The sequence below is a fragment of the Mytilus californianus genome, unplaced genomic scaffold, assembly GCF_021869535.1.
Source record: "Mytilus californianus isolate M0D057914Y unplaced genomic scaffold, xbMytCali1.0.p SCAF_11, whole genome shotgun sequence".
Classification (NCBI taxonomy): domain Eukaryota; kingdom Metazoa; phylum Mollusca; class Bivalvia; order Mytilida; family Mytilidae; genus Mytilus; species Mytilus californianus.
In genome coordinates this window covers 37,311,976-37,384,064 of record NW_026262593.1, presented here as the reverse complement: position 1 = coordinate 37,384,064, position 72,089 = coordinate 37,311,976, and the positions used below count along the sequence as shown (strand labels likewise).

Genomic DNA, 72,089 nt, shown 5'->3' with positions numbered 1-72,089 from the left:
TTCCAAAGGAACTTACTTTATTAAAATCTCCAATAAACAGATATAACTGACCTTTCTTGAATTTAGCTAATTCAGTTTCATACGGGAAACTCTATACAAAAATTTACGACTCAAAGAACGATTTTTCATTCTCTTTTTTCACTTTTCCTTTTTTGGACGATGTTATCGTTTAGCCACATCTTATGGTGTTTATAGCTCCCAATTTGTTCGCTATTCCCGTGTCTGTAATGACGTATAAATGTTAATGAACGTAATTCACAAGTCCTGGTTAATCATTTAGTCAGGGATGTTTACTTTACTTTAAATCTGTTCTTAATTCTTTCATAGATACGGAGATCTAGTTTGAAAGTGTGGGTGTATTAAAAACATGATATAAAATCCTAATTTGTACGTTGATGCTGTTTACAGAGCACGTGAATTTAGAAACCGTCCATGTTAATTTACAGAGCTTATGAAAAAAAAAATAATCTAACAGATGTTCTATTCAACGCTACAATAAGATGTTTAGTTATTGTTTTTATTGTTACTAACATTGATTTCGTTATTAATAAATCAAAACATACCGAAAAGGGTGAAGGTTTGGTACCATTAAAACGTTTAAACCCGCTGCATTTGTTTGCACCTGTTCTTAGTCAGGAATCTGATGTTCAGTAGTTGTTGTTTGTTGATGTGGTTCATAAGTGTTTCTCGTTTCTCGTTTTTTATATAGATTAGACCGTTGGTTTTCCCGTTTGAATGGTTTTACACTAGTAATTTTTAGGGCCCTTTGTAGCTAACTGTTCGGTGTGAGCCAAGGCTCCGTGTTGAAGACCGTACTGTGACCTATAATGGTTTACTTTTATAAATTTTGACTTGTATGGAGAGTTGTCTCATTGGCAGTCATACCACATCTTCTTATATCTACTAAATATATTTTCTACTACAGTTATGAACACCTACGTTTTGTTCATACTTACATTTGGCCTTGTGCTATGTCATGTTTATCTTAGACAGTCGAAGACTTCTTTAATAATTTATTGATTTTAGTATGGGAAACATGATTTATTTATAAGTTGCAATTGGCTTTAAACTAGTTTCCAGTAACTGCGTATACTCTGCGTATAATCGTTTCTTTAGTGTTTTTATTTTATTCTTTGTGATTTTAGATTTTGTTTAATTCTTTTATTCGCTCTTTTGAGTCAAGCCTTTTTAACCGATTTTTGTTCAGTTTGCTTTACCAAGTAAAGGGAAGTGTTGAGCACTCACAAACACTTTTAATTCTGCCACATTCTGTATGAGCCTGTCTGATATCCGAAGCCTGTAACTAAGTGGATGTCGATGGTCACCGTCTATTATATGAGCCACTAAATGCGAAAACGTAGAAAAGGTGGTTTTGATAAACTTTACTAGACTCGTTGTTAAAGTTCTTCAAAATATTTTTGATCAACGATTTTAGCCGTAAAAAGTTGTATAAATGTAAACATTTATAAAATGGTCTATTGTGTCCTGAATTTGTAAGTTAAAATGGAAAAAGACATAGAAATATCTGAATACTTGTATTTAAACAAGTGAAAAATCGTTTTTTATACGAAACAGTTCTATATTGAGCCGAAATGAAATCATTTACGACTCGATAGAGAGAAGAGGTCAACAATTTTCATCATCTCTACTTATGCGTAAAGTAATCAATATAACATTTAAATGTAAGGGAAAATTCACAAATGATGTCATCTTGTGTTTTTAAAATTGAGAAATTTTAGTTAAGATAAGTTTAAATATTATATAAGTCAACAGTTCTTGAAATTGATTCGAACCGTTGGCTCCATAAAAATGCATTGATTTCTGCCTTGTAAGCGATATCCTTATAATCACTGCTATCTAAGAGAACATAATTAGATCTCAAGTTAAGACAATTCACTATGCATTGACAATTGAATATAAAAATTAAAAATAATTGATCAAAATCTTAAGGAGGGGATGTAAGCACTAATATTTGTGTGTAACTATGCTTGGTTTTGTGTACTGCTGTTTGTCATTTGGTCCTAGTTAATTATTTAGTCAGGGATTTCGTTACCACAAATTATTATAAATCTGTTCCTAATTTTTTCATAGATACAGAGATCTAGTATGAAAGTGTGGGTGTATTACGAACATGATAATCCTAATATTGCGTCGATACTGTTTACATAGCACGTGAATTTAGAAACCATCCATGTTAACTTACTGAGCCTTTGAAAAACTTAGTCTAAATAAATTTCTATTCAAAGCAATAATGAGATGTTTAGTTATTGTTTTTATCGTTACTAACATTGATTTCGTTATAAATAAATTAAAACATACCTAAATATTTTTTTACTGCAGTTATGAACACTTAAGGTCCTACATTCTGTCCATGCTTACATTTTGGCATTAAGAAGAGTTTAAATATTATATGAATCATCAGTCCTTGGAAGTGATAATTGAGCAAAAAATTAAGGAGGGGGATGTAAGCACTGAAATTTGTATATAATTGAGCAAAAAATTAAGGAGGGGGATGTAAGCACTGAACTATGTTGTGTTTTTTGTACTGTTGTTTGTCTTTTTGGTTTTTTTTTTGTCATGGCGTTGTCAGATTATTTTTGACATATGAGTTTGAATGTCCCTTTGGTATCTTTCACTTCTTTTTTACAACTTAATCGTATGAGGACAATATCCGGTGTTTAACTAATAACAAGTCTGCTACCAATAATTATGCACACTTTTATCATTTTTGGGCCCTTTATAGCGTACCTCACGGTATTGGTTGTGCTAATTGTTGAAATCCATACGGTAAACTATAGTTACTTACATCTACCTCATTTTGGCCTCTGGTAGATAGTTGTCTCATCTTTTTATTTTTATATACATGTGCGAACAGTCGACATACGTTGTCACATTTGGTTCATTTTTGTAATTCCTATATTCAAAACAATATTTGTTTATCTTCATGTTTATTTAAAACTGAAAATAAGAAGCAACAATTGTTTCGGGGAAATATGCAAATATGCGACAGACAACACCATTAATAATAGAAAAAGAAGAAATGATAAATTATTAACTGCAAGAAATAACACATGCAGCATAAAGTTGACCCCATCCACATAAACAATTTATCCGATAGGGTATTTTGAAAAGATTTTGTTATGACTTAGGTATGATACAGCAAGGGTTTTTGTATTGTTTATGGTTTTTTTATCTGTTTCAGGGGGAGATGGGGTCCTTTTTAATGTTTTTTCGGGGGATGTCTGTTTGAAGGTCAGATTAAACCAGTTTGTATTGCCGTTTTCAATCGTGTGGCAATGAAACATTTGTGAAATTTTACCACAAACAACAAACATTATAAACTCGTTCAGTTTTACTTTCAAAACGCGTGAACAAAAATAAAAAAGAAGTAATATTGGTCATTTATCGAATAATAAACTTTGAACCTTTAAAGGTGATGTATGTACTTACTATCATGAAATCGGTTCTTTTTAATATTAGACTAGATGTTTTCCACAGACCAACAACGTGAGACCGATCTTGGTAGATTTAAAATATTTATTTTAGATATATAACTGAATTATACATTTTTGCATTATCAATTGTCTATATGTTAAACATCTTGTGATTCAATCATCTGAGCAAGCAATTGTTGCTTCGGTTAGTCATCATAATATTTAACAACATTACTTGACTACGGAAGATATCTGGAAACAAAAGGACAGTTTGAAATGTGAATAATCGTTCTTAGTTACAATTAAATCGGTATAAGGTTCGGGTCAAAATAAAACAATCCATATTCTTCTTTTATTTTTTTCGATCTGCGAAAATAAGAATCCGCTTTTTGAGTTTCTCCAACCATTACGAAAGCTGTTGCTATACAGTTAAAATTTTCAGAAAGGGAATAATGATCAGGGTTAAAATGTTTATCTTTACTCGCTTTTATCATATCTTGTACGGCAGCTATACACTTTGAATCTTGTTTTAAACGATACAGACACAAGAACCGTAGAAAATTTACATAAACAGTTGGAGTAATGTAGGCCTGATATGTAGCTTGTATCCCAATTTCTTGAGGAACCACTTTACAACTCAAATAAAACGATATCTCATCGATAGCATGTCGTTTATAAACATACCGGTCGTTGTGTAGGTTGAAGCGAATTGCAGTCTTCTCAATCTCATAAAGATTGTTGCTATCAAAGCTGTACTTAGCCTGAAAAAGATTATCAGTTGTACAATTTAGTGACGCATGGGATATAAGTTGAAGTGCTGTTTTATACTGATACGAACAGTAAAAGTATGTAGCTAAATACAGCCAACCACAAACAGAATCTGCATTTGTTCCAAGGATAAAATACGGTAAATATTGTTTCCGTAATCTATAGATATGTTTGTTTGTATTATTTGTTGTTATATCCATAGTTTTTCCATTATGCTGGCAAAATCTAGAAAAAACTGTAGATAGTACAAAGCTGTTAGACAAATTATTCAAATATCTCCGAATTAAAAGTCGTCCTCGGTCTGTTGTCTTAATGGAATATTGACATTTGAGATTTGTGTTAAGTAGACTGGCCATTCCCGCAAACCGAAGAAAAGCACTCGAATTCAGTGTATTCAAAGTATTCATTTTGCAACAAAGTATTTTAGCTTTAGACATTTTTGAAAAAACAAAGGTGTTGTCGAAAAACTTTGATAATGTCTCACAATTTCTGAAACTGACTATTCCCTTTAAACACACGTCACTGAGACATTGTATTAGCTCAATCTGTTGGTATTTGTTGAATCTGTGTTCAAAGAAGTTATTGTCTGTAATAAAATAATGAGGAAGAATTTCGTATGTGACACAATACATCAGGTGCTTAACACATTTTATAAAACAGGGCCATAAACGTTCTGGTCGCCATATGGATGGTTCAGATTGTTCAGAAACCCAAAACATTATGGTTTTTAAAAAATAAGAACATAACAGCTCTTTTAACTCCTCTCTTTTATTTATTATTTCCTTTAATAAAAGTTTCATAAGGGCATAGCATAGAAATTGAGTGTGTGAAAACGAATATATCAGATGTTTTTCTGCCACAGAAAAAGAAATTCTCCACTCTAAATGTTCGTTTGGGGATTTTTTACAGCCGACTGGAACCAATAGAATACCATAACTGCTAATACGTGATATCAAACTCGGCGGAGGCCAGTATCGTGCCCTGTATATCCACGGCTGTGCTTGTTGAACCCAATCTGGACATCTAAAAGCAGGAAGAACGTCTAAAGTACGATTGTCTGAAACACAAGGACCATGTATTTCGGCTGCTGTGAATAGTCTTGCCATTGATAAAAACCAAAGTCTTACATCACCACTTTCAATACGATACTTCTTTTCATTCGTAACGCACAAGTTGTAAATCAAGCGGCAATAATTATGACTGTGTCCTTTCAGTTGTGTAAAGCCTGGATTACAATCTTCTGTATCCGTAACAAACCTGTTTGGAATCGTCGGGTCGTCATTTGTCTTTTCATTTATAATTACGAAACTGAGTAGAAGCATTGCATCAAAATCGCTACCCATGTCTAAACCTTCCGCCTTACTTCCACTACTTATTGGTGTAATATCGGTTCTCTCCATAAAAATATCTACTGAAGCATAGTACTGCCGTCTAATTCTGACCACTTCTTCTGTTCCTATGCTCTCACACAAACAGTGGTACAATTGTTTGGATCCTTCCATCTGCACTGCCACAGCTGTAAAATCAGTTTTAAAAAGTCAATATCAAAAAAGCCTCCCCAATAGCTAAGATCAACTTAAATCATACTTATTCAAACAGTTTCAAGTAGCTACATTAGCTGTAGATTATCCTACTTCCATGCAATGCATTGATTAAATAGTCCTGGTCAAGTATGAAGTAGATTACGGAATATCCAATTAGACTAAATCTAATTGCAGAAACCTGTTAAATATTTGTTACTTTATTTCGTTGATTATAAAATTAAATATATACAATTAATTAGACTCGATTCGACATGTGGTCTCGAATTGACGTCAATTTCACAATTTGAGCTGACGTCACAGTCATAAATCGAGGTCCGATATTTGTATTCTTGAACAACATTCACTCTGACATCATGCATCAAAACCAAATCTGACTAGAGTGTCATATACGATCAAATAATTTATTCAAAGTTTGATATCCCAGTCGTCCAACTTTTATAATAAAGCGTATAATAATATTTCACAAATATGATGTCGTTCCTGAAATGCATGCAACATTTGCTGCTGGATATTAATTGATAAATCAAACAGTAATGTCAAACCTTGTTTTTAAAATGTTTAATTTGATGAAAGTTCTTTTTCTGACTTTTGGGATTGAACTGATGTGTCATTTGAAGGGAATCTTGATCCCGTATTTCAGAATTAAATCATGACAAACTTCATTTGTAACAAATACATGTTTAAAAGTCTTGTAAATATAAGACGAAATTCTAAATTTAAACATCCGGATACATCTTATAAAACTTACTCGGATAATTATGAAACCGTCCTACATAACAATACGTCAAGAAATAAGACGTCCGAATTGCAAGTGCAATAAAAAGGACTTCCATTTGAGAAAGTAAAAAGTGACTTTGATAAGAAGGTATCAAAGTTAGTCGTCAATTTCGTATTTTACTGTATTGTAACGTTATATTGGACTCTAATTTGAGAAACGTCGTTCTGATTCAAACAACTATATTTTGATTCTTATTGAAACATAGATTTCAAACAAACGCAATTCTTTGGTTCAAGTAGTCAATTTATACATCTTTTTAAGTTTAAATTAAGAATGAGTAGGTTGCGCCATTACATTTAAATAGAATGGAACCAAACGAAGTTAAGAAGACAGGAAACCAGTATTTGATATTTTTGTTGTATTGTTTTACTTACCTATTTGATGAAGATATTAAGCTAACAACTATTACATCAATTCAGTGCACAAGAAAACCTATTTGGCCAAGTGAACATTTCTTTTATACCGCTTCGTTTATTTAGTTCCTTGATGAATATTAAATCGGTTTTCTACTTGCATAACAATTGCCTAATTAATGCTGATGTATGTGTCTAAACAGTTTTGTTTCGTGCAGCTGAATATATAACATGTACGCAGTACTTAAGCATCACACAACACGAGTGTAAAATCATACAAATGTTTAATTCTACAAACAGAATAATAATAATATAATATTAGTTTCATCTTATGTGTGTCATACATTTATAAGGGACCTCAGTGACCGAGTATGTAAGTAATTTAACTACGGAATCACTAGCCTGTCACAACTGAGGTTGTGAGTTAAAACCCCGCACGTGGCAGGTCCGCTTCACTTTAATCTTCATTGATAAAGTTTTCCAGCCGAAGGTCGGAGGTTCTCCGGGGGTACTCCGGCTTCCTCCACCAATAAAAACTGACGCCACGAAAAAGCCAATAGTGTTGAAAAGGGCGTTAAAACACCAAGCAATCAATAAATCATTTTATTCCACTGTTTAAACATATTGATAGTTTAATCAATATTTGATTGGTTGAGACTATCCCACGTGTCATTGAACAAATCTTCATATTCCATTTTGAGGATCATATTCCTCTCTGAAATGTCGGGATTACTTCGTGCGACGTTACGCGCGGATATTGTACATAACGTTTTGAACTTCTTATTCTTCTTAAAATAGCGATCGCAAAAATCATTATCATGTTCAAATTTATTTCAGACGATAAAACAAACAGACTTATAATTAAATTTTGATCCTTACTGTTTATCAATGGGTATGTCGTGTTTAGTTGACTTACAAAAACAAGCGGATAAGAAAAAAAATGTATGCCAAATAATATTTAATGTATTGATAGTAAACAAAGCATAGGCAGTAGAATAAAACATTCATTTCCCTTTGCCTCGGGAGATATGAAGATTTGCTCACCCTCGAAAAATCATATTTCCCTCGGGCAGAGCCCTCGTGAAATATAAATATTCTTGGGTGAACAAATCTTCATATCTCCCTCCGGCACGGGAAATAAATGTAAAATATTCCATTTATCAAGAAATTAAATGTCGACTTAATAAAAATAGAAATAAATTCTTTGACCCACTAGCTTTACCCATAATTACACGCGAAATCTGGTGCTCAGAAAATTAAAAAGTTGAAGAGAAATTAATCTACAATTTTGCAGGAAAATTCTAGGGATACGTTCCAGTACTTCATATAATTGGGTACATGTACATGTATATGGCGAGTTAGATAAATTCCCTTTAGATATACGCGTAAAGGTTAACACTATCTGATTTTGGAATAGGCTATTGTCAAACCACTCCAAGATTTCTTCCTTGTTGTATAGGTGAATGAATAAACTATTTCAAGAACGCGCTAACGATCTTAAATGGTTACCTTTATTCAAAGTTTAACACGGATTAAGTTATATATGACACAAACAAGAAGGCGTCAATCCTAAGTTTCTTAAACATACTCTTAGACAAAGATTTCAAGATCAATTTATCTAGAATTGGTCCATCCCAATTCATAACTCATCAAGGGGTAAACTATTCAACATATTTAGAACAATAACTTCTCATATTAGTTGAACAAAATAGACATCTCATATGTAAATTGCATACATCCAACATTAAATTTTCAAATGAAATCGGCAGCTGGGCTATTATTCCCAAGCATGACCGTTTTTGTCGCCACTGTCAAAATATGACTGGAGATTAAATGCATCTTCTATTTCTATGCAACAATACTAATATAGTTCGAGTACGCAACATGTACGTTCTTTTCTTCTACACTACTAACCCATCAGTTTATAAGATTCATGGTCTATTTTCAATGTGCAACATTCCATAATGTTCAATCTATCAACATACATTAACCGTATTAAGGCCTTTATATATATATATATATATATATATATATATATATATATATATATATATATATATATATATACTCGTTTCAAACGAGATTTTAAAAACTGTTTCTAAGTTTGTTATTTATAGGCAATGGCGGAGTTTTTTGGCACGTACAATGAGTTTAACCCCACCACATTGTGTGCCAGGCTTCCTCCATGTGCTGTTCACTGTTTGTTAGCCTGCCTTTTATGGGAAGATTTATATAACTTGACATTTGAATAATCAACACTTTACGAAAGGTTAGAGCATATTTCAGAGAAGCAATGTTTTACATATATGAAAAATATATCGAAACTAGGTCTTCGTGACAGTTATTCATGTATCTGCCTGTATTTCTTATGCCATATTCATTTACAGTATTTAAGAATTTCATTTAAATTTATTTCTAAAATGAATATGTTTCTATTGTCCATTATTGCGTTCCAAATTGTCTCCCTACTGGAAAATATGGAAAGCATTGAGTCTTTCTCTGGACAATGAGTGACCAAGATAATATTTTATATTGCAACTCTGCTATAAGTGCAGGTAAACATTGGCTTCATATGGTCACTGACTTCTTTAAAGAGTGCATGTTCGTGGAATTTGTTTGTCAGCCGCTTCAGATTTCATAATTGTTGATTAATTCCTAAAATATTTCATTGATAATAGTTTTAAGAATTGCAGTATAAAAGAACATACGTTTCATTTGTACCCGACTCGAAACAGGAAAGAATTGCTAGACAGAGCCTCGCATTTCCATTCATTTTCATTAAATAACGAATTTTAGATTCGTAAATGTGACCTAAACAGACAAACATAAAACTCGACTTCCCCTCCCTCTAAAACAATAAAACAAAACGAGTACTAAAACACAAAAGAATAGCAAAAACAAACCCCAAAAACTAAATATAAAACGAATGAATATGTTGTAGGTTTATTGTTTATCCTTTTTACAGCATGTGCTTGATTTTAATTTTTTTTTTCTATTTTGCAATATTAAGATATACATATATTACCTTTTTATTTTTTGCAGCAAAATGCGACAGAGAGATGTAGCAGTCAACCGAACAGTGCAAGGTAAGATTCTTTACATGTATAATGAATGTAATAAAGACGGACTTAAAAAGATTTATATTCTACAAGAAGAATATTCTAATTAATTTAAAGGATGTTCGTTTCTCTAGTTTTGTGTTATACATGTAGTGCCAATAAAAATTTTGCTCGCTAACCTCTACTTTTCTTTTTATAATTTTATTACATATAGTTTAAAAAGTCATTTGTTTTAATCCTTATTAGAGCCTTGTTTTTTTCATAGTTTTTCATAGAAAAAGGTGCTAGTGTTAAATGTAAGATAAATCTATAGAGAATCATCCTGTCAAATTAATCTCAAAAACAAGGACCGGAGATGTCCAAATTTTTTCTTCTTATTAATTTCTGTTATCTAAATACTATCAATTTATAACATTCTTCTATAAAGCTTGTTATGTTTAAACAGAGAAGCAAACACCCTTAATGGTAATTTAACATACCATCGATGGATAATTGTCCAATTAGTGATCACAACGTGTAGAATCACTCTAATTGCAAACAAGTTGTATTTTTCAATCTAGGATTTCAGTTTCTGAATTGTTATTTTTTTTTTGGTTTGAAACCGGTTTCGGTTTACAATTAATAAAACTAATCAAAATTTTGACGTTAGTTTTTTAAACTGTTTAAAGAACAACATGAGTTTTCATAAGTATATGAAACTGGTTTTGATTTTATAGAAACAAATGTTAAATAAAGGCAACAGTAGTATACCGCTGTTCAATAGTCATAAACCGATTAAGCGAAAACAAATTCGGTTTACAAACTAAAACCTAGGAAACACATCAACTATAAGAGGAAAACAACAGAAAAACAGAAACACAGAACTATATCAAAAAGAAACGCAAACATACATAGAAACGGACTATTTGATAACAACTGCCACATTTCTGACTTGGTACAGGACATTTTTAGAAAAAAATGGTGGGTTGAATTTGTTTTATGGATAGCCAAACCTCCCGCTTATATGGCAATTTTAGACATACCAAAAAACCAGTTTCGGTATCGAACGAGTTCGGAACCGGTTTGAATGAACAAATAGAAGGTTTATCAAACCGAACAGAAACTGAAAGCAGTTTAGAGGTAATAAATACGCCCTTAGACAATCATATGCACATTTTAATGTAACGAATCTTTAATGTTCGTAATAGTTCAACAGACTAAGGTTTAAAAGCGCTTTGTTTAAACAAACATAAAATACTTATATGCTTATATTATCCAGATATTTCAAAAATATGTGTACATTATTGAGTACATGCAGTTTTGTACACTCAGTGATCAACTTAAAATGTATTATCATATACTGATCTCATACTGATGGATACATGACCGTTTTTAACATTTCATTTTTCATTTCAGCTACATTTGACGCGGTTAACATAATTTCAAATTCAACACAGACTGAAGATTTCATAGATATTATAACTGTTAGAAACAACCCTATGTTTATTGGTATCTGCTGTGGGTGTGTGCTCTTGGTTACTGTCTGTACATTCCTGTGGTCTTACTTACGAACAAATCCTTCAGAAAGATTTGATTTAACTTTAACCATGTCAGTAAGTATAACAGCCCTAATTTAGAGGACGGTCGTTGTTAATTCACCAATTGTCTCGTGTATTTGGGGGAGGGGCTTTTGGATGTTGGTGATGATTCAGGAGGAAAATGAAAATAGATTGATTGTTTCCACTGAAAATTAGGAAAATAATAATACAATAGAGATTTCCATGAAAGACATGTCTTGTCACTGTATGTTATTGATGAAAATAGTTTGTGTTTACAAAAGTAGAAAACATTTTGTCCATAAAAAACTGAACTGAAATAATTACCGCTTTTTTTTAATCATTTTGTTTTCAAAAATATTGACTCACTTAAGGATGAACTTAGATCAGGTTTAGGAATTTGTGTCAGATGCTCGGACTCCTTTGTTTATTTCCTACGATACAGGGTAAAATATTTTGCTCCATAAAACCCATTTTTCTTTTCATATAAGACTTCAATAGCTCGAAAAAGTCATTTACCAAAATTTAAGCAGATTTTAGATTTCTCTTCTTTCGATTTGAGAACCAAATAATACCAATGCAAATATAAGGTAAAAGTCCGAGTCAGCCTTTTCCCGCCATTTAAAAAAAAATTAAAGATCTCAAAAAGGAGCTCCATAACCTATCAATATGTATAGCTTAATTTGTTCCTTAACTTATGTCCTTCTGACTTATAGCATCAATTTTAAATTCTTTTTTTTTATTTCTCCTACGTACATCCTTAAACAGTCACAGAATTTAACAACGATTAACTAGGCGTTTATACCTTCCAAGCTTATTCACAAGCAATAGACAAACTAGTAAGAATTGTAAAACATAAATGAAAACATCAGTCAAAAAGAAACTTCGACAAGTACTTAAGAAGTTTAATTTGATATAGCAGGGGTAAGCAAATTGAAAAAAAAGAAGGAAACCGAATGAAAATTTAAAATTGTGTGATGACAACTTCAAAAAATGATTTATTGTTTGATTAATGATGGTTTAACATGTTTAACATGTAATCAACGCAATCAGTAAATGAACTGGAAGTGATGGGTTGATTTCTAAATGTATGACCCGTAACGTTGAAAAAATAAGTCATGAAAAATAAGAATAATATTTAAAAAATATCTAGAAAAGAAAAACATATATTTCCAATAAGTTATGTTTTCATATTTTTTTTCTTATTTTACAGGTTTCACACAATAATTCAACATCAAAACAAACCAGTTATAAATATGGACAACATTGTAGAGAAAGTGTTTTTAATCTATTGAATGAAACAATTGACGAAAGGTATGAACAAGAATGATACAATAAAGGTCTTACACATTTTCGATCGTCTTATGTGTATCATTAGGGTCTTGATGGGGTTCTTCATTTCTATTTTACTTAATTGTTTGGCTATTTTTTTCTTTCGTTATTTTCTTTGTCTATTTTTATTCTCTATTCTTTATATTTTACCAATAGTATCTGTTATTTATTTGTTCTGGCCTTTTTTTCTATTTTTTGTATTTTGTTTGTCCTTTGTTCTGTATTTTTTTGCCCATTATACGCTATTCTGTTAACCCCATCCAGAGCCTCATATTTCTATGATATTTGATAAGTTTCGGTTTTTCCAAATTAATTGTTAAAGAATCTCATACCAAAGTATGCTTGGATAAAAGAAAACAGAAGATAAATCGTGAAGCGTTTTAGTTTTGGTCCTTTATAACACTCATACTCATAAACATGTTTAACCCCGCCGCATTTTTGCGCCTGTCCCAAGTCAGGAGCCTCTAGCCTTTGTTATTCTTGTATTATTTTTAATTTTAGTTTCTTGTGTACAATTTGGAGTTTAGTATGGCGTTCATTATCACTGAACTAGTATATATATTTGTTTAGGGGCCAGCTGAAGGACGCCTCCGGGTGCGGGAATTTCTCGCTGCATTGAAGACCTGTTAGTGACCTTCTGCTGTTGTCTGTTCTATGGCCGGGTTGTTGTCTCTTTGACACATTCCCCATTTCCATTCTCAATTTTATTAAGGAGGTGTACAAAATCTTTAGAATTATATGACAGAAACATCTAGCAAAACATAAAAACAAACAAATCTAAATACAAATAGACGAAATATACTATGGCTTCATAGCATGAAACAGTTTCGTTTTTGTCCGTTTATCTCTTTTAATGATTGATTGGTACATAATCACCTCAAAATTAGCATGCTTTGCAAGTTCAAGCATGTATTGTTTGGCACACTTCAAGTGCCGTATGGTTTTTGTCAAACAGATAATTGATTATATTCGGAAAGTTTATATAAACAACTTCTGTGTTGACATGAATTATCATTTATATGGTCATAATTATAAATTAACTGTTTACAAAACTTTGAAGTTTTGAAATACTATGGCTTTTCTACCTCAGGAAAAGATTACCACAGCTGTATTTGGCAAACTTTTAGGAATGTTTGGTCCTCAATGCTCTTCAACTTCGAACTTTATTTGGCCTATTTAACTTTTTTTGATTCAAGCGTCACTAATGACTCTTTTGTAGACGAAACGCGCGTCTGTCGCAAATACAAAATTTCAATCCTGGTATCTATGATGAGTTTATTAAGTTGACATATGGAAATGATGGATATATGTATACGATCATATATGAAACACACATTTGAGTGTTAACTAGAAGGTGGTTGTTCTTTGCTTACATCGACTGACAATCTTCTCATGTATAATCATAGATTTAACACATTTTCAATTAATAAAAAATATTCCAATAATATGAAATTAACAAAGAAAATCTAGATGTATGTGAAATGTTTAAATGGCATATCTTTACTTGCTTTTTTTAAATATGTGTTAAAGGTACCAAATAAGAAGAACGTCACGGCAATGACCGTATGCGAAGGTACAAAAGTAAATACGTACTTTCAAATCGAACTATCTGTACTTACAGTTAAGATTATTTGATATAATGATTGAAACTGACCTCTAATGCTCGTTATAGATAAACAGGTTAATGTTTTAATCACTTTGTTTACTTTGTGGCAGACGAGATATTTCGTGTTTGGTAACAAATTTTGAGGTGGTCACTGCGCCGTCCAGTACACAAGCAATGTGTTTTTTCATTGTGTTTAATACAAAAAGTATAACGAAGAAGTGTACATAATTGCATGTTATAAATTGTGTACATATTCATCAAAAAGCTGTAGCATTTAAGCACATAAATAGTTGATGTTTTTTTTCAAATCCATCAAGCTTATATATAAAATGCATATAAACACAAAACACCGTAAAGCAGAATCTTGCATATGTTTTGTATCCAAATAATCTATTATATAAATACAACTCGTTAAACATACTTAAACTATATGAAAAACAAAAATACAATCCATTTCTTGTAAAAAAACACAAAACTTCTAACTATTAAACTTATGCTGGTATAGTTACAGCCAGTTTTTGCTAACATAAAACTCGTGTTGTTAGCCTGATACTGTCCCACAAACTGATAAACAACAATTGTTACACTACCTATTCAACCTCGACATAACCAACAATGATTGCGCAATTTTTAAAAGTCATTCAGCAAACCGAACATACATTCATGTTCTAAATATAATAACTGTCTAAAATTTGCGACAAAAGAACATCGTTAAATCTTTTCTTCCGATGAATACCAAGAAACACAATTATTTTGTTTTTAACACAGCGTACATTTTATATTTTTTTCATTTGTTAATCAAAATGTAGCTCAGTGTATGCTATAGAAACATGACAATTAAACACTATAGAGAAATTGCAATTTTACACTATAGTCATTTTCGTTGTCTGCATGTATGTTACTTTCTCAATTTGACCTGACCTTAATGTGGTTGCAAAACTACACAATTGTCGCCTGATCTGTTTCAAAAAACTTAAACCATTGTTATATTTTTTTAAGTTACTAATTAATTTCTACTGAAATTATGTATATCCGAATACGACGATAGAATTGTTTATCATATTAATCACTGTAGTGAATTATTTACATAGTTTCTAATGAGCTAGTCTCTGTTGACACCCCAATCACGAGAAAGCAATTATCATTACTAAGCATGTAATATGATTTATACATGGTTAATAAAACATGACCCTTTCCAACATTTTTTTCTTCATTTCAGCTAAAATGGAAACAAAATTGATTCAGGGAAGTAAAATAAAAATTAGTTTTCAGTAAAAATTAGGAAAATAATAAATACAACAAAGAGCTCCATAAAAACTGTTCTTGTCACTGTAAATGCTGTATGTTTTTAATTTAAAAAAAAAATGTGTGTCACAAAACTGAACTGATGTAATTACAACTTTTTCAAGCCATTTGTATTAAAAAGATTGATTTATTACAGTGAGTGACCAATCCGTCAATACTTCTGAAGCGTATTTACAAGCAAAAGCAATCACAGATATGAGGAATTGTCAGATTAATGTCCCATATGTGTCGAATAAGAATAGTGAATCAGACGTTTAGTACGAAAAAAAAAAAAGAAATGGTGAGTTACAAAAAATCCCTATAAGAGATATGAAGGAAAAATGATTCCTTCAAAAGCTGATTGATTGATATGATTGATGATGCCTTATTGTCGAGTCAGTTAGATAAGGAAAATGTTCTTGCGGTGATGTACTGATTTCTAAATATGACCCTGATTCAAACAACAATTACATTGAAGACGATATTATCAATATGTTGGTCTTTTTGAACGACATCATACATGTTTCTAGGGTTTGTTGGATTGATATTTCAACACAGTCGATTTTCCAATGGTACTGGTTGTTCAGTCGTTTGGTTTTTATACTTACATGTAGTACAGTTTATACTAAAAAAACTCTCAGAGAGTCGTTACGTTGAAAAAATAAAACCTCACAAACAAAATTATATTTCGAAATATCTGTAAAGAACAAAATATATTTGCAATGGAAATTATGTTTACATATTCATTTTTCTTATTTTAACAGGTTTCTCACAATAATTCAACGTCACAACAAACAAGTCATAGAGATGGACAACATGGTGGAGAAAGCGTTTTTAGTCCATTGAATGAGACGATTGAGGAAATGTATGACAAAGACTTCGTCGAATTTTATTTTTTATGAGGTCAGAATGGGGGGGGGGGGGGTCTTCATTTGTATATTACTTCTTCTATGCTTTTGTTCTCTATACGTGTTCTTATTTGGAGTAGTGATAGTTTCTTTTGTAAATGAAATGAATTGTTGGGAAATCATAGACGACTGTTGACAATTGTAGGAATAAAAGAAAATTCATTGGAAATCACTTGCGCATTCTTTTTCAAACATAGACATATTGAACAGGACAAACGTATATACAATTTTCCCTGTATTTTTATCAGTAAATATACATTTGCATTAAATAAAACCTCTTTGCACGATCTATAGTTTTGAGGTGTCCAAATGATTTGACAATGATATACCAAAGATAGTGGAATGGCGATTGAACGTATTTGATTGCATTCTGCGCAATAATCACTTGTAATAGGATACTAATGCTATATTTTTTTATATCAGTGCGACGTTTTTCTAATAGAATATTAGATTTATTAAACAATCTAGGTTTGGATCAGTTAGTAAATTTGCCTACCAGGAAAGATAATATTTTAGACATCTTTTGTACCAACCAACCAAATCTTATAACCAAAATTAAATCAATACCCGGTATATCGGATCACAACATAGTTTTGGTTGATGCCATTTGTAAGCCTAAAAGAGCTACGCAATACCCCCATAAAATTTTCTTATGGAAGAAGGTAGATTTAGAAAAAATTAAAAAATATAACCAAATCATTTATATATGATCTGCTAAGCCAGACCACATTAGAACTTATTATAGATCAGTGGTGGATTAAGTTTAGAGATGGAATAATAAAAATCATCAATGATAATATACCAAGTAAAATGACAAAATCTAAATATACAAATCCCTGGGCAAATAAAGAAATTGATAGTTTATGTAAAAAACAAAGACGAGCATTTAATAAAGCTAAAAAAACTGGGAAATAAATCCACAAAGATAAATACAAAACGCTTAAAGCAACAGCTCAAAGAGAAATTAGGAAAGCCCAAAGTAAATATATGGAAGAAATCATAAGTCCACAACTGGAGGAAAAACCAAAATCATTTTGGCAATACATAAAAGGGAAAAAGACTGAAACATTAGGAGTCTCACCTTTGAGAGGTAAAGATGGATTACTTTATAGTGATCCACAAACACAATCAAATATTTTAAATGAGCAATTTAAAAGTGCATTTACTAAAGAAGACAAAACTTCAATGCCAATTAAAGCTAAAAGTTCCTACCCCACCATGCCAGATATAACCATTAATATCAAAGGCATAATTAAACTCCTTAAAAATATAAACCCCCATAAAGCTAGTGGGCCTGATAATATTCCTGCTATTTTCCTTAATAAACTCTCAGAAGAGATATCCCCCTTCCTTTTATTCTTTTTTCAAAAATCCATAAATGATGGAAAAACCCAGAAGAGTGGAAACAGGCAAATGTTGTGCCAATTTTTAAAAAGGGAGATAAGCATAATGCAATTAACTATAGACCGGTTTCTTTAACGGCTATATGTTGTAAGGTTTTAGAACACGTCTTAACAAGTAACATTAGAAAACATTTAGATTTAAATAATGTTTTAAATGATTGCCAACATGGCTTTAGGAGTAAACGTTCCTGTGAAGCACAACTTGTTATCAGCATCCAGGACATAGCCAAATACTTGGCAGAAGGTAATCAAGTTGATGCAATACTTTTAGATTTTTCTAAAGCTTTTGATAAGGTCCCCCATGAAAGGTTAATAACAAAGCTTAATTATTATGGTATACGTGAAAATAACTTACTTTGGATAAAAGATTTTTTGTCAAACAGGCAACAGCAAGTCCTGCTTAACGGTGTTCAATCTTCCAAATTAGCTGTTGACTCTGGTGTTCCTCAGGGCACAGTATTAGGCCCAACTTTATTTTTGTTATTCATAAACGACCTACCTGAGCATGTCTCCTGTAAGGTTCGTCTTTTTGCTGACGACTGTTTACTTTATGAAACATCAAATAATATAAATGAGTCTCAAGCACTCCAAAAAAATCTATTAAGCCTTGAAAATTGGGAATCTGAATGGCAAATGAAATTTAATCCTGAAAAATGCTATGTCATAAACATTTCTAAAAAGTCGAAAACTAATTTATTTCAATATAAATTACATAACCATGTACTTGAATCTGTCAAAGACAGCAAGTATCTAGGAGTTACAATAAGCAATGATCTTGATTGGGGGCCCCATATCAATAATATAACTTCAAAGGCAAATAAAACACTAGGATTTTTACGTAGAAACATGAAAAATTGTACACGTAAGGTTAAAAACCTTACGTACACATCACTTGTGCGTCCGACCGTCGAGTACTCCTCACCAGTTTGGGATCCGTACAAACAAAGCCAAATAAACCAAATTGAGCAGATACAGCGTAAGGCAGAAAGATATGTTTTTAATGACTATAACGATAGATCACCAGGTGCTGTCACTGGTATGTTAAACAAACTAAAATGGGAAAACTTGCAATCCCGTAGAACAAAAGCTAAGCTGGTCTTGATTTATAAGATTAATGGGGGGTTGGTCGAAGTCACTAATGACGTCCTGACACAATCTGACAGGCGAACTAGAGGCCTACATAAATTTCGACATATATATATACAAATAAAGACTTTTTTAAATCATCTTTTTTCCCAAGTACTATTGCTGTCTGGAACGATCTCCCAGAAACAATTTGCATGTCACCCTCCCTAGAATCCTTCAAAGGTGGTATCTCCACCTTAACATTTGGAGGTTCTAGTCTGGCTAATTAATTAGTGTAATTAAGCCACTGTACATAATGTGAATATGTTTAACATTAAGCTACAACTAATGTTATTTTAAATTGTATTTGAACTGTGGCAAATATTTTTATCTTATAACAAAATTTTCGACATCCATTTGCATGTACATAGCGCCACAGTTACGGGATATTCCACACTCCGGCACCGGAGTCTTTCTCGTACCAGGAAGAAGATTATGCTTTTAATATGAAAAACTGTTCCAATGCGATATTTTTCAAATAGAAATGCGATACTTTTTTCGTATGAAAAAAATACGATAATATGCCACAATGACAACTAACATGTCGTTTATTTTAAATTACACAGTGACGTTTGTCGTTGTGCTTTTGTCTGATATTTGAATATTTCTGTTGTCAATATTAATTATAAAGGAATATCATACAAAAGCCTGTATAGATGAACCATTACTTTAGAACTGAATGCTGTTTTTTTTTTGAATTTATACTAAATGAATGCAATTGACGATCACATTAAGTATGATGCGCCTCCGCATATCTTGAAAATAAAAATAAAACATATGTAAGTAAGATTTGAATCTTAAAGTAAAACTGATCACAAAACGTTTGAAATAACCGTTGTCTAGTGAGATGAAATCCATAGCAATTCACTTGTAATCAATTATACGTCATGCAGCTGAAATTTTATGGTGAGGATGTCAATGTCAATCTAGATATAATAGCTCGTTTATATTTATCCTTGATTAATATATCGTCGGAGGATAATTCATTGTTACATATTTCTGTCAACTATTCATTCTATTTGTAAAATTTAGAATGGAAACGGGGAATGTGTCAAAGAGACCACAACCCGACCAATGAGCAGAAAACAGCTTAAGGCCACCAATGGGTCTTCAAACTACTCTTTCATTTGCGATTTATTTTACATGAACACGAACAATGTAAGAAAATGATGTTGATTTTTTATATGAATGAGTATAAATATTTTATAATCCAGGGTGCATTCATACCAATTGAATGCAAGTGACGTTATCAAATGATTTGTTTTCAACCCAAAACAGATAAAGTTCTGTATGAATTAAACACATACTGTGCTACTTTATTTTATTATAGAAAATTAATTGAATTTTTTTTTTCAGAGAATAACCAGGGTTAAAGGTCATAACTTCGAATCAGTGGTACGTTTGTATAAGCGATTTTCATTAATAAATATCATGCTTCTAAGTGACACAGATGCAGATAGCTTTGTTTCACGTTAACACTCAATAAGCATTGCTAAATCTGAGCATTACAAACGTTTTATTGATTCAAAGAATTCACCTCCTTAACATCACATGAAAAAAATATGTGCTTAAGCTACAAACTTGATTTCTGATCCTAATTAATATGTTTATAAGAATGTAACAACTGATATCAGCCCGGTTTTTGGTGGGATTCGTGTTGCTCAGTCTTTAGTTTTCTATGTTGTGTTTTGTATACTGTTGTTTGTATTTTCGTCTTTTTCTTCTTTTTTTTGCCATGGTGTTGTCAGTTTATTTTCGACTTATGAGTTTGAATTTCACTTTGGTACATTCCGCCTCTCTTTTAAATTGTTAACACTATCAATATTTTTTTAACATTATGATAAATTTTATCACATTGATTCCATGCAGAAATCTTTAATATAAAAATAAGGAGACGTGGTATGATTGCAATGAGACAACTATCCACCACAGACCAAATGCCGTATTTTGTAACCAACTATACGTCACCGAAATGCTTGGAAAAAAACCCAAGTAAAGCAGTATGGTTATCTATAATAGACACCGACAGGACATAATATTAACACAATTAAACGAGATCCAACAGCCTAGTTTTAGATCAACGGCAATTTCTTTAATTATTGATAAAAGACTATAGACAAAAAATCGTCAGAGTTCGTATCATAATAAGAAAATAAGGTTATACAAAAGCATTTTTCAAATATTAACTTAGAATTTCGAAAAATTATTTTTAAAGATTTATAAAACTCAAACGAAATTTCACGGAACAATTCCCTTAATGTCGTTTAAAAACCAAAACCTTAAAAAGTGCAGTTGCCAAAATCGTTAACAAATTTAGAATTTAATTGTATAAACAAGCTAACAAGTTTAAAATATAGGTAAATAAGGATGTCGGATCTTACATATAAGTATCTGACTTAATTACATCACAAGAGAGTACCGATTTATTATTGTTTTAAACAGTCACTAGTGCACCACTTTTCATGTTGTTTACGTTAAATAACAGGCGACTTTTTCGCCTACATGTATAAATGTTATATATGAAATCAGTTGAAATGGACAACGATATTCTTTTCAACAGCTCTAATGGTGCGTCAGTCCAGAGACAAAGAATATATCAATTTTTGGGACGAATTAGCTGGAGATCTTGTGTGTCTGGTATAATTTTTGGCAGCTCGTTATCTATACTGCTAACTTTATCTTTATTTTTGATAATTGCACCATACTTGTATGACAAACCAGAAGCGGACAGTCTATTCGGTAAGTGATTCGTGTCTTTGATAAACCATTAATTGCATATTTGGCAATTTTACACTATTTTTTAATGATAGAAAAATATGTTTTTGTAAATGGTGTACATTTCATTTACCTTATTTACAATACACATGCATATAAACATAATTAGTTAAGATATACACTTTACCATTATGATAAAACTGCACTTCAAACTTGAATGTAATAATTAATCTCGTATGGTTTTTTGAGGGTCTTCATTGGGTTTATGGAATAGAGTATACTGGGCAAGAAGTGCAGAATAAAGAACAAAAAATATAAAGAATAAAAAAATAGGCCCAAAAAATAAAGAAAAGAGAGTACTGCGGAACTATGATATAAAGAATAGAAAATAAGAGAAAAAATAAATATAGAATAGAGAAACATGCCATAAACAAATAAAGGATACAGTAATGGAGAACCATCCATTCGGACCCTCTTTTATATGACAGGTGTCAGGAAATTAAACGAAAATAAAGTTTTTTAAATTTTTCGTGGCATGGTCAGAGATGAAACTAAACTTAGTATAAACAAGAAGATATGGTATGAGTGCCAATGCAGCACATGTATATCAAAAGAAGTAACTTTCACCATAATTTAGTTGTTTAAATATATGTGACCATCTACCTTGTCACTGTTAACACAACGTTTTAAAGGTATTTAGTTGACATAGGTTTGTTGTAATAATGAGTCCTTTCTTTGAGCATCCCTAAACAGACATTTATCGTCGTAATGCGCATATGGTGCATTTAAATTGTTATCGTTGATATTATCTAATCGGAAATTTGCTAAATAATACTACGATAGTTACCGTCAACCGGCTGTTGGTTCACAATTGCCAATCCAAATGCCTACTAAACAACATTAAAATTGGTATATAGATAGGGTCAATTTCGTTTAAATTACTTTCTTACTAGTGCCATGTTCAAGAAGTCTTTCAATCTTTGTTTTTACAGTAAAATTAGCAGTTAGGCAGATTCATATTTGCACATTGATGTTATAGCAACATCATTGAGTATTTTTTGAAACATGTAAGCAAATATTTAAAAGAAAAAATGCATAGGAAGTGTCAGAGTTGTAATTTTGTAGATTTTACGAATTTTGTAATAAATATCGCTAAAAAGAAAGTGAATACGGACATTCTTAACCAAAACCAATATTATATTTTGTTTCTCAGATAAACTCAATTAATGTTGGTTAAGGACGTCTTTCCACTATTTTGTTGAAATTAAAAACGTTTTTAAAATTACGATGTAGTATCAGAATTATGTTCAACAATATACCATGAATAATATAATGAGTTTTAAAACATTTTGATATTATGAATAATGTGTGTAAATTATATTAAATATTTAATGTGAAGTATTTCGACTCTTCCGTTTTCACATTATCGGAGTTTGACCTTGCGAGTGAAAGAAATTCAATTTAAGGAAAAATAACTAAACTATATTGTTAAATTGGTGCGTTTGAAATGTTCATTGATCTATAAAAGTCCATAACCTGCATACGTGCGTAAAAACACTGCAAAAACTATTGACTCTTATCTTAACTTAGGTAATCAGAATACTGAACTGCTATAAGTTAAGTAGATTTCTCCTGTAACATATTGGTTCAAGGACTGTCAACAAATGTAAAATTATACTGCACAAGCTATCTCTAAGTACATGTAATACAAAGTTTAACGATAACATACATGCAATACCTTGTAAAGAATCAATTATTTTAATTCCTCATGGATAAACAATACAAATTAGAATAATACGATGCAAAATGATAACGATGAATTTGAAAAAACTCATACACGATATGAATATTGTATTATATTCATAAAAGAGTAGGGAAAGATACCAAAGGGATATCCAAACTCATTAGTCGAAAACAAACTAACAATGCCATGGCAAAATACGAAAAACGACGAAAAAACAAACAGTACACCAAACAAAACAAAGAAAACTAAAAACTGAGCAAAAGAACCCCACCAAAAACCGGGGGTGATCTCAATATTTACCATAACATTAATTTTTGTACAATGTACTATCAATTGACCTGCGATCACCCCTAGTTTTTGATGAGGTTTGTCTTGCTCAGTCTTCAGTATTCTATTGCATGCACTTGTATAAGTTTTGTGAACATGTATGTTTGAATAGTTTTACACTAGTCATTTTTTGGGCCCTTTATAGCTTGCTGTTCGGCGTGAGCCAAGGCTCCGTGTTGAAGGCCGTACTTTGACCTATAATGGTTTACTTTTACAAATTGTGAGTTGGATGGAGAGTTGTCTTTGGCACTCATACCACATCTTATTATATCTATGTATGTCTTTTTGTAATCTTTCGTTTTTTGTCGTGCTGTTGTCAGTTTCTCTCGATTGATGAGTTTTAAATGTCCCCTTGCTATTGCTTGCCTCTTATTTGTGATGCATAAAGAGTATAAAACTGTCTTTCAATTTTCGTAATTGTAAGTGTTAAATTATAGTTATATGAACATTAGAACAAGCAATATTGTGATGGATTATACCCATTCTTCCACATGTGTTACAATATTTATGAAATACACGTCAGCTCTAACACGTACTTGAATATTCTCGTACTGTTTCTTTGGTTCTTTTTTGCAATTTGAAATAAAATCGCAGATAAATAACATTAACGGTAATGATGGACTTTGCACACAATGTATATAATTATATGAATGTATGTATGTATATAAAACCTTCGGGTTTATATGATCCGTTCATCCTATTTCGACTCTTTAAATTCAAGAGTCTTTCCTAAATTGAGGTAAATTATATGGCCTTCCAAATACCGTTTCGATCCCTAACATCACTGAAGAGACATTAATTGTCGAAATCCGGATATGGTGTACAAATTTTTGCACCTCATGTTTGTGGTATACCATCTTTACCACAAGTTTATTGTTTTCTGTTTGGTATTAAATTAATATTTAGATCCATTTTGTTAGATCTGGTGATCAATTTATTTGGCAATCACCAATGGCAGTCAGCAAGGTTTAAGAACATCAGTTGTTCGACCTGTTAGTCAAATGCGTTTTGTTAAAATAGACTTTTTCACTTTTTTTTGGTCTTTTGGAAATTGTTGTTTGTGCTGTATTTAGACCCCTCTACCACGAAATTTGTTTTACATGCACACGTATAAAAATTGCGGTTTTTATCCAACGCAATCATAGGTTTTGACGTTGTTTTCAATTTAGACTTTTATATTTTTTTTCGTTTGGGCTTGTATTATATTTTCCTTCGGGTTTATATGATCCGTTCATCCTATTTCGACTCTTTAAATTCAAGAGTCTTTCCTAAATTGAGGTAAATTATATGGCTTTCCATATACCGTTTCGATCCCTAACATCACTGAAGAGACATTAATTGTCGAAATCCGGATATTGTGTACAAATTTTTGCACCTCATGTTTGTGGTATACCATCTTTACCACAAGTTTATTGTTTTCTGTTTGGTATTAAATTAATATTTAGATCCATTTTGTTAGATCTGGTGATCAATTTATTTGGCAATCGCCAATGGCAGTCAGCAGGGTTTAAGAACATCAGTTGTTCGACCTGTTAGTCAAATGCGTTTTGTTAAAATAGATTTTTTCACTTTTTTTTGGTCTTTTGGAAATTGTTGTTTGTGTTGTATTTAGACCCCTCTACCACGAAATTTGTTTTACATGCACACGTATAAAAATTGCGTTTTTATCCAACGCAATCATAGGTTTGGACGTTGTTTTCAATTTAGACTTTTATATATTTTTTCGTTTGGGCTTGTATTATATTTTCCTTCGGGTTTATATGATCCGTTCATCCTATTTCGACTCTTTAAATTCAAGAGTCTTTCCTAAATTGAGGTAAATTATATGGCCTTCCAAATACCGTTTCGATCCCTAACATCACTGAAGAGACATTAATTGTTGAAATCCGGATATGGTGTACAAATTTTTGCACCTCATGTTTGTGGTATACCATCTTTACCACAATTTTATTGTTTTCTGTTTGGTATTAAATTAATATTTAGATACATTTTGTTAGATCTGGTGATCAATTAATTTGGCAATCGCCAATGGCAGTCAGCAGGGTTTAAGAACATCAGTTGTTCGACCTGTTAGTCAAATGCGTTTTGTTAAAATAGACTTTTTCACTTTTTTTTGGTATTTTGGAAATTGTTGTTTGTGCTGTATTTAGACCCCTCTACCACGAAATTTGTTTTACATGCACACGTATAAAAATTGCGGTTTTTATCCAACGCAATCATAGGTTTGGACGTTGTTTTCAATTTAGACTTTTATATATTTTTTCGTTTGGGCTTGTATTATATTTTCCTTCGGGTTTATATGATCCGTTCATCCTATTTCGACTCTATAAATTCAAGAGTCTTTCCTAAATTGAGGTAAATTATATGGCCTTCCAAATACCGTTTCGATCCCTAACATTACTGAAGAGACATTAATTGTCGAAATCCGGATATGGTGTACAAATTTTTGCACCTCATGTTTGTGGTATACCATCTTTACCACAAGTTTATTGTTTTCTGTTTGGTATTAAATTAATATTTAGATCCATTTTGTTAGATCTGGTGATCAATTTATTTGGCAATCGCCAATGGCAGTCAGCAGGGTTTAAGAACATCAGTTGTTCGACCTGTTAGTCAAATGCGTTTTGTTAAAATAGACTTTTTCACTTTTTTTTGGTCTTTTGGAAATTGTTGTTTGTGCTGTATTTAGACCCCTCTACCACGAAATTTGTTTTACATGCACACGTATAAAAATTGCGGTTTTTATCCAACGCAATCATAGGTTTGGACGTTGTTTTCAATTTAGACTTTTATATATTTTTTCGTTTGGGCTTGTATTATATTTTCCTTCGGGTTTATATGATCCGTTCATCCTATTTCGACTCTTTAAATTCAAGAGTCTTTCCTAAATTGGGGTAAATTATATGGCCTTCCAAATACCGTTTCGATCCCTAACATCACTGAAGAGACATTAATTGCCGAAATCCGGATATGGTGTACAAATTTTTGCACCTCATGTTTGTGGTATACCATCTTTACCACAAGTTTATTGTTTTCTGTTTGGTATTTAACCTATGATTGCGTTGGATAAAAACCGCAATTTTTATACGTGTGCATGTAAAACAAATTTCGTGGTAGAGGGGTCTAAATACAGCACAAACAACAATTTCCAAAAGACCAAAAAAAAAGTGAAAAAGTCTATTTTGACAAAACGCATTTGACTATCAGGTCGAACAACTAATGTTCTTAAACCCTGCTGACTGCCATTGGCGATTGCCAAATAAATTGATCACCAGATCTAACAAAATGGATCTAAATATTAATTTAAAAATAAAGGCGTCAGCGCAATGCTAGGCGAAGTTGTCGTAGAAGTATGAAGTGAAATGTACAGGTTCCAGCCCCGGGAGGAAGTAAAGAATCAGATCTACTCTACCATTGTTAGGTTGATTTTCTAGGCACTTTATATATATATATATATATATATATATATATATATCAATACCCATGCTACGTCAATCTTTAAAGACCCAAATGTTGCAAAACACTTGTCCTACCTCGATGACAAATATGTTGTTGTCCCCGCAGATAAAGCCCCAAACAACATCGTTTTTGTGTGTAAATCTCATTACATAAACTGCTTGATAAATGAATTAGGTATTGACAATGCACTTGGAAACTCAACATATATCCTCACGACACTTACCAAAGAGTTAATCCTGGATAATCATAGGTCTGTTCTATGTTCCTTTGGAATTTCAACCAAAGATGAAGAACTGGATCTTCCATCACTGTATTAGATACCTACACTACATAAGTGTCCTTACAAACAACGGTATATTGCTGGGTCTTCCAAGTGCTCCACGAAACCTCTTTCTGAATTATTAACATCTATTTGATCAGCAATCAAAATCTTTTATATATCTAGAAGTGGGAATGATTACGTTTTCGAGATTTTAAGGAGAGTAATTTATTTATATATATTAAAAAAAACATGGTCGGATATTAAGCAAGATGGAAACTATTTTGAACAATTTTGAAATTTACCTTCAAGAAGTGATGCACAGTCAATATCTTAAAATGCGACTACGCTAATTTAACCTGCATGTTGAAATTAGCATCATCAATCAAAACATCTTTACATAAAAAAATGAATAAAAAGAAAAAAAAAACTGCAATGTTATGTTTGATGTTGTTAAAAACAATTTTTATATCTACCCCACAAAGCTGCAATGCTACCAGAAATATATAGTAACTGTGAAACGTTATAGTTAAAAATGGTCTATTTCAATTTGTCACCCACAAAAAAAGACAACTATTCAAAGTGTAAATGATCACTTTTTTTCATCATCGCAGTTTCAAGACTTTCTAATTGCAATGATCTTTTTAACTTTTTGTTTTAAAAAACAAATTATAATAAAAAGAAATAATATAAAAACATATATATTTTCAGTTGATGGACAATGAAACGTTTGGATAAAGGAACCCTGCAGTGTCACGTGTGATGTCCGTACCCGACTACGTAACGCCAATGTTCTAACCAACATCCTGCACAGGAAAAAGTGTTGAGCACATGAATTGCTTACCATCCAGCTGTTGTCCAGGTTTTTTATATATTGAAAGATCCTTTAGAGATATATGAAGTTCTGAATCGGGGGAAGGGATCTTTTTTATTGTATTTCTTTACTTTTTATGCAACTTTTTCCTGCTATATAATTTTATGCAATTGTAATCTGCTCTTTTACACATTTATTTTCGGCTTTAATTTTTTTTTATTTATATGCCTAGTTTTCTCAATTACTAATTTTGTTTCCTTTTATTCTCTATGTTTTGACCATAATTCTCTGTTCTGTAAACCCATTAACTGTCGTTTGTTGCTGTGTGCCATATTTGTTTTTCAGTTTTTGTTTTGTAAATAAATCAAGCGTATACTATTTTCTCATTTAAATTGTTTTGCATATTGCTATATCGGTGCCTTTAATAACATGATATGCTGTATGGGTTTTTCTCATTTTTGAAGGCCGTACAGCGACCTATAGTTGCTAACATCTACGCCATTTGGTCTATGGGGATAGTTGTCTCATCGGAAATCATAACACATCTCCTTATTTTGTATAGAACTGAATTCTTACTTTCAAATAAACTACTAACAAACGACAATTTTTTCTCTGTAGGAAACTAAAACATTTCTTGTGTCTACAGTACGCGGAACCATGGACAATATATAATTCTTCATTTACATGAATGTGATCCTATGAATAATGGGTTAAATAATGGGTCAAATTCTGGGACTTGAATTTTCAGGCAAGGGATAACTATTATTGATTTAAAATCGATGACACTTGCTATCAATTCAAAAACAAAAGTTCTTTCTACTGCATAAATGTTTAACATATGTATTTTTTATAAATTATGATGTGTACACATTGTTTCACAAACGATCAACATACGGGTATCTGAGTCACCCTAGTTGTTAGAGTCAAACAAATAAATGACAAGGAACCAGTCTAGAGATCAATATTTCAATATAAATATCTTCTTTCATCAGATACTATACAAGTTCAACAGTTAACAAGCATTGTGTAATTGTTTTATTTACAGATTTATATACTTCAATCTAACATTTAGCACTGTCCTCTATGGTTTCAATTTGGAAATGAGGACACAATATTGGTTTCGATTTTATTTAAATCTAACGCTTATACTAAGGTTCAAAATTATTTTCTACTGTCATTATAAAATCTTTTCATCGGTTTAATGTATAAGTGTGTGGCATGAAGGTATGCACATGTGCACAGGCTAAACAAGAAACAACTTTTCTTATTTATCCAGTAAAGTAAAAAGAATCGCAAAAAACAATAACCAGTACAACAATTATGGATGTAGAAATGATATTTTGTGCAAACTTACAAATTATATATATTCTCATATTGGTAATAGGATTGACAGAGGATACAGTTAACTGCGACGGAGGATGGATGCGACGTGACGACTTTGGCGCTTGCTATTGTTTTAGTGGACAAACTTTGTCATGAAATAGTGCACAGGTGATTCTAGAACCACATAATTTATGATTTTAACAGGTATTATCAGAGCTTTGCATCTCGTTGCAGTCAGTTGTTTTTCTGGTATCTAAATCCACAAACTCGTATAAGATTTATTCAAAATTTTCATTGGCGTCAAACTAACTTTTCGTTTTGCGCCAAAAATCGATATTAATTTGTGCCATTTTAAAACAATTCAGGAAAGATCGTAGTTCTTTAAGATATATAACCAATAAATTTGAGAATGGAAATAGGGAATGTGTCAAAGAGACAACAACCCCACCAAAGAGAGCAAAAAACAGTCCAAGGCCACCAAAGGGTCTTCAACACAGCGAGAAAATCCTGCACCTTGAGGCGTTCTTCAGCTGGCCCCTAAACAAAAATGTATACTAGTTCAGTGAAAATGGACGTCACACTAAACTCCGAAACATATAAATGAACTAAAATTAAAAAAAAAAACAACATACAAGACTAACAAATGCCAGAGGCTCCTGACTTGGAACAGGCGCAAAAATGCGATGCAATGGTTTATTGCAAGACAGCCGGTATGTTGTGACATGTTTACGGTATATGTATATATGTATAAACAATACTGGTAGAGTTAAATAATTTATGAACTTTTCTTTAAAATGATCTCCTTCACAACGAACATACCAAGGAAATTAAATAATTATTGATGGAATTTTCAAAACAGATTTTGTTCTCAAAGTCAGAGGTGAAATTACGCGTTGACAAAAAAAAAAACGAATGTTGCCTTCAATTACTCTACCATAATGGACATGTAAGTATGACATCAATGTGTTATCTATTGTCGTAAACTAGACCTTTAAGTGCTATTTAACATATTGATATTAAAAGGTTTAAGAAACTTATCTTACTTCCTTCTCCACTGGTTAGTAGGGACAGAAAGGAAACGGGAAGGTCTTAGATGTAATCTACAAATTATTTTCGCATTTGTTGACCTTAAATTATTATATCAAATGAAATATCTTTTTTTTGCCGCAAATGAAAAAAAAAATGACGCAAATGGGAAATATCTTTGGACAAATGAAAGGTTGACTGGCGTAAATACAAAACGCTGGATACAACTATCCATCAAAGAACAAAGATGTGTATGTTTGAGGAAACTTATATGTATTATTGTAAGGATATAAAAAAAATATCGCCTAAATTATTATGTTTGATTCAAAATATTCAAAAAAAGATCTTTCAAGTACTCACACTTTTTAAGCGGCTTCATTAAATGACATTGTTGGCATAGAAATAAGATTTAGTGACTGGCAATGGGGATCATGCTCAAAATCATGTGGGATTGGTGTACAGGAAGCGGTTAGAACCAGTATATGTCAAAAGAATGATCATTGTCTTGATAATGAAACTGAAATTTTACGAAGACATTGTATTAGTGAACACTGTTCCGGTAAGTACGAATAAAGGAGTTTTGGGGTTAACGTCAAAGATATCGTGACCAAACAACAACGATCGAACTAAAGACATATAAAGGTAACATACGAACTGCAACAAAAAAAAGCATAAAATCACAGACTATACAGATCTTCCGTAGACACCTAATTCATAAAAAGACACTACACATAAAGACATAACTATAAACAGCACCTGACGTGGTTCCTGATTTCTAACAGGCACGAGAACATGTGTAGGGTTCAACTAATTTAGATCAAATCCAATCCCTATTTTAAAATGCTTCGAAGATTTTTGTCTGACGCTACATATTTACAAGGACCTGTTGTTATTCTGATAAAGCATCATCATCACTGTGCTGATAATATTTTTGTGCAACACTGTTTCAATGAACACTAATCCGGAAGGTTTTTCGCCATCTTGAATTCGACAGCGAAAACATCACTATGCATAATATAGGAAAAAATCAACAGAACAATGTTTCTTGCTAATTTTTAAAAATGTTTATGTGTCAAAATCAATCGTACGGACGCATATATGTCATCGATTGATATTAACGTATTTTTGCGCAAATATATTTCAATATTTAATATCTAGGTGGATTCGTGGTAGCGTGTTCGCCTTGATTGCAGAAAATCATGGGTTCGATCCCCGGCTGGGTCAAACAAAAGACTTAAAAATTGGTATTTGTTGCTTCTAATTATGTGTTCGGGTCGAATAACATGTTTTTTTTTGGGGGGGGGGGCGTTTTGTTCATTACTGGTCTTAAAAGACTGTACAATAGTTACTGTACAGATCATCAACATATTGAATTGTATGAAAAGCCACTTTTAATAATGAATTTATTGTTCAGACTTTTCAGATGATTCTGAACATGTATATGTACCGTGAACATCATCATGTAACAACTTTTTTGTAACCTTGTCATTTTGAAAACTCAACAACAAACTTCATTAAATAGAAGAATAAATGTAAAATTCAATACCCGAAAATGAAAATATCCAAGGTAAAGAAAACAATGCAAGAAAGGGTAAAACATAATTTGTTGATCAGATAAGTCACTGCTGTCACATATTCGAGGAGCTAAGTTGTCCCCTTGTATCGAACATCAGTGAATGATATAAAAAACGACGATGCATTGTCGTTTCTGTTTCTATTTCTATTTACTTTATATATCTAGAAGTGGGAATGATTACGTTTTAGAGATTTTCTAAAATTCTTAAATTTAAGGAGAGTAATTTATTTATATATATTAAAAAAAACATGGTCGGATATTAAGCAAGACGGAAACTATTTTGAACAATTTTGAAATTTACCTTCGAGAAGTGATGCACAGTCAATATCTTAAAATGCGACTATGCTAATTTAACCTGAATGTTGAAATTAGCATCATCAATCAAAACATCTTTACATAAAAATATGAATAAAAAGAAAAAAAAACTGCAATATTATGTATGATGTTGTTAAAAACAATTTTTATATCTATCCCACACAGCTGCAATGCTACCAGAAATATACAGTAACTGTGAAACGTTATAGTTAAAAATGGTCTATTACAATTTGTCACCCACAAAAAAAGACAGCTCTTCAAAGTGTAAATGATCACTTTTTTTCATCATCGCAGTTTCAAGACTTGCTAATTGCAATGATCTTTTCAACTTTTTGTTTTAAAAAACAAATTATAATAAAAAGAAATAATATAAACACATATATATTTTCAGTTGATGGACAATGGAGCGTTTGGATAAAGGAACCCTGCAGTGTCACGTGTGATGTCGGTACCCGTCTACGTTATTGCAAATGTTCTAATTCACATCCTCAATTTGGAGAGAAAAACTGCACAGGAAAAAGTGTTGAGCACATGAATTGCTTACCATCCAGCTGTTGTCCCGGTCATTCTTATAGTGAAAGATCCTTTAGAGATATATGAAGTTCTGAATCGGGGGAAGGGGATCTTTATTTTTGTATTTCTTTACTCTTTATGCAACTTTTTCCTGCTATATAATTTTATGCAATTGTTATCTGCTCTTTTACACATTATTTTCGGCTTTTTTTTTTTTTATTTATATGCCTAGTTTTTTCAATTACTAATTTTGTTTCCTTTTATTCTCTATGTTTTGACCATAATTCTCTGTTCTGTAAACCCATTAACTGTCGTTTGTTGCTGTATGTCATATTTGTTTTTTAGTTTTTGTTTTGTAAATAAATCAAGCGTATACTATTTTCTCAGTTAAAGTGTTTTACATATTGCTATATCGGTGCCTTTAATAACATGATATGCTGTACGGCGACCTATAGTTGCTAACATCTACGCCATTTGGTCTATGGGGATAGTTGTCTCATTGGCAATCATAACACATCTCCTTATTTTGTAAAGAACTGAATTCTTACTTTCAAATAAACTACTAACAAACGACAATTTTTTCTCTGTATGAAACTAAAACATTTCTTGTGTCTACAGTACGCGGAACCATGGACAATATATAATTCTTCATTTACATGAATGTGATCCTATGAATAATGGGTTAAATAATGGGTCAAATTCTGGGACTTGAATTTTCAGGCAAGGGATAACTATTATTGATTTAAAATCGATGCCACTTGCTATCAATTCAAAAACAAAAGTTCTTTCTACTGCATAAATGTTAAACATATGTATTTTTTATAAACGATCAACATACTGGTATCTGAGTCACCCTAGTTGTTAGAGTCAAACAAATAAATGACAAGGAACCAGTCTAGAGATCAATATTTCAATATAAATATCTTGTTTCATTAGATACTATACAAGTTCAACAGTTAACAAGCATTGTGTAATTGTTTTATTTACAGATTTATATACTTCAATCTTACATTTAGCACTTTCCTCTATGGTTTCAATTTGGAAATGAGGACACAATATTGGTTTCGATTTTATTTAAATCTAACGCTTATACTAAGGTTCAAAATTATTTCCTACTGTCATTATAAAAGTTTTTCATCGGTTTAATGTATAAGTGTGTGGCATGAAAGTATGCACATGTGCACAGGCTAAACAAGACTCAACTTTTCTTATTTATCCAGTTAAGTAAAAAGAATCGCAAAAAAACAGTAACCAGTATAACAATTATGCATGTAGAAATGATATTTTGTGCAAACTTACAAATTATATATATTATTAAAACGTTTAAACCCGCTGCATTTGTTTGCACCTGTCCTAAGTCAGGAATCTGATGTTCAGTAGTTGTCGTTTGTTGATGTGGTTCATAAGTGTTTCTCGTTTCTCGTTTTTTATATAGATTAGACCGTTGGTTTTCCCGTTTGAATGGTTTTACACTAGTAATTTTTTGGGGCCCTTTATAGCTTACTGTTCGGTGCGAGCCAAGGCTCCCTGTTGAAGACCGTACTGTGAACTATAATGGTTTACTTTTATAAATTTTGACTTGGATGGAGAGTTGTCTCATTGGCACTCATACCACATCTTCTTATATCTATCATATTGGTAATAGGATTGGCAGAGGATACACTTAAATGCGACGGAGGATGGATGCGACGTGACGACTTTGGCGCATGCTATTGTTTTAGTGGACAAACTTTGTCATGGAATAATGCACATGTGATTCTAGAACCACATAATTTATGATTTTAACAGGTATTATCAGAGCTTTGCATCTCGTTGCAGTTAGTTGTTTTTCTGGTATCTAAACCCACAAACTCGTATAAGAGTCATTAAAAATTTTCATTGGCGTCAAACTAACTTTTCGTTTTGCGCCAAAAATCGATATTAATTGGTGCCATTTTAAATCAATTCTGGAAAGATCGTAGTTCTTTTAGATATATAACCAATAAAATTGAGAATTGAAATAGGGAATGTGTAAAAGAGACAACAACCCCACCAAAGAGAGCAAAAAACAGTCCAAGGCCACCAAAGGGTCTTCAACACAGCGAAAAAATCCTGCCCCTGGAGGCGGTCTTCAGCTGGCCCCTAAACAAAAATGTATACTAGTCCAGTGAAAATGGACGTCACACTAAACTTCGAAACATATAAATGAACTAAAAAAAAAAAAAAAAAAACCAACATACAAGACCAACAAATGCCAGAGGCTCCTGGCTTGGAACAGGCGCAAAAATGCGATACAATGGTTTATTGCAAGACAGCCGGTATTAATTATTTGTTCTCAAAGTAAGGGGTGAATTACGCGTTGACAAAACAAACCAATGTTGCCTTCAATTACTCTACCAAAATGGACATGTAAGTATGATATCAATGTGTTATCTATTGTCGTAAACTAGACCTTTAAGTGCTATTTAACATATTGATATTAAAAGGTTTAAGAAACTTATCTTACTTCCTTCTCCACTGGTTAGTAGGGACAGAAAGGAAACGGGAAGGTCTTAGATGTAATCTACAAATTATTTTCGCATTTGTTGACCTTAAATTATTATATCAAATGAAATATTTTTTTTTGGCGCAAATGAAAAAAACAAATGACGCAAATGGGAAATATCTTTGGACAAATGAAAGGTTGACTGGCGTATATACAAAACGCTGGATACAACTATCCATCAAAGAACATAGATGTGTATGTTTGATGAAACTTATATGTATTTTTGTAAGGAGATAAAAAAAATATCGCCTAAAAATATTATGTTTGATGCAAAATATTCAAAAAAAGATCTTTCAAGTACTCACACTTTTTTAGCGGCTTCATTAAATGACATTGATGGCATAGGAATAAAATTTAGTGACTGGCAATGGGGATCATGCTCAAAACCATGTGGGATTGGTGTACAGGAAAGGGTCAGAACCAGTATATGTCAAAAGAATGATCATTGTCTCGATAATGAAACTGAAATTTTACGAAGACATTGTGTTAATGAACACTGTTCCGGTAAGTACGAATAAAGGAGTTTTGGGGTTAACGTCAAAGATATCGTGACCAAACAACAACGATCGAACTAAAGACATATAAAGGTAACATACGAACTGCAACAAAAAAAATGCATAAAATCACAGACTATACAGATCTTCCGTAGACACCTAATTCATAAAAAGACACTACACATAGAGACATAACTAAAAACAGCACCTGACGTGGTTCCTGATTTCTAACAGGCACGAGAACATATGTAGGGTTCAACTAATTTTAGATCAAATCCAATCCCTATTTTAAAATGCTTCGAAGATTTTTGTCTGACGCTATTTATTTACAAGGACCTGTTGTTATTCTGATAAAGCATCATCACCTCTGTGCTGATAACATTTTTGTGCAACACTGGTTCAATGAACACTGATCCGGAAGGTTTTTCGCCATTTTGAATTCGACAGCGAAAACATCACTATGCATAATATAGGAAACAATCAAGAGAACAATGTTTTTTGCTAATTTTTAAAAATGTTTATGTGTCAAAATCAATCGTACGGACGCATATATGTCATCGATTGATATTAACGTATTTTTGCGCAAATATATTTCAATATTTAATATCTAGGTGGTTTCGTGGTAGCGTGTTCGCCTTGATTGCAGAAAATTATGGGTTCGATCCCCGGCTGGGTCAAACCAAAGACTTGAAAATTGGTATTTGTTGCCTCTAATTATGTGTTCGGGTCAAATAACATGTTTTTTTTGGGGGGGCACGTTAAAAAAAATACTTGAACAGTTCAATCACGTCCTAGTATGGATATGATATACGCATTAGTAAATATGTTTTAGTCTGGAACGGCCGTTTTGATCATTACTGGTCTTAAAAGACTGAACAATAGTAACAGTACAGATCAACAACATACTGAATTGTATGAAAAGCCCCTATTAATAATTAATTTATTGTTCAGACTTTTCAGATGATTCTGAACATGTATATGTACCGTGAACATCATCATATAACAACTTTTTTGTAACCTTGTCATTTTGAAAACTCAACAACAAACTTCATTAAATAGAAGAATAAATGTAAAATTCAATACCCGAAAATGAAAATATCCAAGGTAAAGAAAACAATGCAAGAAAGGGTAAAACATAATTTGTTGATCAAATAAGTCACTGCTGTCACATATTCGAGGAGCTAAGTTGTCCCCTTGTATCGAACATCAGTGAATGATATAAAAAACGACGATGCATTGTCGTTTCTGTTTCTATTTCTATTTACTTTATATATCTAGAAGAGGGAATGATTACGTTTTAGAGATTTTCTAAAATTCTTAAATTTAAGGAGAGTAATTTATTTATATATATTAAAAAAAACATGGTCGGATATTAAGCAAGACGGAAACTATTTTGAACAATTTTGAAATTTACCTTCGAGAAGTGATGCACAGTCAATATCTTAAAATGCGACTATGCTAATTTAACCTGAATGTTGAAATTAGCATCATCAATCAAAACATCTTTACATAAAAATATGAATAAAAAGAAAAAAAAAAACTGCAATGTTATGTTTGATGTTGTTAAAAACAATTTTTATATCTATCCCACACAGCTGCAATGCTACCAGAAATATACAGTAACTGTGAAACGTTATAGTTAAAAATGGTCTATTACAATTTGTCACCCACAAAAAAAGACAGCTCTTCAAAGTGTAAATGATCACTTTTTTTCATCATCGCAGTTTCAAGACTTGCTAATTGCAATGATCTTTTCAAATTTTTGTTTTAAAAAACAAATTATAATAAAAAGAAATAATATAAACACATATATATTTTCAGTTGATGGACAATGGAGCGTTTGGATAAAGGAACCCTGCAGTGTCACGTGTGATGTCGGTACCCGTCTACGTTATTGCAAATGTTCTAATCCACATCCTCATTTTGGAGAGAAAAACTGCACAGGAAAAAGTGTTGAGCACATGAATTGCTTACCATCCAGCTGTTGTCCAGGTCATTCTTATAGTGAAAGATCCTTTAGAGATATATGAAGTTCTGAATCGGGGGAAGGGGATCTTTATTTTTGTATTTCTTTACTTTTTATGCAATCTTTTTCCTGCTATATAATTTTATGCAATTGTTATCTGCTCTTTTACACATTATTTTCGGCTTTAATTTTTTTTATTTATATGCCTAGTTTTCTCAATTACTAATTTTGTTTCCTTTTATTCTCTATGTTTTGACCATAATTCTCTGTTCTGTAAACCCATTAATTGTCGTTTGTTGCTGTGTGTCATATTTGTTTTTCAGGTTTTTTTTGTAAATAAATCAAGCGTATACTATTTTCTCATTTAAATTGTTTTACATATTGCTATATCGGTGCCTTTAATAACATGATATGCAGTATGGGTTTTTCTCTATTTTGAAGGCCGTACGACGACCTATAGTTGCTAACATCTACGCCATTTGGTCTATGGGGATAGTTATTGGTAATAGGATTGGCAGGGGATACACTTAACTGCGACGGAGGATGGATGCGACGTGACGACTTTGGCGCATGCTATTGTTTTAGTGGACAAACTTTGTCATGGAATAGTGCACAGGTGATTCTAGAACCACATAATTTATGATTTTAACAGGTATTATCAGAGCTTTGCATCTCGTTGCAGTCAGTTGTTTTTCTGGTATCTAAATCCACAAACTCGTATAAGAGTCATTCAAAATTTTCATTGGCGTTAAACTAACTTTTCGTTTTGCGCCAAAAATCAATATTAATTTGTGCCATTTTAAAACAATTCAGGAAAGATCGTAGTTCTTTAAGATATATAACCAATAAAATTGAGAATGGAAATAGGGAATGTGTCAAAGAGACAACAACCCCACCAAAGAGAGCAAAAAACAGCCCAAGGCAACCAAAGGGTCTTCAACACAGCGAGAAAATCCTGCCCCTGGAGGCGGTCTTCAGCTGGCTCTTAAACAAAAATGTATACTAGTTCAGTGAAAATGGACGTCACATTAAACTCCGAAACATATAAATGAACTAAAATGAAAAAAAAAAAAAAAAAAACATACAAGACTAACAAATTCCAGAGGCTCCTGACTTGGAACAGGCGCAAAAATGCGATGCAATGGTTTATTGCAGGACAGCCGGTATGTTGTGACATGTTTACGGTATATGTATATATGTATAAACAATACTAGTAGAGGTAAAAAATTTATGAACTTTTCTTTAAAATGATCTCCTTCACAACGAACATACCAAGGAAATTAAATAATTATTGATGGAATTTTCAAAACGGATTTTGTTCTCAAAGTTAGAGGTGAAATTACGCGTTGACCAAACAAACGAATGTTGCCTTCAATTACTCTACCAAAATGGACATGTAAGTATGACATCAATGTGTTATCTATTGTCGTAAACTAGACCTTTAAGAGCTATTTAACATATTGATATTAAAGGTTGAAGAAACTTATCTTACTTCCTTCTCCACTGGTTAGTAGGGACAAAAAGCAAACGGAAAGGTCTTAGATGTAATCTACAAATTATTTTCGCATTTGTTGACCTTAAATTATTATATCAAATGGAATATATTTTTTTGGCGCAAATGAAAAAAACAAATGACGCAAATGGGAAATATCTTTGGACAAATGAAAGGCTCACTGGCGTAAATACAAAACGCTAGATACAACTATCCATCAAAGAACAAAGATGTGTATGTTTGAGGAAACTTATATGTATTTTTTTAAGGAAATAAAAAAAATATCGCCTAAAAATATTATGTTTGATGCAAAATATTCAAAAAAAAGACACTTTTTTAGCGGCTTCATTAAATGACATTGATGGCATAGAAATAAGATTTAGTGACTGGCAATGGGGATCATGCTCAAAATCATGTGGGATTGGTGTACAGGAAGCGGTTAGAACCAGTTTATGTCAAAAGAATGATCATTGTCTCGATAATGAAACTGAAATTTTACGAAGACATTGTATTAGTGAACACTGTTCCGGTAAGTACGAATAAAGGAGTTTTGGGGTTAACGTCAAAGATATCGTGACCAAACAACAACGATCGAACTAAAGACATATAAAGGTAACATACGAACTGCAACAAAAAAAAGCATAAAATCACAGACTATACAGATCTTCCGTAGACACCTAATTCATAAAAAGACACTACACATAGAGACATAACTATAAACAGCACCTGACGTGGTTTCTGATTTCTAACAGGCACGAGAACATGTGTAGGGTTCAACTAATTTTAGAATAAATCCAATCCCTATTTTAAAATGCTTCGAAGATTTTTGTCTGACGCTATTTATTTACAAGGACCTGTTGTTATTCTGATAAAGCATCATCAACACTGTGCTGATAATATTTTTGTGCAACACTGGTTCAATGAACACTGATCCGGAAGGTTTTTTGCCATTTTGAATTCGACAGCGAAAACATCACTATGCATAATATAGGAAAAAATCAACAGAACAATGTTTCTTGCTAATGTTTTAAAATGTTTATGTGTCAAAATCAATCGTACGGACGCATATATGTCATCGATTGATATTAACGTATTTTTGCGCAAATATATTTCAATATTTAATATCTAGGTGGTTTCGTGGTAGCGTGTTCGCCTTGATTGCAGAAAATCATGGGTTCGATCCCCGGCTGGGTCAAACCAAAGACTTGAAAATTGGTATTTGTTGCTTCTAATTATGTGTTCGGGTCAAATAACATGTTTTTTTTGGGGGGCACGTTAAAAAAAATACTTGAACAGTTCAATCACGTCCTAGTATGCATATAATATACGCACTTGTAAATATGTTTTAGTCTGGAACGGCCGTTTTGATCATTTCTGGTCTTAAAAGACTGAACAATAGATATAAAAGTCATTTTCAGTTTTTCAGTGAATTTTCAGACTTATCTATTGCGGTAAATTCAGTACAGCTCGTACAATTCGCTTGCAGTCAATTAAGATCTGTTCAATCTATCGTCAGACTGTTCAGTTGTTGCTATTTCACTGTACAAATCAACAACATACTGAATTGTATGAAAAGCCACTATTAATAATTAATTTATTGTTCAGACTTTTCAGATGATTCTGAACATGTATATGTACCGTGAACATCATCATATAACAAATTTTTTGTAACCTTGTCATTTTGAAAACTCAACAACAAACTTCATTAAATAGAAGAATAAATGTAAAATTCAATACCCGAAAATGAAAATATCCAAGGTAAAGAAAACAATACAAGAAAGGGTAAAACATAATGTGTTGATCAGATAAATCACTGCTGTCACATAATCGAGGAGCTAAGTTGTCCCCTTGTATCGAACATCAGTGAATGATATTAAAAACGACGATGCATTGTCGTTTCTTTTTCTTTTTCTATTTACTTTATATACCTAGAAGTGGGAATGATTACGTTTTTGAGATTTTCCAAATTTAAGGAGAGTAATTTATTTATATATATTTAATAAAACATGGTCGGATATTAAGCAAGACGGAAACTATTTTGAACAATTTTGAAATTTACCGTCAAGAAGTGATGCACAGTCAATGTCTGTTAAAATGCAACTACACTACTTGAACCTGCATGTTGAAATTAGCATCATCAATCAAAACATCTTTACATAAAAATATGAAGAAAAAAAAACCGCAATGTTATGTCTGATGTTGTTAAAAAACAATTTTCATATCTACCGCACACAGCTGCAATGATACCAGAAATATACAGTAACTGTGAAACTTTATAGTTTAAAATAGTCTATTACAATTTTTCACACAAAAAAAAGCTCTTCAAATTGTAAATGATCACTTTTTTCATCTTCGCAGTTTTAAGACTTGTTTATTGCAATGATTTGTTTAACTATTTGTTTCAAAAAACATATTATTATAAATGGAAATAATATAAAAAGATGTATATTTTCAGTTGACGGACAATGGAGCGTTTGGATGCAGGAACCCTGCAGTGTCACATGTGATGTCGGTACCCTTCTACGTTATCGCCAATGTTCTAATCCACATCCTCAATATAGCGGAAAAAACTGCACAGGAAAATGTATTGAGCACATGAATTGCTTACCATCCAGCTGTTGTCCAGGTTATTCTTATGGTGAAAGATCCTTTAGAGATATATGAAGTTCTGAATCGGGGGAAGGGGATCTTTATTTTTGTATTAATTTATTTTTGATGCAAGTTTTTCCTGCTATATAGTTTTTATGCAATTAGTATCTGCTCTTTTACACATTATTTTCGGCTATAATTTTTTTATTTATTTGCAAAGTTTTCTCAATTACTAATTTTGTTTCCTTTTATTCTCTATGTTTTGATCATAATTCTCTGTTCTGTAAACCCATTAATTGTCGTTTGTTGCTGTGTGTCATATTTGTTTTTCAGTTTTTGTTTTGTACATAAATCAAGCATATACTGTTTTCTCATTTAAATTGTTTTACATATTGCTATGTCGGTGCCTTTTATAAAATTATATGCGGTATGGGTTTTGCTCATTTTTGAAGGCCGTACGGCGGCCTATAGTTGCTAACATCTACGCCATTTGGTCTATGGGGATAGTTGTCTCATAGGCAATCATAACACATCTCCTTAATTTGTATAGAACTAAATTTTTACTTTCAAATAAACTACTAACAAACGACAATTTTTTCTCTGTATGAAACTAAAACATTTCTTGTGTCTACAGTACGCGGAACCATGGACAATATATAATTCTTCATTTACATGAGTTTGATCCTATGAATAATGGGTTAAATAATGGGTCAAATACTGGGACTTGAATTTTCAGGCAAGGGATAAATATTATTGATTTAAAATCGATGCCACTTGCTATCAATTTAAAAACAAAAGTTCTTTCTACTGCATAAATGTTAAACATATGTATTTTTTATAAATTATGATGTGTACACATTGTTTCACAAACTATCAACATACGGGTATCTAAGCCACCCTAGTTGTTAGAGTCAAACAGATAAATGACAAGGAACCAGTCTAGAGATCAATATTTCAATATAAATATCTTCTTTCAAGTTCATCAGTTAACCAGCATTGTGTAATTGTTTTACTTACAGATTTATATACTTCAATCTTACATTAAGCACTTTCCTCGTTGGTATCAATTTGGACACAATATTGGTTTCGATTTTATTTAAATTTAATGCTTATACTAAGTCTCAAAATTATTTTCTACTGTCATCATAAAATCTTTTCATCGGTTTAATGTATAAGTGTGTGGCATGAAAGTATGCACATGTGCACAGGCTAACCAAGAAACAACTTTTCTTATTTATCCAGTTAAGTAAAAGGAATCGCAAAAAACAATAACCAGTATAACAATTATGCATGTAGAAATGATATTTTGTGCAAACTTACAAATTATATATATTCTCATATTGTTAATAGGATTGGCAGAGGATACACTTAACTGCGACGGAGGATGGATGCGACGTGACGACTTTGGCGCATGCTATTGTTTTAGTGGACAAACTTTGTCATGGAATAGTGCACAGGTAATTCTAGAACCACATAATTTATGATAAACATTTTAACAGGTATTATCAGAGCTTTGCATATCGTTGCAGTCAGTTGTTTTTCTGGTATCTAAATCCACAAACCCGTCTGTTTGCTCCCTTTATAAATCATGTCCTTTCTTTATATTGGGTACCATCCAGTGAGATATAAATCTTTAAATCTATAAGGTATGTCACAAAAATAGCTGAAATTACCATTTTAAGATAAGGTCAGACACTTAGTTGAACATTGAAATCTTATGTTCCTAATTGCTACTGTCATGTACTGATCTGATCTTTGTCTTGAATATCACTTTGATTGTTTATGAATGTCCTCCATCACTTATATATATATACATCACTTATCACTTGTTTAGACGTACTTATCATATAATTATTTCTGTGACTGCATCTTACGATAGATTATTTACCTAATCTGCAATCAATACCATCTTCATGCCTAATATATCATGTACTCTAGATTCTACTGACGAGGAAAGGTAACAATAGGCCACCGAAAGCAGAATTTTGTTCAGTCTAGGTGAATGAGTGGTCTAGAGCGCTGGACACAGTGCAGGCGTTGTTGTCTCGATATCCCAATACCATGAGTTCGAATCCCGGCGAGGGATGAACAAAAATTTGCTTCCGCAAATTTGCAGATTTAACACAGTTGTGCTGATATACATATATATATAAAATAAAAAAGGTTAAATAGATTTTGCATATATCAATAGCGTGCCGTCCATCTCATATCTTATAAGTATCGGCTAATAGTACAATTATTATACTATACAATTTAATTTGCTACTATTAAAAGGTGTGACTTTTACAATCAAATTGTCCGATGATAGATTGAAAAAATATTAAAAAAGTAAGGTTCAAACTTCCTTTTGCATAGTTGAAATTATTTGTTTATTTCCTGTTTGGTCATATAGGTCTTCACGTGTTTGGCTAGTAATTCAGAGTTAGGCTTGTCTTCAGATGGGAGCATATTTGTTTTTATGTCTTTTTGATCATATTTAAATGTCGTTAATTTGGCGTAAACAATCTGCCAATTCTGAAAATTGAAAACACGCAGTCTCTAACCGTTGAACTATGTATATCTAAATCGTTAATTAACTTGTAAAGATATAACGAGTATTTTTTCAGAGACTAGTGCCTGTGAAATTAAGATGAATATATATACAATGTAACAGATAACAACTTGAACAAAAAACGGATTAAAAACAGGGAAGAAATGGCAATGGTAACTATAAAAGCATAAATTAAACAATAAGAGACGCAATCCTTTTCGGCGCATATCTCAGACGGACGCCGATGGGAGATGATCTATGTGAAATCTTTCGACAAGTAATCAAAGTTGTTAAATATATTTTGACACTCTTTAATTTAAATATTATATCTTGTACCCACAAATATTCAATACTTAATTATGTCTATCAATTGCTCTTGCGTGTGCACAAAATTGTATTAATGTGGAGACGTTTCCCTTTGAAAAGTGTCAGAGGAAGATATTCTTATAGCATTAATAGCTAAAAAAAATAAAGCTATTCTGAACCTGATGTAAACCAATATTTACCTGTACAAACTATTTTAATATGCATAATTAATCAAAGGGAGCGATGGAAGTGAACTAAAAAAATGTTTGCATTAGATAACGACCATTTCAATACCTTCATTCTGTTTATCTTGAAGATGTGAGATTTTCTGTCCATAATTAAGTCTATTGTTATATAGTGTGTGCATATATTTTTGAATGGTTTGAATGTTAAAGTTCTTTGAAAGCCCGCAAAAAAAAAAAAATAAAAATAAAAAAAAAAAAAAAAAACAGCATGGATTGATGCGTTCTGTATTGTTTCGAAATTTTCCACTAGTTAAATATTTGGTTTTGTAGTTAAAAAAAACTATTTATTAAGAATACTTTAATTGTAATATAATAATTGTTATAAGATTGTTTTTTTTTGTCTCAGATATCCATATTTAAAACTATAACCTGCTGTACATCACAAAAAATTAAAACACAAAAGTAAGTTCGAACATCAAAAATGGCATTTTCGTCCAATTAGAGAACAGATCAGCGACAAAGACCACGCCATTACCATAGTTCAGCATCCTTAGATCCATGGTGTGCAATTCGAAAATTTAGGCGAAAAAATTAGCGTAACAATGGACACCTTCTGTTAAAGTTTACAAAAAATGGAAAAGAGAGGATATGGTGAATCAATCTATACAAAATCACTACACGAACACACAAAAAGTTCCCCGTCTCAATGTTCAATATATATCTTGCCAAAAAGTATAATAAAAGTGCATACAATAGATGTTTCTGAAAGAACACTTAAATGTACGCTAAGATCAAGGGTTTTGAAATTCAAAATTGTAATTCATTTGAGACCAGAAAGGCATAAATTGAACAGCTAAAATCATGAGGGTTAACGTAATATAATATTTGTTATACACTTATAGAAATATCATTGGTTAAAAGCGAACACGGGGGAGACATATATATCAATATTAGGTCAGTGGGCGTGTTTTATTTTAGCTGAACGGTCAGTTGGCGTGGTTTATTTTAAATAAACAGTTAGTTGTAGAATAACATTCCTTAAAAAATGAACACTGATCCGGAAGGTTTTTCGCCATTTTGAATTCGACAGCGAAAACATCACTATGCATAATATAGGAAAAAATCAATCGTACGGACGCATATATGTCATCGATTGATATTAACGTATTTTTGCGCAAATATATTTCAATATTTAATATCTAGGTGGTTTCGTGGTAGCGTGTTCGCCTTGATTGCAGAAAATTATGGGTTCGATCCCCGGCTGGGTCAAACCAAAGACTTGAAAATTGGTATTGGTTGCTTCTAATTATGTGTTCGGGTCAAATAACATGTTTTTTTTTGGGGGGCACGTTAAAAAAAATACTTGAACAGTTCAATCACGTCCTAGTATGCATATAATATACGCACTTGTAAATATGTTTTAGTCTGGAACGGCCGTTTTGATCATTTCTGGTCTTAAAAGACTGAACAATAGATATAAAAGTCATTTTCAGTTATTCAGTGAATTTTCAGACTTATCTATTGCGGTAAATTCAGTACAGCTCGTACAATTCGCTTGCAGTCAATTAAGATCTGTTCAATCTATCGTCAGACTGTTCAGTTGTTGCTATTTCACTGTACAGATCAACAACATACTGAATTGTATGAAAAGCCACTATTAATAATTAATTTATTGTTCAGACTTTTCAGATGATTCTGAACATGTATATGTACCGTGAACATCATCATATAACAACTTTTTTGTAACCTTGTCATTTTGAAAACTCAACAACAAACTTCATTAAATAGAAGAATAAATGTAAAATTCAATACCCGAAAATGAAAATATCCAAGGTAAAGAAAACAATACAAGAAAGGGTAAAACATAATGTGTTGATCAGATAAATCACTGCTGTCACATAATCGAGGAGCTAAGTTGTCCCCTTGTATCGAAAATCAGTGAATGATATTAAAAACGACGATGCATTGTCGTTTCTTTTTCTTTTTCTATTTACTTTATATACCTAGAAGTGGGAATGATTACGTTTTTGAGATTTTCCAAATTCTAAAATTTAAGGAGAGTAATTTATTTATATATATTTAATAAAACATGGTCGGATATTAAGCAAGACGGAAACTATTTTGAACAATTTTGAAATTTACCGTCAAGAAGTGATGCACAGTCAATGTCTGTTAAAATGCAACTACACTACTTGAACCTGCATGTTGAAATTAGCATCATCAATCAAAACATCTTTACATAAAAATATGAAGAAAAAAAAAACCGCAATGTTATGTCTGATGTTGTTAAAAAACAATTTTCATATCTACCGCACACAGCTGCAATGATACCAGAAATATACAGTAACTGTGAAACTTTATAGTTTAAAATAGTCTATTACAATTTTTCACACAAAAAAAAGCTCTTCAAATTGTAAATGATCACTTTTTTCATCTTCGCAGTTTTAAGACTTGTTTATTGCAATGATTTGTTTAACTATTTGTTTCAAAAAACATATTATTATAAATGGAAATAATATAAAAAGATGTATATTTTCAGTTGACGGACAATGGATCGTTTGGATGCAGGAACCCTGCAGTGTCACATGTGATGTCGGTACCCTTCTACGTTATCGCCAATGTTCTAATCCACATCCTCAATATAGCGGAAAAAACTGCACAGGAAAATGTATTGAGCACATGAATTGCTTACCATCCAGCTGTTGTCCAGGTTATTCTTATGGTGAAAGATCCTTTAGAGATATATGAAGTTCTGAATCGGGGGAAGGGGATCTTTATTTTTGTATTAATTTATTTTTGATGCAAGTTTTTCCTGCTATATAGTTTTTATGCAATTAGTATCTGCTCTTTTACACATTATTTTCGGCTATAATTTTTTTATTTATTTGCAAAGTTTTCTCAATTACTAATTTTGTTTCCTTTTATTCTCTATGTTTTGATCATAATTCTCTGTTCTGTAAACCCATTAATTGTCGTTTGTTGCTGTGTGTCATATTTGTTTTTCAGTTTTTGTTTTGTACATAAATCAAGCGTATACTGTTTTCTCATTTAAATTGTTTTACATATTGCTATGTCGGTGCCTTTTATAAAATTATATGCGGTATGGGTTTTGCTCATTTTTGAAGGCCGTACGGCGGCCTATAGTTGCTAACATCTACGCCATTTGGTCTATGGGGATAGTTGTCTCATAGGCAATCATAACACATCTCCTTAATTTGTATAGAACTAAATTTTTACTTTCAAATAAACTACTAACAAACGACAATTTTTTCTCTGTATGAAACTAAAACATTTCTTGTGTCTACAGTACGCGGAACCATGGACAATATATAATTCTTCATTTACATGAGTTTGATCCTATGAATAATGGGTTAAATAATGGGTCAAATACTGGGACTTGAATTTTCAGGCAAGGGATAAATATTATTGATTTAAAATCGATGCCACTTGCTATCAATTTAAAAACAAAAGTTCTTTCTACTGCATAAATGTTAAACATATGTATTTTTTATAAATTATGATGTGTACACATTGTTTCACAAACTATCAACATACGGGTATCTAAGCCACCCTAGTTGTTAGAGTCAAACAGATAAATGACAAGGAACCAGTCTAGAGATCAATATTTCAATATAAATATCTTCTTTCAAGTTCATCAGTTAACCAGCATTGTGTAATTGTTTTACTTACAGATTTATATACTTCAATCTTACATTTAGCACTTTCCTCGTTGGTATCAATTTGGACACAATATTGGTTTCGATTTTATTTAAATTTAATGCTTATACTAAGTCTCAAAATTATTTTCTACTGTCATCATAAAATCTTTTCATCGGTTTAATGTATAAGTGTGTGGCATGAAAGTATGCACATGTGCACAGGCTAAACAAGAAACAACTTTTCTTATTTATCCAGTTAAGTAAAAGGAATCGCAAAAAACAATAACCAGTATAACAATTATGCATGTAGAAATGATATTTTGTGCAAACTTACAAATTATATATATTCTCATATTGTTAATAGGATTGGCAGAGGATACACTTAACTGCGACGGAGGATGGATGCGACGTGACGACTTTGGCGCATGCTATTGTTTTAGTGGACAAACTTTGTCATGGAATAGTGCACAGGTAATTCTAGAACCACATAATTTATGATAAACATTTTAACAGGTATTATCAGAGCTTTGCATATCGTTGCAGTCAGTTGTTTTTCTGGTATCTAAATCCACAAACCCGTCTGTTTGCTCCCTTTATAAATCATGTCCTTTCTTTATATTGGGTACCGTCCAGTGAGATATAAATCTTTAAATCTATAAGGTATGTCACAAAAATAGCTGAAATTACCATTTTAAGATAAGGTCAGACACTTAGTTGAACATTGAAATCTTATGTTCCTAATTGCTACTGTCATGTACTGATCTGATCTTTGTCTTGAATATCACTTTGATTGTTTATGTCCTCCATCACTTATATATATATACATCACTTATCACTTGTTTAGACGTACTTATCATATAATTATTTCTGTGACTGCATCTTACGATAGATTATTTACCTAATCTGCAATCAATACCATCTTCATGCCTAATATATCATGTACTCTAGATTCTACTGACGAGGAAAGGTAACAATAGGCCACCGAAAGCAGAATTTTGTTCAGTCTAGGTGAATGAGTGGTCTAGAGCGCTGGACACAGTGCAGGCGTTGTTGTCTCGATATCCCAATACCATGAGTTCGAATCCCGGCGAGGGATGAACAAAAATTTGCTTCCGCAAATTTGCAGATTTAACATAGTTGTGCTGATATATATATATATATATAAAATAAAAAAGGTTAAATAGATTTTGCATATATCAATAGCGTGCCGTCCATCTCATATCTTATAAGTATCGGCTAATAGTACAATTATTATACTATACAATTTAATTTGCTACTATTAAAAGGTGTGACTTTTACAATCAAATTGTCCGATGATAGATTGAAAAAATATTAAAAAAGTAAGGTTCAAACTTCCTTTTGCATAGTTGAAATTATTTGTTTATTTCCTGTTTGGTCATATAGGTCTTCACGTGTTTGGCTAGTAATTCAGAGTTAGGCTTGTCTTCAGATGGGAGCATATTTGTTTTTATGTCTTTTTGATCATATTTAAATGTCGTTAATTTGGCGTAAACAATCTGCCAATTCTGAAAATTGAAAACACGCAGTCTCTAACCGTTGAACTATGTATATCTAAAACGTTAATTAACTTGTAAAGATATAACGAGTATTTTTTCAGAGACTAGTGCCTGTGAAATTAAGATGAATATATATACAATGTAACAGATAACAACTTGAACAAAAAACGGATTAAAAACAGGGAAGAAATGGCAATGGTAACTATAAAAGCATAAATTAAACAATAAGAGACGCAATCCTTTTCGGCGCATATCTCAGACGGACGCCGATGGGAGATGATCTATGTGAAATCTTTCGACAAGTAATCAAAGTTGTTAGATATATTTTGACACTCTTTAATCTAAATATTATATCTTGTACCCACAAATATTCAATACTTAATTATGTCTATCAATTGCTCTTGCGTGTGCACAAAATTGTATTAATGTGTAGACGTTTCCCTTTGAAAAGTGTCAGAGGAAGATATTCTTATAGCATTAATAGCTAAGAAAATAAAGCTATTCTGAACCTGATGTAAACCAATATTTACCTGTACAAACTATTTTAATATGCATAATTAATCAAAGGGAGCGATGGAAGTGAACTAAAAAAATGTTTGCATTAGATAACGACCATTTCAATACCTTCATTCTGTTTATCTTGAAGATGTGAGATTTTCTGTCCATAATTAAGTCTATTGTTATATAGTGTGTGCATATATTTTTGAATGGTTTGAATGTTAAAGTTCTTTGAAAGCCCGCAAAAAAAAACAAAATAAAAAAATTAAAAAAAAAAAAAAACAGCATGGATTGATGCGTTCTGTATTGTTTCGAAATTTTCCACTAGTTAAATATTTGGTTTTGTAGTTAAAAAAAACTATTTATTAAGAATACTTTAATTGTAATATATTAATTGTTATAAGATTGTTTTTTTTTTGTCTCAGATATCCATATTTAAAACTATAACCTGCTGTACATCACAAAAAATTAAAACACAAAAGTAAGTTCGAACATCAAAAATGGCATTTTCGTCCAATTAGAGAACAGATCAGCGACAAAGACCACGCCATTACCATAGTTCAGCATCCTTAGATCCATGGTGTGCAATTCGAAAATTTAGGCGAAAAAATTAGCGTAACAATGGACACCTTCTGTTAAAGTTTACAAAAAATGGAAAAGAGAGGATATGGTGAATCAATCTATACAAAATCACTACACGAACACACAAAAAGTTCCCCGTCTCAATGTTCAATATATATCTTGCCAAAAAGTATAATAAAAGTGCATACAATAGATGTTTCTGAAAGAACACTTAAATGTACGCTAAGATCAAGGGTTTTGAAATTCAAAATTGTAATTCATTTGAGACCAGAAAGGCATAAATTGAACAGCTAAAATCATGAGGGTTAACGTAATATAATATTTGTTATACACTTATAGAAATATCATTGGTTAAAAGCGAACACGGGGGAGACATATATATCAATATTAGGTCAGTGGGCGTGTTTTATTTTAGCTGAACGGTCAGTTGGCGTGGTTTATTTTAAATAAACAGTTAGTTGTAGAATAACATTCCTTAAAAAATGAACACTGATCCGGAAGGTTTTTCGCCATTTTGAATTCGACAGCGAAAACATCACTATGCATAATATAGGAAAAAATCAACAGAACAATGTTTCTCGCTAATGTTTTAAAATGTTTATGTGTCAAAATCAATCGTACGGACGCATATATGTCATCGATTGATATTAACGTATTTTTGCGCAAATATATTTCAATATTTAATATCTAGGTGGTTTCGTGGTAGCGTGTTCGCCTTGATTGCAGAAAATCATGGGTTCGATCCCCGGCTGGGTCAAACCAAAGACTTGAAAATTGGTATTTGTTGCTTCTAATTATGTGTTCGGGTCAAATAACATGTTTTTTTTGGGGGGCACGTTAAAAAAAATACTTGAACAGTTCAATCACGTCCTAGTATGCATATAATATACGCACTTGTAAATATGTTTTAGTCTGGAACGGCCGTTTTGATCATTTCTGGTCTTAAAAGACTGAACAATAGATATAAAAGTCATTTTCAGTTTTTCAGTGAATTTTCAGACTTATCTATTGCGGTAAATTCAGTACAGCTCGTACAATTCGCTTGCAGTCAATTAAGATCTGTTCAATCTATCGTCAGACTGTTCAGTTGTTGCTATTTCACTGTACAGATCAACAACATACTGAATTGTATGAAAAGCCACTATTAATAATTAATTTATTGTTCAGACTTTTCAGATGATTCTGAACATGTATATGTACCGTGAACATCATCATATAACAACTTTTTTGTAACCTTGTCATTTTGAAAACTCAACAACAAACTTCATTAAATAGAAGAATAAATGTAAAATTCAATACCCGAAAATGAAAATATCCAAGGTAAAGAAAACAATACAAGAAAGGGTAAAACATAATGTGTTGATCAGATAAATCACTGCTGTCACATAATCGAGGAGCTAAGTTGTCCCCTTGTATCGAACATCAGTGAATGATATTAAAAACGACGATGCATTGTCGTTTCTTTTTCTTTTTCTATTTACTTTATATACCTAGAAGTGGGAATGATTACGTTTTTGAGATTTTCCAAATTCTAAAATTTAAGGAGAGTAATTTATTTATATATATTTAATAAAACATGGTCGGATATTAAGCAAGACGGAAACTATTTTGAACAATTTTGAAATTTATCGTCAAGAAGTGATGCACAGTCAATGTCTATTAAAATGCAACTACACTACTTGAACCTGCATGTTGAAATTAGCATCATCAATCAAAACATCTTTACATAAAAATATGAAGAAAAAAAAACCGCAATGTTATGTCTGATGTTGTTAAAAAACAATTTTCATATCTACCGCACACAGCTGCAATGATACCAGAAATATACAGTAACTGTGAAACTTTATAGTTTAAAATAGTCTATTACAATTTTTCACACAAAAAAAAAGCTCTTCAAATTGTAAATGATCACTTTTTTCATCTTCGCAGTTTTAAGACTTGTTTATTGCAATGATTTGTTTAACTATTTGTTTCAAAAACATATTATTATAAATGGAAATAATATAAAAAGATGTATATTTTCAGTTGACGGACAATGGAGCGTTTGGATGCAGGAACCCTGCAGTGTCACATGTGATGTCGGTACCCTTCTACGTTATCGCCAATGTTCTAATCCACATCCTCAATATAGCGGAAAAAACTGCACAGGAAAATGTATTGAGCACATGAATTGCTTACCATCCAGCTGTTGTCCAGGTTATTCTTATGGTGAAAGATCCTTTAGAGATATATGAAGTTCTGAATCGGGGGAAGGGGATCTTTATTTTTGTATTAATTTATTTTTGATGCAAGTTTTTCCTGCTATATAGTTTTTATGCAATTAGTATCTGCTCTTTTACACATTATTTTCGGCTATAATTTTTTTATTTATTTGCAAAGTTTTCTCAATTACTAATTTTGTTTCCTTTTATTCTCTATGTTTTGATCATAATTCTCTGTTCTGTAAACCCATTAATTGTCGTTTGTTGCTGTGTGTCATATTTGTTTTTCAGTTTTTGTTTTGTACATAAATCAAGCATATACTGTTTTCTCATTTAAATTGTTTTACATATTGCTATGCCGGTGCCTTTTATAAAATTATATGCGGTATGGGTTTTGCTCATTTTTGAAGGCCGTACGGCGGCCTATAGTTGCTAACATCTACGCCATTTGGTCTATGGGGATAGTTGTCTCATAGGCAATCATAACACATCTCCTTAATTTGTATAGAACTAAATTTTTACTTTCAAATAAACTACTAACAAACGACAATTTTTTCTCTGTATGAAACTAAAACATTTCTTGTGTCTACAGTACGCGGAACCATGGACAATATATAATTCTTCATTTACATGAGTTTGATCCTATGAATAATGGGTTAAATAATAGGTCAAATACTGGGACTTGAATTTTCAGGCAAGGGATAAATATTATTGATTTAAAATCGATGCCACTTGCTATCAATTTAAAAACAAAAGTTCTTTCTACTGCATAAATGTTAAACATATGTATTTTTTATAAATTATGATGTGTACACATTGTTTCACAAACTATCAACATACGGGTATCTAAGCCACCCTAGTTGTTAGAGTCAAACAGATAAATGACAAGGAACCAGTCTAGAGATCAATATTTCAATATAAATATCTTCTTTCAAGTTCATCAGTTAACCAGCATTGTGTAATTGTTTTACTTACAGATTTATATACTTCAATCTTACATTTAGCACTTTCCTCGTTGGTATCAATTTGGACACAATATTGGTTTCGATTTTATTTAAATTTAATGCTTATACTAAGTCTCAAAATTATTTTCTACTGTCATCATAAAATCTTTTCATCGGTTTAATGTATAAGTGTGTGGCATGAAAGTATGCACATGTGCACAGGCTAAACAAGAAACAACTTTTCTTATTTATCCAGTTAAGTAAAAGGAATCGCAAAAAACAATAACCAGTATAACAATTATGCATGTAGAAATGATATTTTGTGCAAACTTACAAATTATATATATTCTCATATTGTTAATAGGATTGGCAGAGGATACACTTAACTGCGACGGAGGATGGATGCGACGTGACGACTTTGGCGCATGCTATTGTTTTAGTGGACAAACTTTGTCATGGAATAGTGCACAGGTAATTCTAGAACCACATAATTTATGATAAACATTTTAACAGGTATTATCAGAGCTTTGCATATCGTTGCAGTCAGTTGTTTTTCTGGTATCTAAATCCACAAACCCGTCTGTTTGCTCCCTTTATAAATCATGTCCTTTCTTTATATTGGGTACCGTCCAGTGAGATATAAATCTTTATATCTATAAGGTATGTCACAAAAATAGCTGAAATTACCATTTTAAGATAAGGTCAGACACTTAGTTGAACATTGAAATCTTATGTTCCTAATTGCTACTGTCATGTACTGATCTGATCTTTGTCTTGAATATCACTTTGATTGTTTATGAATGTCCTCCATCACTTATATATATATACATCACTTATCACTTGTTTAGACGTACTTATCATATAACTATTTCTGTGACTGCATCTTACGATAGATTATTTACCTAATCTGCAATCAATACCATCTTCATGCCTAATATATCATGTACTGTGTTACAACTCTAGATTCTACTGACGAGGAAAGGTAACAATAGGCCACCGAAAGCAGAATTTTGTTCAGTCTAGGTGAATGAGTGGTCTAGAGCGCTGGACACAGTGCAGGCGTTGTTGTCTCGATATCCCAATACCATGAGTTCGAATCCCGGCGAGGGATGAACAAAAATTTGCTTCCGCAAATTTGCAGATTTAACATAGTTGTGCTGATATATATATATATATAAAATAAAAAAGGTTAAATAGATTTTGCATATATCAATAGCGTGCCGTCCATCTCATATCTTATAAGTATCGGCTAATAGTACAATTATTATACTATACAATTTAATTTGCTACTATTAAAAGGTGTGACTTTTACAATCAAATTGTCCGATGATAGATTGAAAAAATATTAAAAAAGTAAGGTTCAAACTTCCTTTTGCATAGTTGAAATTATTTGTTTATTTCCTGTTTGGTCATATAGGTCTTCACGTGTTTGGCTAGTAATTCAGAGTTAGGCTTGTCTTCAGATGGGAGCATATTTGTTTTTATGTCTTTTTGATCATATTTAAATGTCGTTAATTTGGCGTAAACAATCTGCCAATTCTGAAAATTGAAAACACGCAGTCTCTAACCGTTGAACTATGTATATCTAAATCGTTAATTAACTTGTAAAGATATAACGAGTATTTTTTCAGAGACTAGTGCCTGTGAAATTAAGATGAATATATATACAATGTAACAGATAACAACTTGAACAAAAAACGGATTAAAAACAGGGAAGAAATGGCAATGGTAACTATAAAAGCATAAATTAAACAATAAGAGACGCAATCCTTTTCGGCGCATATCTCAGACGGACGCCGATGGGAGATGATCTATGTGAAATCTTTCGACAAGTAATCAAAGTTGTTAAATATATTTTGACACTCTTTAATTTAAATATTATATCTTGTACCCACAAATATTCAATACTTAATTATGTCTATCAATTGCTCTTGCGTGTGCACAAAATTGTATTAATGTGGTGACGTTTCCCTTTGAAAAGTGTCAGAGGAAGATATTCTTATAGCATTAATAGCTAAAAAAATAAAGCTATTCTGAACCTGATGTAAACCAATATTTACCTGTACAAACTATTTTAATATGCATAATTAATCAAAGGGAGCGATGGAAGTGAACTAAAAAAATGTTTGCATTAGATAACGACCATTTCAATACCTTCATTCTGTTTATCTTGAAGATGTGAGATTTTCTGTCCATAATTAAGTCTATTGTTATATAGTGTGTGCATATATTTTTGAATGGTTTGAATGTTAAAGTTCTTTGAAAGCCCGCAAAAAAAAAAATAAAAAAATAAAAAAAAAAAAAAAACAGCATGGATTGATGCGTTCTGTATTGTTTCGAAATTTTCCACTAGTTAAATATTTGGTTTTGTAGTTAAAAAAAACTATTTATTAAGAATACTTTAATTGTAATATAATAATTGTTATAAGATTGTTTTTTTTTTGTCTCAGATATCCATATTTAAAACTATAACCTGCTGTACATCACAAAAAATTAAAACACAAAAGTAAGTTCGAACATCAAAAATGGCATTTTCGTCCAATTAGAGAACAGATCAGCGACAAAGACCACGCCATTACCATAGTTCAGCATCCTTATATCCATGGTGTGCAATTCGAAAATTTAGGCGAAAAAATTAGCGTAACAATAGACACCTACGGTTAAAGTTTACAAAAAATGGAAAAGAGAGGATATGGTGAATCAATCTATACAAAATCACTACACGAACACACAAAAAGTTCCCCGTCTCAATGTTCAATATATATATCTTGCCAAAAAGTATAATAAAAGTGCATACAATAGATGTTTCTGAAATAACACTTAAATGTACGCTAAGATCAAGGGTTTTGAAATTCAAAATTGTAATTCATTTGAGACCAGAAAGGCATAAATTGAACAGCTAAAATCCTGAGGGTTAACGTAATATAATATTTGTTATACACTTATAGAAATATCATTGGTTAAAAGCGAACACGGGGGAGACATATATATCAATATTAGGTCAGTGGGCGTGTTTTATTTTAGCTGAACGGTCAGTTGGCGTGGTTTATTTTAAATAAACAGTTAGTTGTAGAATAACATTCCTTAAAAAAAAAAAGAAATGTGTTGTTCTAAAATTAACATACATTCCAAACATATAGTATTATAATTGTTCATGCTTTTAGACAAACAACATGGCTTAGAGGCGCTGACTTTCTCACTGTAAATAATTAATTCTAATGCAATTTTTATGTAACAATTGTTTTCATTGGCTAAAAGTTACCGTCAAATCCACAGTTCACCAGTCGTTACTAAGGAGCGACCCGCTATTTTGAATTCATGGATGAACAAAATGTTCGATTACTACAATATTATCGAAAATAAAACAACACCTACCTCAAAATCGCCGTTTTGATGTGATTTTATCCAAATTTGAATCGTAGAAGTAACGAAATAACCTTCAGTTTTTTAGCGCCAAAATCATTCATGAAGTTTCGCGGAATTTTATTAAATTTCAAATTTATACATTTTTTCAAGCTTTTACGTATTATTTCTTTTTGAAATGCATTAGAATCGGAATAACAGTACTGTAGTTGAAGAGTTGCCACCGTCAATTTTGATTTGACGGTCGCAAATATCCGTTTTACTGTCTCCGCTACGCGTCGCCAGTAAAACTGCATTTGCGATCGTCAAATCGCCAATTGACGGTGGCAACTCTTCAACTACAGTACTGTTATTCCTTAAATGTTCTGTTTGATATGGTGTATAAACTGTGACATGAAGATTTACAAGAATTCCCCATGTTAAGATAGCTGGTAAAATAAACTTGTTACACAGTGTGCTAGTGACCTAATACGATATATATATACAGTGTCAGTGAATTTCATATGGGGCTAGAGGTTTGCTCGCTCGCTCTCGATTTTTGTCTCATTGGAAGTTATTTCACATTTACTTATTTTTGTCTTGAAAATTTAAAACTGAAGTGTAAAGTGCAGACTGTATAGGTCTTTGTTTACAAAAACAACTGTTAGATGTTTTGCGCTTCGGACGAACCAAATTTATAAAGTATTATTTCCAGTTTCTAGCACTGGTTTAATGCCGCGACTGGTGGCCTGCTAGTCCCCAAAGGTTAAGATAACTTTCATCAGCTTTGTAGCCAATGGTTAGGTACTGACATGATTTATATCATTCATTTCTTAAATTGTCCGTTGTTAAATTCATAAATAATTTTAGAAGAAAATAAGGTTCCATCAAGGCAATGTTGACTCAAGGATGATGTGGCTATTCTCTGTACGTCCAGTTTGGTCATTAGCTCCTCAATGGACATTGGCTTTCAAATGGTTCGGTTTGAGCGTTCCTGATGAACGTAAATTAAAAAAAAAGTGTTATCTCAATTTTTTGAAAAATTTTTCTTATTGATAGACAACTTTATATCCTTGTTTTGAAACATTTATATTAAAACAATATTAACAAGATTCTAAAACATCCGGTATGCAAAACACTTTAAAGGGTGAATCAAAACAGGAAACACGCTGCCTCCGACACCCAACCATAAAAAGAAATAAAACATTTGTCTCATTATAAAGCTAATAATCATTAAACTTGATATTCTTCAAATAAAAAAGCGTCTGTGTTCCTATTCTGCATTGTCTTATATGTAAAGTTGGCATCAGTAATTAACTAGTGTTCGAAACTCGTAAGTCCTTTTTTAATATACAGACAAAAATACAAAACCTGACAGAATTGCATGAACTCTAAAAGGACCGAGACAAGGTGTGTCAGCAGGGTAAGCTTCTTCTGCTTTTTTTTTTTACATTGTGTATGTTAATTTTTTCTTGTGTACTGAAATATTTTCGTTTAACCAAATAAGGAAGTTGTGTTTAATTGATTCTAATTCAAAGTCTTTTTGAAGGCGTAATGCAAAAAACAGACGGGATCACTTGCAGATATTTATTCAGAAAACGAAGCAGTATGGCTGTCTAGTTCAAGTCGTTTGCATACAGGTTTGCATTAAATTTAAGCAGTATCCTTCTTTTTATTGAAGAGTTCTTCGCCTTAGTGAAGAAAATCACACTGCATTTGTTATCAAATGTAAACAATACGTTGCTATGATGTAATTGGGATATGGTTATACCTTTTGCAATTTCATAATTTAAATGTTATCCATAAAAAAGTATCTTTTTGCATGATTTCATAATGAACTTGTGAACTTCTATGTCATTTTGGTCACCATTGGCAATCATACCACATCTTCTTATTTTTATATTTACAAATGTTTAGTGTTGATTTCAAATGTATGAGAGTTACTGTTTAACTCGTTTAGACTTATTTTTGGTTTTTGCAGACCCGATACGATTCATAACTGGATATTTTCTAAAGAAAAATGTCTATTGTTGAAGACTATATATGTTGTCCTTTAGAAGTCTTTTGATGATTTTGTCGCTGGGTTGTTGTTTCATTGGTGTATACCCGATATTTCTTATTATTTATGCATATTTAAAAATTGCCATTTTCATTCATTCATAGGTCGAAAGCCTTTAGTAACACGAATTTATTGTCTAATCAGTTACCAGGGGGAATTAAAGACATTTGATATAACAATTAAAGAAGTAAAAAAAGTAGTGGAAGGGTAAAATCTACTTATCAGTAAAATAAATATAATCCTTTAACTATCTCAAATTAACTATACCTATATTAATTTCTGAATCACAGTGTATGGCTGAATTCGTAAAGACCAATCGGAACACTACTGGACTGACTTATAAAAATGCTCGCAGATAGTTACAACATATCATTTTAAATGAAGAAAGAAAAAACCCTTAAAAAAATGAACAATCATAGATTCTAAAGATATACAAATGAAATGTATCCACGTCAACTCGATCTTGCAATTGTCAAATTAAACAGAAATGGTGTCATGACTTTTTTACACCCTTTTTTCGTGGTCATCCTTAACCAACATTTTCTACTCTAGGTTTTTCCTTTCCTGATGTCAATTTTCCTTTCCATTACTGTTTACGACGTTACTGTATGAACAGCATCTATTTAATTAAACATAATGTTTCTCCTTTTTTTTAAAAAAAACGTCGGATAAAAGAACACGAGATAAAATTTTACCGACTAGTACATTACAGCCTACTGATCGGTTGGTAAACTGAACGTTAACTGTACACATTAATGATCGGTTAACAGTCTACTGGCAGGTTTAAATCATACTGATAGGTTTATACCCACTTACTATATTTCAAAGCCTCTTCCACGCCTAGTATATTTAATGACATTTTTCTAGCTGATCTTTTAATTTTTTAACTATCTTTTTGTGGTTTACAGCACACGTATCGGTTTACAAAGTACTATAATCTACCATGATATATACGTATAATTGCTTTATTAAGATTTTTTTTCGTTCACAAATACTGATATTTTAACAACATCCATAGGTGATAATAATATACATCTCCTATTTGTTTATACCCTTTATATGTTTGACAAACTGTCAATCTTTTTTATAAGGTAAGACATATTTGAGACCTTTATCTCTTTACATAGAAATAGACGACATAGAAATATTTTTAAAGTCGGTTAAACTGCATTGTTATTACAAATAAAACAAGTTTTGAGGAGCTTTTAACTGACACACACACCTACAATACAATACACTATAAAATAATCGTAAACAAGATGAAAACATTCAACAGTTTAGCATCTCGGTCAAGCAATTAGTAAAAGTTTAATATGCACAAATAGCACTAAAGTAATTCTATTATATAAAACCCATGCAATGGTATTTAATGTGAGGATAATATTTTTAAAAATATAAGCACAAACTAAAAAGCATATATTATAATCAAAAATAATATTTCTGAGAGTTGCCTTTGCCGATATTTATCATGAAATTATTTAACTGGTTCAACTTTGTGTAGCTCTACTTACATGTTTATAAAAGAAAGGCGAAAGATACCAAAGGGATAGTTAAACTCATAAGTCGGAAAGAAACAGACAATGTCATGACAAAAAAAAACGAAAAACGTCTAAAAGACAAACAACAGTACACAAAACACGACATAGAAAACAAAAGACTTAGCATCACAAATCCGACCGAAAACTCTGGGTAATCTCAGGTGCTCCGGAAGGGTAGGCAGATCTTGCTTCACATGTGTCAACCGTCGTGTTGCTCATGTAAATACAAACCTTGTAATAAATCTAATTTGGTAGGTCACGTTCTAGGAAAAGAGACGGGATTATATAACTTTCTAATCTGTTTCATAACTTATCCTGTTGTGTGACATTCACTTGTCGGTTGAAACATGTCTTACTTGTTAACAAATGACAGATATATTTAAAACTAACGAAATATTTAAAACATTTAATCGTTTCAATCATTTCATATAATTCAATATTTTCCCTGTGTATGTACAACCTCGGTATCGTATGCACATGCATCCTTCATATCTTTCTTGTGTACCTATACCCTCCCTATCCTTTGTACTTAAATTCTTCGTATCCATTTTGTGTACCTACAACCTCCCTATCCTGTATACTTGAATTCTCCATATCCTTCTTTTGTATTTAAAACCTCCCTATCATATGTACTTACCGCCTCTGCATTGTTATTGTGTATTTACAACCCCCCTATCGCATATGCTTCGAGTCTGAGTATTGTATGTAATAACATCCTACCTATCATTTGTACTTGCAGCCTCTGTACTCTTCTTGTGTATTTACAACCTTCCTGTCGCATATCATTACAGCCTCTATTTCGTACTTAATGACATTTCCTTAGCATGCGTACTAACATCTTCCATATCAACATACTTTCAACCTCCCTCTACTTCTTGTGTACTTACAACCTCCTTATCGCATGTACTTGCAGTCTCCATTTCATAGTTTTTAAATTATAAACCTCCCTGTATCGTTTGTTCTAACAGCCTCTTTATCTTACTTTTGTGCAAACAAACTCCATATTATATGAACTCGCAACCTTCATACCGTTATTTAAAACTTCTTGGTTGTAATAAATTATCGTGATTTCCCAGGGAAATAAAAACCAATAATTTCTCATGTGAAATAAATCTGATAATTTCACTCCTCTAATGTCATATAACAATGGGTGTTGTCAAGACGTTGTTGATGATGTTGCATCAAAACAATTGAGAATGCGTATAAAAAAATATAGTTTATTTTCGTTAAAAAGTCCATGGTCAATGTAATAAAAAGAATAATTAATAAAAGAATTTAAATATCGAAATTATTCAACTCGTGGCCAAACAACACTGATAATTAACTCATGCGCTATGCGCATTCATGAATTAATGTTTTAAGTTACCATCGCCCTATTGTATAAACTTACACTATAAAATGATCATAGACTGCATGCACGCGTACAGCAGTTTAGCATCACAAACAAACAATAAAAATGAATAATGGTAAAAATACTGTAAGCACATATGAGCACTAAAGCAATTCTTCTGTATAAAACACATGGAATTTGAATTAATCTAAGGCATAAAAATTATTTTTAGATTATAAGTATAAACTTGAAAGCATACTATTTGAACTAAAAAATATATTTCTTACAGCTGCCTTTCTAATTATTAATGACACTTTTGAACTGGTTCAAATTTGTTTAGTTCTTCTGACATATTTATAACTTTCTCTGCTGTTTGACATTCAATGGTGTAATTACACTTTTCTCATTTGTTGAATAACCTATCATGCTATTAGGCGTGTGATGTTTTTCAAAGACGCTTAATCAACGACTTTAATGCGCCCAACTAACATACGGCTATATTATATATCATTCGAAATATATGAAGATATCATTTCTGTTTTGCCCGGTCGTCAATAATTCGTACGATACATTTTTTGTTATATCAAGCTAAAAGGTCAAGAATGAACATTTCAAACCGTTGCAAGAATTAAAAAAACAAAACGCCCTTATCTGGTTCTTTAATGTTTTTCCCCCCTACAAATTATATGAATCTTTATGAAACAGATTACCATAATTTCAAATCAAATGCAAATTAAAATGTTAATTGCGCAACATTTACAGAAAAATGCAATTCTTAAAAACTCCTCCAAAAATGATAATATTGTGCTATAAGCAAAACATGTCTTGATATATCAATTTTTATGTGTCAAAAATTAAATAAATTTATTGTTTATAGCTCAAGGATTTTTTCCTTATTTTAATTACAATTGAAAAATCATTGGTCATGAATCAGCCTTATAATGAAGCTTTTGCAATTGCCCTAAATACCTTAATAGAAAAAAAAAAGAAAAGACGGAATAACTGGCAACTAAAATACATTTTAAAATATTAAAGGTTCCCTCCTTAAATTTCGCACTAAAAGCAGGAATCTCGCATGTATTATTTCCTTTAAACATTTTAGTATTTTTAAGATTTTTAACCTAGAATTGATTACATAAAATTTGTTTAACGTAGAACGTCTAAAAAGTTATCTTTTTGCAGATGGTGATATTTTGGGCAACTGTATTAGTTTGCATGATTGGCTGTTTAATTAGCAAGAAGCGTGATTGCAGCAATTTGATGATGTCAAAAACTTCCTTAGCACTAAATAAAATATGTAATTTGGTTGTATGTGATGAAAAATTAAATCACAGACAAATATTTTGGTTATTACTCATTTCTATCATTTTTACTGGAATTTCTCGAAAAAGGCGCTATCTATCAAAAATGCGTCATTAATATTCTAAAGTGGGTTTGATAAGTGATTATTAACCTCTGTCCAAAAAAAGAACCATACAAAATTTTATTATTCAGAAGACAGAATATGCAAAAATGCTGTCATCCATCAAAATAAGAAATTGTCCTTCCTTGACCTTGCACGGTACGAATATTTGACGACCGGGCAAAAAAAATGTAAACATGATATGCTTTTGAATGGTATATGATTTAGCTGTATGTAAGTTGGGTGCATTAAATTTTATGGTGATGTCACTCGCCTATTTGTGATATTCACTAGCCTAATAACACATTTCTTATTTGTTTTATCACTTACCCATCTGTGTGAAATTTACTGGTTTGTTTACGTGTTAACATATAACGGATTTATTTTATCCCAATCATATATTAACAACATTTACAGGTTTCATTAACTGAATTTTATAGAATATGTCTACAATTTCTCTATCGAATTTATATACTGCCTCCATGCTTTTTGTGTACTTACACAATCCTTATCGAAAGTACATACACCCCATATTATTCTAGTGTATTTACAACCTCCTAATCATATGAACAAACAGCCTTCATAACCTTCTTGTGTACCCAAAACCTTCTATCCTTTGTACTTACATTCTCCGTATCCGTTTACAACCTCCATATCGTTTGTACTTACAATCTATATATCCTTCTTGTGTGTTAACAACATCCCTATCGTTTGTACTTACAATCTATTTATCCTTCTTGTGTGTTAACAACATCCCTATCGTTTGTACTTACAATCTATATATCCTTCTTGTGTGTTAACAACATCCCTATCGTTTGTACTTACAATCTATATATCCTTCTTGTGTGTTAACAACATCCCTATCGTTTGTACTTACAATCTATATATCCTTCTTGTGTGTTAACAACATCCCTATCGTTTGTACTTACAATCTATTTATCCTTCTTGTGTGTTAACAACATCCCTATCGTTTGTACTTACAATCTATATATCCTTCTTGTGTGTTAACAACATCCCTATCGTTTGTACTTACAATCTATTTATCCTTCTTGTGTGTTAACAACATCCCTATCGTTTGTACTTACAATCTTTATATCCTTCTTGTGTGTTAACAACATCCCTATCGTTTGTACTTACAATCTATATATCCTTCTTGTGTGTTAACAACATCCCTATCGTTTGTACTTACAATCTATCTATCCTTCTTGTGTATTTACAACCTCCATATCGAATGTACTTACAATCTATATATCCTTCTTGTGTGTTAACATCATCCCTATCGTTTGTACTTACAATCTATCTATCCTTCTTGTGTATTTACAACCTCCATATCGAATGTACTTACAATCTATCTATCCTTCTTGTGTATTTACAACATCCCTATCGTTTGTACTTACAATCTATCTATCCTTCTTGTGTATTTACAACCTCCATATCGAATGTACTTACAATCTATCTATCTTTCTTGTGTATTTACAACATCCCTATCGTTTGTACTTACAATCTATCTATCCTTCTCGTGTATTCACACCTCCATATCGTATGAACTTACAATCTATCTATCCTTCTTGTGTATTTACAACCTCCATATCGAATGTACTTACACTCTATCTATCCTTCTTGTGTATTTACAATCTCCATATCGTATGTACTTACAATCTATCTGTCCTTCTCGTATATTTACAACCTCACTATCGTATGTACTAACCACCTATCTATCCTTCTTGTGTATTTTCAACTTCCCTTTCATATGTACTTACAGCCTCCATTTCATTGTTCTGATCTTATAAACCTCCTTGTCGTATGTTATAATCTATTTACACGATTTTCATTTGTTTTGTAACTTACCTTTCTGTGTTAAGTTTACTGTTTTGTTTACGTATTAACAAATATTTTAACCTAACGGTATATTTACGACATTTAAAGGTTTCATTAACTTATTCTATGAAATATGTTTCTTATGTATCTATAACCTCCCTATCGTATGTACATACCGCCTCCACATCCTTCTGGTGTACTTACACTATCCTTATGGTAATCACATACACCCTATATTATTCTTGTGAACTTTCAACCTTCCTATCGTATGAACATACAGCCTTCATATACTTTTTGTGTACCTACATTCTTCCTATTCTTTGTACTTATATTTTCCCTATTCTTCATGTGTACTTACAGCCCTCTTATCGTATGTACTACATTGGACAGTCACCATTTACCACTTAAGTACTTAAAAACTCACTGTCTTGTGTTATGAAGTAACAACTTCCTATCCGATGATTTGAACCTACACCATCCCTCTCCTATATCTTGGACTTTTAATCTTCTTAGCCTATGTTATGAACCTACAACATCCCTATCCTATGTTATGCTATGAACCTTCAACATCCCTATCCAAAGTTATGAACTTACAACCTTCTTATCCTATGTTGTGTACCAAAAACATCCCTAACCTATGTAACATCCCTTTCCTATGTTATGAACCATCAACATCCCTATCCTATGTTATGAACTCACAACCTTTTTATCTTACGTTGTGTACCAACAAAATCCATATGCTCTCTTATGAACCTACAATATCCCTATCCTGTGTAATGAACTAACAACCTTCCTATCCTGTGTTATGAACTAACAACCTTCCTATCCTATGGTTTGCACCTTGAACATCCTTATTATATGGTATGAATCTACAGCTTCTCTATACATCATAGGATTAGAAGGTTGTAAGGTCATAACATTGGATAGGGAGGTTGTAGTTTCATAACAGAGCATATGGATTGTGTTGGTACACAACGTAGGTTAAGAAGGTTGTGAGTTCATAAATGAGTTCATAACATAGGATAGGGATGTTGAAGGTACATAGGATAGGGATGTTACATAGGTTAGGGATGTTGTTGGTACACAACATAGGATAAGAAGCATATCATTGGATAGGGAGGTTGTAAGTTCATAATATTGGATAGAGAGGTTGTAGGTTCATAATAGTGGATAGAGTGGTTGTTGGTTCATAAAAATAGGACAGGGATGTTGTTAGCTCATAACATAGGATAGGAAGGTTGTAAGTTTATAACGTTGTATAGGGATGTGGTAAACAATTCAACCTGCCTATCCTATGTTATAAGCGTACAACATACCTATCCTATGTTATGAACCTTCAACATCCCTATCCTATGTTATGAACTCACAACCTTTTTATCTTACATTGTGTACCAACAAAATCCATATGCTCTCTTATGAACCTACAATATCCCTATCAAATGTTATGACCTTACAACCTTCCTATTTAATGTAAAGAACTTACAGCCTTCCTATCATATGTTATGAACCTACAACATCCCTATTATTTGTTATGAACCTGCAACATTCCTATCATATGTTAAGAACTAACGACCTTCTTTTCCTATGTAACGAACCTACAACATCCCTATTATATGTTTTGACATTTCGACATTGCTATTCCATGTTATGAGCTTACAACATCCCTATCCTTTGTTATGAACCTACAAAATCCCTATCCTATGTTATAAATCTGCACCATTCCAATCCTATGTTATGAACCTTCAACCTTCATATCATATGTTATGAACTTTCAAACTTCATATCATATGTTATGAACTTTCAACCTTCATATCATATGTTATGAACTTTCAACTTTTCAAAAACACCACCCATTGAAGAAGCAAAAGAATTAGTTAAGTTTATTAAGATTGGAAAAATATTTCCATTTTAGTGAAATTTACCCGGATGTAAATTCAATCATTTTGTGAAGTTCCATGAAATTTGTGGTTTACCATATAATGAAATGATGTTTGTTTTATGATGAATACAGAACTATAAAAGATATTCGATGATTAGGTGTTACATGTTTCCATGCTGATCAAAGGGTATCAACATCTGTTGTGGAGGAAGGACTTGGTACCTTTGTTATTTAGAAATGTTGACACATGCTTAATGAATCTAGTCTTGCTTTAAAACTGCTGAACATTTTAACCCCTTACTTTTATATTGAAATAACCAAATAGCTTGATAAGTTCCAGGGAAAATTGAATTAAATTATACTCAGGAAAAAATGACACATGGTATGATTGTGATTTCATAACAAAACCTTCCCTTTTATCAATATATTTATTGGATTTTAAAGTTGTTGTGTAAGACTTTATGTTCATAAAATCGTCTACCTTGATAATTTTTTAACAGATATTCAGTTTCATTGTACAAAAGTAACAACAGTTTTATCCTTTAAGCTCAGTCATTTTGTTTTCTTGTGAAATAACCCAAACTGTTGTAATAAAATATTACTTGAATCATATAAATAGAATAGAGAATCGAATCAGAGAATGTATCAAAGAGACAACAAACCGACTAAAAGGCCGAAAACAGCCCAAGGCCAGCAATGGGTCTTCAACGTAGCAAGAAAATCCCGCGCCTGGAGGCGAGCTTCAGCTGACCCTTAAATATTAATGTTTAAAGGATTTATAAAATAATGTTTGATGATCCTGCCTACTAACCAACACAAATTATTATTGTAAAAAGATCAATATGACACAAACTAGCAATAACTTTGTTTTAATTCAAAAACAGCCTTCACAGCAGTTTACCGTTTTTTGGAAACAGAATATATTTTCATTACTTTGCATCATAGTTTTAACACTGAACAACTAGCAATAACATTGTTTTGATTCCATTACAGCCTTCCCAGCAGTTTCCTTTGTTTTGGAAACAAAATAAATTGTCATTACTATCATAGTTTTAACACTGAGCAGTGGAAAAAAAGTTGCAAAAGGAATGACATTTAAAAAACCCTTGTATGCTTACATGTGCATATGATATGTTGATTGTTCTACATAAATTCAGTAAGGTTTGACCATTACCAGATCTAAGATTATGCTATATAGATTAAAGTTAGAAGGGATGTGTATTTGTTTATACTGACCTATTAAGTCAATACATTTTGTAGTAGATTTTTATTGATCTATGGTAGTATGAGGAAGATAAATTACAATGACAATTATATTTTCAAATTTGTTTCATGTATTTAAACATTGTTGAGGTGCAGTTGTAAATTGTTCATAACTCATAATAATTTTTAAATTGATTTCATTAACAATAAAGAAACTGGTCTAAATTAAAAAAAAAAAAAAAAAAAAACACAAAAAAAAAACGTTAAATGCAAGTGTTGTCGGATATCTTGAATACCTTTATACATTTTGCAAGTAATCAAAAAATGTATGATTCTAAGACTTGTGTTTCTTGTGTTTCTTTTGAGTTACTAATAAACAATTCCTTAATTTTGATGCAGTCGCATACGTCATATTTACTTTTGCCCAAAAATTGCCTTAAAGGTTTCTTAAACACACATTATCAAACGAAAAGAAAGGATTTGTTGTACTAATTCATGACATAAATCTTTACATGACTTGACACCAAAAGCAATAGAACAGCGCATTTATTGCTGTTCTTCATCTCAAAGTCGCAAGGAGTTCGTCAACATTGACAAAAGTCCTAACTTTACTGCAAGTACAAGACGGCCCCTAGTATGTTTGAGCAATACTGTTTGTCAAATGTTGACCACGTTAATTTTTCTCTCAACTGCAGGGTAATACCAACAAAGTATAGACTCAAACATGCAAGACATAAAAGAATTAAATTCACCGACAATATTAATACAACTGCGTTCTTTTTATGCATTTGTATTTAAATTGCAATATTTATTTTTAGAATTAGATGAAGGTAATGAAAAGTACAAATCAACCACATTTTTATCCTAATGTACCAGGATATTAGGGCAATCAACGTTGCTTGAACTGTCGTAAAAACTGCATATATTTTGTAACGTTCTATTTTAGTTATATTAAATTTTGTTTACATGTTACAAAATTAACCTGTAAGAACAACTTACCTGACGCAGCTCCTATGACATTATCTTTTTCTTTCACAAATTTTTGATGGACATAACGGTTAGGCGGCTTCTAGCAAAAAGAAACAATTACTATAAATGATGTTTCAATTTTACGTTGATCTTGGATGTTCATTCCTTTTTTATGTCGTTGAACTTTTATATCTGTCTAGAAAGTATTGCAATTCAGATAACCAAACTGTTAGAGATAGGGAAAATAATCTGATTCAAACGATTTGGAAAGGAAGGGTTTTTATCATTCGAATGGCACTTGGATTTTTATGTAATGCAGCAGCCATTATAACTCTGTGTGTAGTGAACCAAGATGTTTACATAACAGGGAACGCTGCAAAAGGATTATTTATAACTATTGTTATATTCACTGTACTGTCGTTCCTAATCATGGAATTTATTGCGTTTGTACTGGATATCGATGATAAATGTACACTAACATTTCTGATAGGACATAGAATATATGAAATAGAATATGACATTGTGGTGTTTGTCTACAGTCTTCTGTTATCAAACTGGGTAATGACAAAACTTGCATTCGTTATAACAGTACTTGCAATAATTGATATAACAGTTGGAGCCATTTCACTGATAAAGAATAGTTATGACTTTAAAAAACAGGAGACACATATATGGGAATTGTTAATTCCTATTTGTGTCTTTATATTTGTTCCTTTTCCAGCATTGTGTATCATAGCTATGTTATGTAGTGGTAGTACGACGAATAATTCTTCTTCCTCTGGAGGAAGCTTTGGAGGAGTTTAAAATCGACACAGTATATACAAATGGAAGCTGGAGGAGTTTGAATTCGACAAAAATTTTCAACACAATATTTACAAATAAATATATTTAGCTATATTGTCTTTTACAGAATATGAAAACATATAAAAAGCAAATAAAACAAGTAAAACAAAGCATTAAGCATATATATAACATGAAATTGAATACAACAAGGCATCAGCGAAAATAAATAGGTTTTATTTAAACATTTAGATTAAACTGTCTGACAGTATCAACCAGCAGGCTATCTGGCAAGTGCCCCTCGAAGCAGCTGTCCTGGTTGTACAGTAAACTACAAAAACATTTTTATTTTTGGCGTCATTTTCAATATACTATCAACTACAAACACATTTTTGTTGGCGTCTTTGTAAAATTTACCATCAACTACACCATTTTTTTTGTTTGCATCTTTGTTAGATTTATTTGTATGTTTGTTTAAAAGTTTTAGTCAGTTGTGATTTATGTTTACACCATTTTGGCTGCTAAATCAAAATTATTGTCAGATTTACATATTTTATCGACACAACGGAACTTTTAACAACTGTTATACAAGTGGGAGGTTTAGCTAGCTATAAAACCAGGTTTAACCCATCATTTTCTTCTGCAGGAATACGCCAGCTGGTTCTCCGTTGATTGATAACGTTTGTTTTTGTCAGTTTTTATTGACCTCCCGTTTTTTCTTAGAGTTCGGTAATTTGTTATACTTTTTAAATTAACAATAAATCAGCTGTGTTAAAATCTATTTTCAGATGAGGATAGAGTTAACTATGCTACTCGACGCAACTTCCTCGAGTAAAAAATAGAACAAAACTAAATTACAAATTGTTAAAAATTGATGACAATGCACTGGCCTTTCAAAAGTTATACCAATTCCTTATGCCGAAGCATGTAGTGAAATTTATTGAACGGTTTGAAATGTGCTTTTTAATTATCGGTAAACAATTGTGTCTATTTTCATATTATTTAACGCCTTTTTGGATGCATTTATGGCCTTTTCTTTCGTCAAAATTAATACTAGACGGTTTTCCAGCTGCTTTGTTTAG

General features: G+C 31.8%; 1 protein-coding gene across 3 annotated transcripts; it reads left to right on the top strand.

The window, feature by feature from the left end:
* Positions 1–21,566: 21,566 nt before the first annotated feature.
* Positions 21,567–59,670, top strand: LOC127720024 (hemicentin-1-like). 3 transcript variants are annotated; one of them, XM_052226435.1, is made up of 5 exons: positions 21,567–21,868; positions 40,017–40,205; positions 42,132–42,302; positions 55,052–55,158; positions 59,579–59,670. In XM_052226435.1, the coding sequence occupies exons 1-5, from the start codon at positions 21,640–21,642 to the stop codon at positions 59,582–59,584; spliced, it is 702 nt and encodes a 233-aa protein (XP_052082395.1). In that variant the 5' UTR covers positions 21,567–21,639; the 3' UTR covers positions 59,585–59,670. The 3 variants fall into 3 exon arrangements, with proteins under 3 accessions (XP_052082395.1, XP_052082396.1, XP_052082397.1); XM_052226436.1 differs by lacking the exon at positions 55,052–55,158 and adding an exon at positions 49,310–49,416; XM_052226437.1 differs by lacking the exon at positions 55,052–55,158 and adding an exon at positions 43,616–43,722.
* The last annotated feature ends 12,419 nt before the right edge of the window (positions 59,671–72,089 follow it).

Bases quoted from the DNA above. Each gene is read 5' to 3' on its own strand.
- LOC127720024 (XM_052226435.1), top strand. From the start codon at position 21,640: ATGTTATATATGAAATCAGTTGAAATGGACAACGATATTCTTTTCAAC. The intron at 40,206-42,131 runs GTAAGTACGAAT...GTATATTTTCAG, and splicing joins TATTAGTGAACACTGTTCCG to TTGACGGACAATGGAGCGTT. The intron at 42,303-55,051 runs GTTATTCTTATG...TATTGTTAATAG, and splicing joins ACCATCCAGCTGTTGTCCAG to GATTGGCAGAGGATACACTT.